Here is a 71325-nt window from a genome sequence, read left to right as displayed (position 1 = left end):
TGTATGAGACAGAGTCTGAGTTGGTGGCCCCATGGGTTACAGTCCTGCAACCTTGGTGGGGCAAAGTGCCTGCTATCCTAGCCTGTAACCTAACTGCCAAGCACGGTGGTGCCTCTTATCTAGATTTTGGCCAATGTATTTGTGGACTGACTGCTTCTAATACTGAGGACTTAAGATGCCCTCATACCCCAACTCTTTTCTCATTTCTCCCAGGCCCTGGGGAAACTGCCCCCTGGTCAGCACCTCCTGCTTTCACTGAGGGTGACAAAAGCACCCATGGTCCTGCTGCAGAACAAGAAGGCCACGGTCTCCATCCCGGCCACCATCCATGTGTTGTCTTCTGTCCCTCAAGGAACTCCTGTAGCCCTTTTCCAGCTGAATGGGGTAAGTGGCTGAAGGGTGTGTGGGTAGCCATGTGTTGAACAGAAAGACCCTACCCATCATCTCTGAACTAAGCCCAACTGTTTACCCAGTTTCCCACCAGCCTCTAGTCCTTCTCTGGCCCAGTGGGCCCACTGCATTTCCTCAAGTCCCAGGAGTTACTCCCCAACAGTCTGAACTGCTCAGATGTCTCCTGGGGAACCTACTTCTTACTTCAGCCTGCTGGTCCCAGCATGCCTTGTACTGTGCCTGCCCTGGCTGTCTCTTCTGCTATCTCCCTAGGCTAGTTCAAGTGTCCCTGGAGAACCTCTAGCTCCCCCATGGGCTAAACAGAGGGTCCTGGTCTGCAGCTCAGAATACCCACAGCTCTTGTCACACACAGTAGGACCAGAGCAGCCCATGACAGGGATGGTCAGAGGCTCTCCCAGCTCCTGGGTGACTGTCCCTGTGGCTTTCAGAGTCAGGGAAAACATCTGCCCACTCTGCTCCTCAGGTTATGACTCTAAATGCCCAACTGGCTCCGTCCTCCACCAAGCTGCACATATCTCTGTCCCTGGAACGGTAATGTGGGGTACTAGAATGGTCTGCCCTCCTTCTAGGCACATGAATCAGGGGTCACTTGGTGTTGGTAAGCATCACTGAGCTGGGTATTTAGCAGATTTGTCTCACCTTAGGGCCTGCAGGGAGGGGACATGGTGGTCATTACAGATCAAGTAGCAGGGCTCAGAGCAGGTGGCCCTGAGCAGCTCCTCCGCTGCTCCCTCTGCTCAGACACCGCCTCTGGCAGTGAGCTTGCCCATGACATGGAGGCTGTGTCATAAGCCTGAAGGTCACCACAGGCTGTAGAGAATTTCTCAGATGTGTTTGAGACCTACCTGTCCTGAGCCACAGCACCGAGTATGTACCTCCCTGATTTGGCACCCACAACTTCCCTGGGGGTTCCATAGCTGCTCTCCTCAACCAGGTCTGCTGCCTGCTCAGTGCTGCCTCCTGGTGGCAGTTCATGACATAGCATGCCAGAGGTGAAGATAGAGGTCTAGGCTCTCCATGCATTGGCACTTGGGTCATCTGGTGTGCACTGCCATTAGTGAGCAGCTGTTGGATGCAGACTGGTCCACGCACAGTGTCAGGCTAGGGAATGGCCCCTCATACCCACAGACAGTAGGGAATCACCTAGGAGGGAGTTCTTGATGTGTCAGAAGGGAAGAGAGGGTTTTCATAGGGAGGAAGACAGAGGCCCTGGGCAAAGGCTGCAGAGAGGTGAGCTAGGCCGGAGTCCTGTTTCCTGTCCTGGAAAGCCATAACTGGGGTGGGCCAGGGTAAGCTGGGCCAATCAGATCGCAGGAGGGAGCGAGGAGCAGCCAGGATCTCTCAACATTTCTCTTCTCTCTGCTAGGCTGAGTGTCCAGCTGGCCTCCTCCTTTTCCCAACCTTTTGATGTAAGTTCCTGGGAAGAAAGAGCTTGGCAGAGGGAGGAGCTTCTGGGTGGGAAGCGGGGTCTGAGTCAAGGTCATGGCCACCTCTGTGTGGGCCCAGCCCCAGCAGATCAGAACATTAAAACAGAGGATGTGGCCGGGCTTGGTGGTGCACACCTTTAATCCCAGCACAAGGGAGGCAGAGGCAGGTGAATCACTGTGAGTTTGAGGCCGGCCTGGTCTACAAAGCAAGTCCAGGACAGCCAAGGCTGCACAGGGAAACTCTGTCTCAAAAAATGAAAAGAAGAAGAAGAAGAAGAAGAAGAAGAAGAAGAAGAAGAAGAAGAAGAAGAAGAAAAGAAAAGAAACCACCGCCCCCACAAAACCAGAGGAAGTGTGCTAGTGTGTACGCTTGTGTGTTCCTGTGCACGTGTGTGTGTGTGTGTGTGTGTGTGTGTGTGTGTGTGTGTATGTGTGCATTCATGTGTGAGTGTGTACATGCACATGTGAAACTAGTTATCTTAGGGCAGCCGATCCTGTGTTTTTCCACGGTCTTGGACCCTCACAATTGTAAACATTCAAGGGCTCACAAGGCTCAAAGATTTGGAACTTCACACAAAGTCCTGGGTCAAGAAAGTTCTAGCATTTCAGAACTCTACAGGGTCTCAAGGTTCCTGCTTCTCACAGAAACAGGTTCTGTGATTCTGAGGTTCTGAAATCTCAGGGATGGTCTCAGGTTCTAGAACTTTCAGAGGGCTCCTAAACGGTCTGGATTCTAAGGTCAGACTTCACAGAGTTCTACGAGAGCTGGGCATTTTCCTTATCTCTTTCTCAGGCGCACCCACCCTAATCCACAGAATCTTCTAGAAGGGAATGTCTTCCAAGATCCTGGGCTAAGGTTGAAGCCTGCATTAACCAGAGTCTCCCTTGCTCTTACTGGGTTATGCAGCCCAATCCGAGGGACCCCCATTACCTGCCATGAACTGTTTCTTTAGGCTTGCTGGAAGCTTCTAGGCCTCTAGTTTCCCATGAAGTCTCTGCCACACCATCCTCTGTTGCAGGCATCCCGCCTGGAAGAGTGGCTCGGCGATGTGGTCCGGGCTGCCTACCTGCAGAAGCTCAATGGTATGGCTGAGCGGGAGACTGACTGGCTCCTCGCTCCCTTGCTCTGATGAGAATACTGAGGTCTGAGAGACGACAGCGTTTCCTTTCATGCAGCAATGACCAAGCACCATTGTGCTCTCCTCTGGGCCTCCAGCGTAACCTGGGCCCCCGCTTAAGTGGCCACAGCCAAGTGGGAAGCAGCCATATCAACCAATGGCTAGGGCACAGCTGGCACAGGGTGCAGACACTGATGCCTCTAGGAGGTGTGGTTGAAGGCGAACCACAAGCATTGGCATAGAAAAGAAGGGCTTTATTCTGTTTTGTTTGAATATGGTGGGGTAAGTAGGAATTTGCCAACAGGAAGCCGAGTTCCCACAGGGAGAAGTGTCTGTCCATCATCAGGGTCTGAGACTCTACATCTTTGTCTTCAACCATTTTCTCTTCACAGAACACCTGGAGGTTGGAATTCCCCTGCCTAAGATTCTCAATGTCAACTTTGCCAATTCAGCAATAGATATCATCGAGGTGAGCTTCCCCTGTGGATGTGACCCCAGGCAACACTTTAACTTATGCTTGGGGAGACCTGTTTGACACCTCTGAGAAGCATGACCTGCCTCATCCTCTGACCTGCCTCTGTATCATTTCTATATAGCTCAGAGAATCACAAACCACTTATCTTAGAAATAGCAAATATATAGCACATGTATTGCTACCTTTTCCTTCCTTGCCCATGGCAGACATTGCCAAACGATCACAGAATTCTGTTGAATTAAGACATGTCTGACCTGAAGTTGGAACCTCAGGTATACCCCCAGAATCACAGTTCTTCCGTTCATGGGCAGCAAACACTTGTGCTTTCGTTGTTTCATCTTGTGCCTGTGGCAGGCATGACTAATAGATTGTGACACTTTTCCCTCCTCCCCCCTTTGCCATAAACCTGTGCAAAACAGCACACTTTTGAGTCTTGGGATAGCTCTAGGAAGTGAGCAGAACAGAGGTTTCTGTACCAATTTTTAATGTGAGGGTGAAGGACAAGAGGTTTCAAGGTTATTCAGTATGTTATTGGTATAAATGACCCTTGAATTTAAGTGCGACCCACACCAGACACATTCACCTGCCTACCCCTCATTTAATGCTGGGTGTCAGGCCGAGCAGGCATGAGGTGAGGCAGCCATGAGGGGCTGGGGCTTGGAGACCTAACTGAGTTTTCTGTTCCTGCAGAACGCAGTTGTGCTCACTGTGGCTCCGTGAGACCAACGGTATGGCCGCTGCTCTCCCTGTTCACTACAGGATGCTGTCTGTCTGCCCACATTGCCTCAGTTTTCCTCCCAGTCGCTAGCCTGCATTGGTGACAGTATAAGTGCCCCCTGTCCACTCAGGCCCACCTTACCCTGTGTCCCTGTGACTCTGCCTTTTTTTTTTTGCCATGGGGGGTGCAGTGGCTGGCTGAGCAGCCACATATCTGCTTCAGAAAGCACATGGCACCTGGGTTCAGTCCCAGTTTCAATAAACTGATCCTCGGTCTTGTGCCTGCTGGCTGGTTTGTTCCCTAGCAACACAGGAGCAGCATTGGCCTTGGCCTCCAATGACCTCCCTTGTTCTTAGGAGGAGCTCCTGAGAGGTGAGGGGACTGGGGCCTAGTTCTTAGAGTGCTTTGTCCCAGCACACCTGGCTGGTCTGGGTGGCTGCTGGTCCTTGTCCTGCCTCTCTGACTCTCCACTCCTTGTCATCCATCAGAACCTGTATGTCTGAGTTCTGGACACCTCTCAGAAGGGCATAAAAGTGGATTTTTGAGGGTTGAATAAGAGTTCTGCAGGGAGAAAAGGAACCGGAATTATATGAAGCAAGGCTGAGTGAGGCTCACCCTGCCTTGGAGAGCCATCCACTGACTGAAGTGAAGACAGGGATGTTCCTACAACAAGAGAGCGCTGCAAAATGCTCTTGACACATGTGATGGCCAGCTTCACTCACCAGTGTGACAAGTCCCCGGGAGACACAGTTGCTATAGAGTGCAACAGAGGCAGACATCATGGTGCTGGGAGTGTGTCAAAGGGGCGTTCCTTCCTCTTCCTCCTGTCCTGTACCCTGGGCTTCCAGCCTACGGGATGGTGCTGCTCACATCTGGCATAGGTCTTCTCTCAAGCTCATCACCCAAACAGATATATTGTAGTGTAGGCTTCAAGCTTTTCCAAACTTACTTAATTTGGGGTTCTTTAATGCTTATACCTCCCTTCCATCCCACCTACCCTAGATAGGAAAGAAAAGAGGTTAATGAGAACAGAAGAAGTAGACGTTTTTGGACTCAGTTCATGGGAGCAATCCCTTGCTGTAGCTGGCAGGACTTCAACTGACCAGCAATTCAACCAAAGGTTCTCCTGGGACCTGGAACAGCAGCCGGAACCCGGAGCCCCGAAGCGTTCTCTGGAGCAGTCTCTTAGGAGTGTCTCAAAGTGGAGCAATGAACAGCCACACAATACCAAGACCCAAAAGCTCCCGCCTCCTGTTTTGGGCTCATATATATATATATATATATCTCCTCTCAGAGTCTGTACAAGGATGTATTTCAGCTGGCAAAAACCAAGCCCCTGCATGAGATGGTTTGTCTTCTAGTGGATAAACATCACCTGTTCTCTCACAAGTCTGTTCCCCATCCTACACTTGGGATCAAAACAAAAATATGTTTACATCCACTACATATCCCACACTTGGGATCAAAACAAAAACATGTGTCCATCCACTACACTGTAGGCTTTACTAATCTTTCTGGCATCGCCCAAGGCACACTGCAGGAAGAAGTCCAGGCTCCTACTCAGTGGACCAGGCAGTCTCTTACTGCGTCTAAAGGGAGCTGAGATGCCTGGCCTTGGGCTCTGTCTCAGTCCCATGTGTGCCGATGGGCTGTAACAGGGGTGTCTAAGGCTGGATGGTTCACAATGAACAGGAAGTTACTGACTCACCATTCTAGAGGATAAGACGTCCAAGATGGAGGGGCTGGTTTCTGCTGGGATGGTTCCTGCTGTGCCATCCCATAATGCCAGAGAGGAAAGAGATAAAGAGAGGTAGAGATAGAAGCAGACGGGGAGAGAGAGCGAGAGAAAGATAGTGTGTGTGTGTGTGTGTGTGTGTGTGTGTGTGTGTGTGTGTGTATGAGAGAGAGAGAGAGAGAGAGAGAGAGAGAGAGAGAGAGACAGAGAGACAGAGAGACAGAGACAGAGAGAGAGAGAGAGAGAGAGAGAGAGAGAGAGAGAGAGAGAGAGAGAGAGAGAGAGAAGAGAGGGGGAAATCTCTTTTAAAGGAACCAGCCCCACACTGTAGACTCTGCCTCTTGCCTACTGGAGTCATATACTTATCCATCTATGAGACTGGAGCTCCCCACAAGCCTAACCTGGCCCCGGCCCCATCTCCTGACCCCATCACACAGGGAACACATCCAGACCACAGCAGGTGCTTATCTGTGACACAAGAAGGTCATGGTTCTCACCAGGTCACCAGAGGGGCTAAGCAGTCGGCCCCAGCCCAGTGCTGGGAAGCGGGTCTGGCACTTGTGAGTGAGTAACAACCCAGCCAGGCCTTCACATGGCTGCCTCTCCCTGGAACTTCTTCCCGAATCAAGATGGAACCCGTGCTCCTACCCTTGGGGCTCTTAGTGTCCCCATCAAGACACCCAGTCCAGTTCTCACACTTGACTGAGAACTCCCCAAAGTCAGGGACAGAGTCTGCTTACCACCCTTCCACAAAGTCCAGACTGGGTGGCACTGGAGGTATTCCATGTTGCTATGGTTTAAGTGTGAAATGTCCCCACAGGACTTGTGTGTTAAAGCTTGATTCCCCAGCTGGTGGCACTATTGGGAACTGATTAGGTCACAGGGGCACTGGCTTCAGGGGCTTGGTTCACAGCTTAAGAGGACTTAGCTGTTAGGCCTAGTTGGAAGCCGTGCATCTGAAGGGTATATCTTGTTTCCTGGCCCCTCCATTGCCTTTTCTGCTTTCTGGCCCCCATGGGATGAGCAGCTTTCTGCCTCCATGACCTTCTGCTGTGATGTCTCAACATTCCGCAGGCTTAAAAGCAATAGAGCCAGCTGACCATAGACTGAGACCTCTGAGCTAAAATGACTGTTTTTAAATTGCTTTCCTCGGATGTTTTGTCACAGCAATGGAAAAACTGGGCTATGCATCCTGTTTTTACAATTGGTAAATGGAGGCTCCAAGAAGTATCGATTTTCTCTGTGTAGCCCTGGCTGTCCTGGACTCACTTTGTAGACCAGGCTGGCCTCAAACTCACAGAGGTCTGCCTGCCTCTGCCTCCCTGAGGGCTGGGATCACAGGTGTGGTGCCACCATGCCCGGCTTCAGACAGCTCTTAAGTGACAGAAGCAGGAGGTTGTGACTCAAACAAGATCCTGTTGACCCTAATCCCAAAGCTGGGCTGTTCACTGTGATGCTGTGGCACTGTGGTGCTGTTGTCACACACTAAAGGCCAGGCACAGCCCTATATGCTTTTGCATTCTTATGTTATCGACTTCCTGAATTAGTCCCTCTTTCTAGTAATTGTACAGGAAACCAAGGCACAGGGAACTTAAATGACAAGCCAAGGCTACCACAAGTCAGGGTTTGAACTCAGTGTCTCTTCTCTAGATACAGAGTCCAGACTCAGAACTTTCACTCAAACCATAGGGGATAGGATACAGTGTGAAGAGTGCCCCCTATGGGCAGCCCTGGTGAACTGACCACTCAAACAAGGGACAGTGCTGAGGGGAGTTGGGGCCCTTTTCTGTCTCCACATAGTGACTCACAGGACACATGTACACACACTTGGCTCCCTGCATGGCTGGGTCACCTTCAGGGTGAGTCACCTCCTGGGAGATCTGGATGTCCTTCCGCCATGCTCACTTCATGGTGTAGCTCTAGACAAAGGGCCTTTTGGACACTAAGCCCAGGTGATCTCCCTGGCGCCGCTGCACTAATCCTTCCAGGATGGCCGAGGTGGTTCCAGGAGACAGGCCAGCCTCAGAACCACTGGGGCTGGGTTGGCCTCAGAATTGAAGGGGGTAAGAGAGCCTGGAGGATGGGCAACAGCTATCCTCAGGCAGCCACCATGCTTGGACCTCAGCAGGTCACATGGGCTTCTGCTTCCTCTGGTGCGGAAGAGCATATTGGACTATCAGATTTTACTTCAGTTTAAATGGTGAAAAATATATCTGCTTAGTGGTACCTGGGTCACAATTCCTTGGTGCCAGGCAGTAGAAAGTCAGATTTTACAGACTGGAGGCCCAGTGACATAGAGGGGATCATCTGGAAATGACACTGCTAATCTCTCCACGACATAGAGGTGCAGACAGATGCACAGGAAGGGGCAGGTGTGGTCCAGGTTGGTGCTCAGAGCAAGTTGGATAGAACCCACACTACACAGGGCAAGTGCTCTCTCTGGGGGAAGTCACGAGGGGCTCTGATCTCCTGGGGTGTCACCCATGGTCCACATGTTTCCTATCTAACCTGTCACACTCTTCCTGTGGAGAGTCAGACTGAGGTCAGGGAGCAGGAAGTCACCCTGGGCGTGAGAGTAAACGGCAACCCCAGAGCCCTTCTGGCCCTCATGGGATTTAGACAGCTCCTCTGGGATTCTTCTTCATACCCTGTATGGCTTTGTAGAGCCTGCAAGGGCCCTAGATGGTGGATGATGCTGAGAAGTGTTGTGTACCAGGTCCTCCATCTTCAGCATCGTGGACCAGGATGGATTCGATCACTAATTCACATTAAGTAGGCAGGAAGGGTGAGTGGCAGTAGGATTCAAGCCCAGACACTGCCCTTAGCCATTCCATTAATGCGCTTGTTGTAAGTGGGGAAACTGAGTCTGAACAAGGAACTAGACAGATGATGCTGTAGTGACACAGCCAAGTTTGTCAGGATTCAAATGTATGACACTTGTCCTCAAAGCCACTTTGCTGCTAGGGAGGGACAGAAAGCATCTGTTGGTTGTCGGGGGTGGGGTGGGGTGGGGGGGTGGGGGAATGGGGGGTGGGGTGGGGGTGGGTGGGGTGGGGTGGGGTGGGGTTGGCAATGAAGGCCTGAGGCTTGCTGTGGCAGGAGAGAGGACACCATGGTCTCTTGTAGTAGTGAGTGGAAGGGTTGGGGCCGGGAGGAGGCAGCAGTAAGTAGATGTGGAAACAGGACCTGGTCTGGGGCTGGGTGTGGGGAGTGGGGAGCAGAAGGTATTCAGTGAGTACCCGGCCAGTGGAGGCTCAGTCAACATTCGCAAGCTACACTGGCAACTACACTTGGGTTCAGATATGAGCTGGACACACTCCCGGCTTTCCTAGAGAATTCACACCTCAGGTGGAGTCCAGTGATTGCTGAGTGGTCCAGAGGGGGTATAAAAAGGATGGTAGACAGCAGGACTGGCATGTGCAAAGGCCTAGAGGCAGGGAGGCAGAAGGAAACAACAGGGAAGAGCATAGGGAGACAGCAGGGGCAGGAGTATGGAGTGTCCTGGATGTCATGGGGAGCCTGGGCAGTAGAGTGGACAGTGGATGCGTCTAGGGGAGTAGGGAGTGATGGGAGAAAGGAAGGAGGGGGCATTTGAATGAGGGAATGTTTTATAATGTGGTAAGATGCAGGCTACGTGGATACATAAAGTCATCACAGGCTTGGATCTTTCATTGTGTGGAAATTTATATAAAAAAATCACGGCACGTGTGTGGAAGTGGGTAATGTCACATCTTGCTGTCTGCACCTCACTTTGAAGTAGACAAGGTCAGAGCTGAGGACAGAGTTTAGTTGGGTGAAGTAAAATTCATGCAGAAAGTCCTGGATTCAATCCACAGCACCACACAGACCAAGTGTGGTGGCAACTGGCTGCAATCCCAGGCTGGCCAGCGCAGGAGGCTCAGAAGTGCAAGGATCTTCTCAGCTACATGGTGAGTTTGAGGTCAGCCTGAGATACATGAGACTTTGTCTCAGTACATTAAAAAGTGAAGTAATCACGAAAATAAAATGTGCCTCCATGGTTGGATAAAAACGTAACAGAGAGGATATCACAGAATATTGGTGATGCAGGTGTGTGATGGTCACAGGATAGTTCTCTCAGGATTGCTGTACATGTGAATTTTTTTTTGACATGATGAAACACTTTGGTGTGTGTGGGAATCTTCCGTAGCTGTGAGCTACACCATATATGAGCAGCTGGAGCCATATCCGCCTCCCAGAGCCCCCATCCAAGCCCCACAAGGCAGGTGCCTGCCTTCATTGCCCCGTGAAAATAACGTAGACTTGGAGTGGATAGGGTCACACAGAGTGACCCTCAGGTCCAAACTATCTACCAGGTCACCTTGAACGGGAAGTCCCTGCCTTGGGGGCCTAGAACTCACCTGAAGGCCTCTCTGAGATCTCCAGGAATGTACCCAGATCAGGGTGATAAACCCCAGCTCATGTGACACCATCCGGGGCTGAGCACACTTCTTGGAATTAGCCACAAACCACAAACTCTTGTGGTTTTGGGGCTCAGTGCTCAAGTTGTAGAGACAAAATCTGAATTCCGGTCTTATAATTGTAGTCTATCATAATTACCTGGCCCTTCCCTGTCCGGGTTCCCGCTCACACTGTGGCCACTTTATAAGGCTGATCTGTGAGCAGACTTAGCCCACAGCAGAGGCCCGGGCAACGGACCTCTCAGGATTGACTTGCACTACCCCTCGGGGGTAAGGAGGAATCCCTTCCCTGTCACAGGTCCAGGATGGTAGGGGAGGCTGAGGCCTAGTGATGGATGAGAACTCCCACCCTTCAAGCCTGCAAGGGATCCCTGCCAGCTGTCAAGACCTCAGATATCAGCAAATAGACCCAAATCAGGACATGAATATGTATGCAAAGGCTGTGCCCAGCATTCCCAGGGCGGGGCCCTCTGTGCTGCTTTCCTGTTGTTTGATAATTCTGGAAATGTATCTATTACTCCCCACTTTTTTTTTAAATGAAAGGATTTTATTTTTCTTTATTTAAAAAAATTTTTTTTTAATGCAGGATTCTTTAGGCATGTGGTCAGGATGAGGTGAGGAAGCCAGAGAAGAAATCTTGGACATATCATTTTTTTTGAATATTCTAGTATAAATGAGGGTCGCCCAAACTCCTGGCATGAGATGGGTGAGATGGGCATATGGAGCTCAGAAGTTTTGTGAAACTCAAGCATGGTGGGAACAAGTTAAAGAGATGAGAATGCCTAAGTAGAAGGAGTTGACGCTAACAACGGAAGAGTGTTGTGTGCTGGTACTCTGAGGCAGATGAGTGAGTAGTCTGGGAGGATGAGAGTAGGTGAAGGAGGCAAGGGCGTGGAGGCAGCCTAAGTTTCCTGGAAGCCAATCAGCTGAGCCCAAATCAGGCATCACCCCATCTCAGGATGCCCCTCATGTCTTAGGGCTCTGAGGTGGCTGTCCTAAAATAAGAACAATTGCCCTTTATTAAGCACCTCTTGCATGGCTTAGATACCTCACTTTTGTGGTTGTGGATTAGAGGTCCAAAAGGGCAGAGTCTTTTGTCTAAGGACCAGAACCGGGATAGCTCTGACCCAGAGCCATGGTCTTCAGCATAGGGTGTGGACCCCACTGCTCTAAGGGAGGAAAGACTGGAAGTACAGGACAGCATATTGATGGATGTGTTGATGAGGGGAAGGATGGATGGATTAATGCATGGTGGATGAGTTAATGGATGGATGGACAGACAGATTAATGATGGATTGATCAATGGATGGGTTAATGGATGCGTAGATTGCATCCCATGAGTCATGAACTCCTTGTTAAACTTCCTCTGTCTCCAAAAATATTTACATTATGATTCATAGCAATAGAAAAAGTTACAGTTATGAGCGGCAACAAGAATAATTTTTTGGGCTGTGCGGGGGGGGGGGGCGGGGAGGGGTGGTCACCACAACATAAAGAACTGTGTTAAAGGGTCATAGTATTAGGAAGGTTGAGAAGCACTAGATTAATGGATAGGTGGCTATGTGATGGGATAGCCTAGCGGCTTAGACAGCAGATAGATAGGAAAGTGGGTGGGTGGATGAGAATGAAGATGTAGGAATAAATGTATGAGCAAATAGATGTGAGAGTGGGTAGGAGTATGGATTAGTGCGTGGATGGATAGAGGGATGAACAGATGGAAGAACAGGAGGGTGGGTGAGTTGGAGGATGGATTGGCGGACGGATATACAACTTAGTACTTGATAATGGGGAGACATGGAGATGGGTAGAGTGCTGGAAGGATGCCTGGATAGGAGGAGAAGGATGCGTGGAAGGACGAGTGAATGAGTGGGTAGGTACGTGAGTGGATGTGTAGATGTTGGAGCGCCACACCGAGTTGCTAGCTGCCAGTGTGCTACTCTTGTTGGAATTCCCATCCCTGCTGCCGCCCCCGCCCCCCCCCCCCCCAGCTCAATTAGTAAATTCCATCTTGAGCAATAGATCTCCATGCTCTGGGATCCTTTGTTGAATGAGTGCTTTTGTCACTGGATTAATTTTTACTTGAAAACGTTTAAAGCAGTATCAGGAACTCTGGCTCATGTCCTACTGCGTGACTTCTATCAGTTTCCTGTCTTTGGGTCTTGGAATTCTGTTATGACTTCTAGGCTGAGGGTGCGTGTCTCTGCTTGCTGTCCAGAGCTGGATGGATGGATGGATGAAAAGGAGGACAGGTGGATGATGGAAGGGTGGGTGGGTGGATTGATAAGCGAACCAATGGATGAGGGAATGGGTAGGATAGACAGCTGAGTAGATAGATGGATTGGTGGGTGGATGGGTGGACAGATGGATGGATGGGTAGGTGGGCCGACAGATATCAGTACAGATGGATGAATGTGCGAGTGGATAAAGGATGGATGGATGGGAGGATATTCAGAGTGGTGACACACATTGTCTCAGCAGGAAAGCGACATCAGTATGTGGACTGCGTGGTGTGTGGCTGCTCTGTCTGTGGCAGCTGTGTGTGGCCAAGGACCAACCACAGTCCTCAGAATTACAAAAGATGTGCTGGGCGATGGTGAGTCTAGCCCCCATGGGGGTCATGAGTGGCATGGGAGGGGCAGAGGAAGTGAGCTAACTCACCTTCAGTACCTGCTAACATACCCCATGGTTAGTGGCTGGTTGACCTCTCCCCTTTGGGCCATAGCTTCTCTTTTCTCTCGGAGCCATTTCCTACGCACCAGCTCATTCTCTCCAGACAATAGATAGCAGAGATTAAGAATGTGGGTCCTGGAGCCAACCTTCCTGGGATTCAAAACCTGAGTCTCAGTTTCCTCACCTGAAAAGTGGGTGGAGCCATGCCCACTTCCAGGAGGGCTGAATGGGATAACCTGTGGAGAATCATGTGGCCCCTTGGGCACAGAAGTTCAGGTATAGGTACCTCTGGACCTCAAGTCCTTACTCTGTACCCTGAGAAATAAGGACCTTTTGTGTCCCTCCCCCATCCCCGATGCCGCCCCTGCCCAGGGCTCCAGTGAGGATGCTACCAGATGACTTCCTATGGACTGATCTGAGAGCCTCTCAGCTTTTGGTGTCTTCATTCCATCAAATGGAGGCCATTATTCTGGCGTTGCCTGGTTCCCCAGGAATTCATAATCCATGAGAAAGTAGACTTTATCAAGCCATGAAGTGAGGGATACTCAGGAAGGAGAGAGAGAGAGAGAGAGAGAGAGAGAGAGAGAGAGAGAGAGAGAGAGAGAGAGAGAGAGAGAGAGAGAGAGAGAGCCCACCAGGGTGTAGCCCGGTTATGTGGGAATCTAGCTAAAGGGATGGCAGTCACATCCAGGACATTGGCCTACAGGGTGCTGTCTGTCTTCTTGATCTATTGCTGCCTTTTTTTTTTCTTCCCAGAGTGGTGATGATGGTGGTGGGATGAGGCTCCACAAGCAGGGTGATGCTCTGAGGTGGTGCTTGGGGACTGGGAAGGGGAGCCCCCTGGCTGACACTTGTGCCTCTCCACAGCTATCTCAGGCACAATTCAGAAGAGTGACGCCTTCCGCTCTGCCCTGAGGGAGGTGCCCGTGGGTAAAGCCCGTGGTGATGGTGGAGGGCCCTTCTTGGGTGGGCTGCTTGGTGGAAGTGGAGGGAGCAGTAGTGGGGGAGGAGGTCTCCTGGGGGGCTTGCTTGGTGGTGGGAGTGGAGGAGGTGGTGGTGACCTGCTGGGTGGAGGCCTATTGGGTGGCGGAGGTAGCAGTGGTGGGGGGCTGCTGGGGGGTAGTGGGGGCCTGCTGGGTGGTGGTAGTAGCCATGGTGGGGGTCTGCTGGGGGGTAGTGGGGGCCTGCTGGGTGGCGGTAGTAGCCATGGTGGGGGTCTGCTGGGGGGTAGTGGGGGCCTGCTGGGTGGTGGTAGTAGCCATGGTGGGGGTCTGCTGGGGGGTAGTGGGGGCCTGCTGGGTGGTGGTAGTAGCCATGGTGGGGGTCTGCTGGGGGGTAGTGGGGGCCTGCTGGGTGGCGGTAGTAGCCATGGTGGGGGTCTGCTGGGGGGTAGTGGGGGCCTGTTGGGTGGCGGTAGCCATGGTGGGGGGCTACTGGGTGGTGGTAGGCACCACTACGATGACTACAGACAAGCTGAATTCCCCCGAGGTGTCGGTGGTGTCCCCTACAACGACTTCCATGTCCGAGAGCCTCCCCCAAAATACACCAATGGCAAACAGCTTGGTGGCAATTACAAATATGGTTACATTAAGACGAACGACAACACTGCTCAGCTGGGGGGCAAATACCGCTATGGGGAGATCCTGGACCCTGATGGGAGCCTTAGGGACCTACGACATGAAGACTACCGTCCTGCAGACCAGGCCTACCACCGTGGCTCTGGGCGGTACAGGTCTGCAACAGATTCATCCTTGGTGGGCAGGCTCCACCGGCGCGAGCTGAGGCCTGGAGAGATCCCAGCTGGTGTGGCCACTGGGGCCCTGGGCCCTGGAGGCCTGCTGGGCACTGGAGGCATACTGGCAAATGAAGGCATTCTGGCAGGCCAAGGGGGCTTGCTAGGAGGAGGTGGTCTTCTTGGAGATGGAGGGCTCCTCGGAGGAGGCGGTGTGCTTGGTGTGCTGGGTGAAGGAGGCATCCTGAGCACCGTACAAGGCATCACTGGGTAAGGAACTGACAGGTGAGCCATGAACGGGCAAGGTGTATGAGATGTTAGGACTGGACATCTTGACAGGTCCAAGTTACACAGTTTGCAGTGTTCACATTCAAGAAGCCAGTATTGACTCTTTTATTTGGGTACGACATTAGGACATTCTTTTCATCTCTCAGTCTTTCAACTTACTGTTATGTAGAATGATCAGAGTAACTCAATTTATGAAGAAAAACAAGAAGCCAAGGTTTTAAAACTATGTGACATATATAGTATACCATATGCTTATAATCTCATAATGAAGTACATTAGAATTATTATTTATAGTTATGTATTACAATTCAAGCCATGTCCAGGTTCCCTGCCATAGTCACTTACCAAGAAATATACTGAACTCTTATGACCTTGGCCTAGGACACTTGGCCAGGAGACAGAAACACGCCAGTTCCCAGGAGCTTGCTGGCTGGCGGGGTGAATGGGCTTGGAGAAAGAGTCTGGACTCAGTCACACAGTCACAAGGGCTCGCAGGAGTTGCTGTGATCAAGAACGCACAGAATGAGGGAGTCACCAGCCTGGGGGGGGGGTTCATGGCAGGTGGCTTCATCCAAGGAGTAACCTGGCTGAAGTCTGAGGAGTACAGGGAAGATCTGGCCAGGGGCAGTGTCTTTGCTAAAGATTCAAAGGCACAGGTATGCAAACAGATGCTCCGGCAGGTGGTGGGTCATGAGGCTTTCTGCCTTGCACTTGTCTGTGTTTTGTGCATGGACCTCAGTTATCTCTGTGGTAGGAGGACAGAGTGTGGGGAGTAGAGAAGGAATGAGGGAGGGTCCTCTGCGGCAATGGGTGGCAGCAGTTGCTAGCTCACCTCTCTTGACTGCCTGCAGGCTGCGTATTGTGGAGCTCACGCTTCCCCGGGTGTCTGTGAGGCTTCTGCCTGGTGTGGGTGTCTACCTGAGCTTGTATACCCGTGTGGCCATCAATGGAAAGAGGTGAGTCCCCTCAGAGGAGAGCTTGCGCAAGCTACCTCTTCTCATGTGGATGCTACATCCATCATGGTGGAGGAGCAGGTGGACCCAAGTGTCTGAACTCCAAGTCAGCCCGTAGTGGTCCCTTCAGCAGGCAAGGCAGCCCAGGGTGGCCTTTAGGATCTGGGAGGCTACTGGTAGGGAGTAGCCTAGATTCTAATACTTAGACAAGTCTCCTAATGCTGCAGAGTCTTCCTGCATTCACTTGCCTAGGGTATGAAGGCCACATGGCTTCTGGTTGGCGGGGAGCATAGGCAGACTGCTTTCCCAGTCATCCACTATGTGGACCTTGGAGAGTGGGCCTCACTGTCTTGAGGTGGGGTGAGGTCATATCTACAAAGTCAGGATGGTTAGCTAACAAGCAAGATTTTGTACCAAGCCCTGTTCTGACACTTTAAAATTCTCATTGGCTGAGGGTGAGGGAGATTTGTTATGATGCCTTGAGGCAGTGGGATAGCGCTTGGTCTGGAGCCCCTGGGCATGATGTCAGGAAGAATCGGTGCTAAGATTTGAGGGGACAGTTGCCTGGCGGGCTGCACAAGACTGAGACATCTGGTGGTGAGAGTGGCTCATGGTCTCATTGGTTACTTGGTCTCTTCCAGCCTCATTGGCTTCCTGGATATTGCAGTGGAAGTAAACATCACGGCCAAAGTTCGGCTGACCATGGACCGCACGGGCTACCCGCGGCTGGTCATTGAACGCTGCGACACCCTCCTGGGAGGCATCAAAGTCAAACTGCTCCGGGGGTGAGTGAGAGGTGGAGAGGGACAGGGAAGGGCTGCAGAGGACTACAGTCACCCATCCTAGGAAATAAAATGATCCCACACAGAGGCCACACATACTGAGCCAGTTCACTGTTGCTCCAGCTGGGGCCTGGCCTCTTCTTGGTGGTAATTCAAGAGTTGTGCCTTGGAGAGACCATCTCAGATTCAAATCTCAGTTCTGCTGCTCCTTGCTGTGTGACCCTCAACAACTCTGTTGCCCTCTGAGCCCCAGATTCTGCATCTGGGGAATAGGGTAAATTCTGTGTTTGGGAACAGAGGTAATTGGTACAGAATCTGGCATGCTGTCAGGGTTTATGAAAATATATCTGAGAGGGCTCATGTGTCCATGAGTGTCCTAACCCATAGAGGAATTTCTCATTTGGTTATAGTCAACGTACCCCTGATTGGGGATATGGGTGAGAGATTTTTCTGTCTCCTCTATAAAGTGACTAAGCCCCTATCCTTTGTCCAGAAGCTGTCGGGCATCCATGTATTGGCCAGCATGTTGTCCCCAGGTCTGGGAGATCTTGGATGAGGGCACACTCATGACAGCTCAGAGCACAGAGTCGGCCTGTTCACTCCCTTTCAGCCTTGGGGGTGTGTCTCTTGGGGGCATATCTCTTGTCTTGTTAGTCCTTTGGCCCATCACCCCGGCCCTCGTCTCATGTGGACTCCAGGCGTGAGATTCACTGTGGAACCAGAATTCCAAGCTCTTGCTTCAAGTAGTTTTTCTCTCTGTGCTTCAGGATGACCAGGGACAGAGACAACAAGGCTCCAGGGTCCAAACCACACATCTTCCCAGACCTTTCCATTCACTTCTATCCAATGACAGAGGTGCAGACAAAATCGGCCATGGCTACTCACTGTAGTTCTCCTTCTGCTTCCTTGAGTCACCCCAGGGCAGGCACCAGGGTGGCTCCACAACCCCACGCCTTCATGCAAACAGGCTTCTGTGCTAAAGCCTGTGTCACCTTGATCTTTCCTTTTACTTAACTGGGAGACTTTTGTGCACCCAAACACTGAAGTGTCCTTGTCCAATTTCTTAGAGCTACGTGCTATTCCTGGATGAGTTGTCATTCATTTGTCCACCCCGTTTCACCCATCAGCTTCCAGGACACTGTCTATAGCTGCCTATATATGCCATTTTATAGGAGACCTGATGAATCTCATCACTTCCTATAATGAGATATATGTAGATCCGTGGCACACTACCTCCAACACACCAGTACACATGCACCTGTGTGTGCCTTCATGCACATTCCCACTGACCCCAGGAGAACCAGGACAAGATCAGCCCCATTAAGGTGAATCCATTTACAAAGAGAACCAAGGGGCATGCACAGCAAGCCTCGGGGAAGTGTCCAAGCTGCCTTCTCCTCCAGGATGCTGCTCCACAGCCTGGCAGAGAAGGGGCAGTTAGCTCTCTGTGGGGGAAGGGTCCAGGCACAGTGTGAGGGGTGAACAGGAGTGCTGTTAAGGAGCGGGCCGACCAAGGAGACTTTGTGTCTGTCTGTCTGTCAGTCAGTCAGTCTGTCTGTCTGTCTGTCTGCCTGTCATCTGTGCATCATCTGTGTGCATGACCTGTCTCTGACCTTCATCAGCTGGAATTCAGGTGAGCTATGATGACCCACCCTGGTCAGGTCTCTGGCCTCCTTTCTGCTCTCACCACGCAAGCTCTTCAACCCTACTTACCTGTCCTTGAGTGTGAGCCTAATGGGCATATTTTCTTAGCTACATTTATCCTGTCCCACCCATTAATTTTTTTCTGAGCACATGGAATGTTCTAGATGCCATACCTTGAGCTTAGGTAAAGTAGTGAATTTATTTGCCCTCTTAGAAAAGTGACAAGCCAATAGCTTTGCAGAAGATCACAGGAGCTGGAGGGAAGGTCTGGGCAGCTGGGAATCTGGCATGTCCCAGACTCTCTGACATGACAGAGCCCTGACATCTTTGGTTTGTGAAAAGAAGGAAGGGAGGAAGGAAGAGAAAAGTAAGGATGGAAGGAAGGAAGAAGGGAAAGGGATCAAGGGGAAGAGAAGAGAGGTTAAAGAGAGAACAGAAGAAAAGGAGGAAGAGAGAAAGAAGAGGAGAAGGAGGCAGGGAGGAGGGAGGGAAGGAAGTTTGTTGTTGGCCTATGTGGGCAGGCCTGAGGGAGAGCTCTCTGTCCAGGGCCACTGTCTAGGGCTCAGGGGATCTCAATTTTCAGAGCTGGAGGCAGGCAATGGTGTGGATGGACAGTCCAGAGCCCTCCATATCCGTGAGTCTGTCCTTACCCTGTCCCTCTTCTGTAGGCTCCTCCCCAACTTGGTGGATAACTTAGTGAACCGAGTGCTGGCCAATGTCCTCCCCGACCTGGTAAGGATGGGTGGGAGGGATTGTGTCTCCAGGGTGTCTCAGACATGTGACCCAGTGGGTGGGAAAGGGCCAGAGCTGGTGTGTTCATGTTGGTTGGGACAGTTGAGTGGCAAAATGGAAGGCTCGGCATGAGTACCCACAGCTCTGGGTTTGTTTCCCATCTTAAAGGTGGGGCCCTTCCATGGCTTGTGGTGAAGACTGGGCCCACAGAGAACAGTCAAATCATTCACACAACCCGGGGCTTCTGCTGTGGGTGCCCATTGCTCCCCAGCTGCCATACCTCCTGAGCCCTCTGGTGTCTCTCTCCACAGCTCTGCCCCATCGTGGATGTGGTTTTGGGTCTTGTCAATGACCAGCTGGGTCTCGTGGACTGTAAGTATTCCCTCTTTGCAATGTGGCCAATGTCCCAGGGACACCGCGGCGGCTGGGAGGAGGGCCGGGGTGGTGGGCAGTCATTGCAAGCCCCAGAGCTTCCACAAGAAGAATCAGGCCTTCCTCAGTGGATACAGCGGTTGCCATGGGAAACCTAGGGGCCTGGGAGGTCTAGCCAACAGTCGGAATCCAGGATGGAAGCATGGCTCTGCCTTGGCAGTTTTGGAATCAGAAAAAGTCCTTATTCTTTAAAAGGAGGCAGTGTAGACACCGAACAGACCCCTCAGGACCAGGCTGCAGTGCTACCAGCAGTCCTAGATTCCTGAAATAATTGTTTTTGAAAGCACGGCAGTCTTGTAGCATCTTCTCTCACATGGCAGACCCACAGGGTTTCAGTGCTTAGCTTTCCGCAGCCACATAATGCAGCCCTGTTTGCTATGGAGCCCACGTCTCTGGGACACTAGGCAGTTGGAGGATGATTTTCCAAGATGGTGAAAGAAGGTGCAGAAGACAATGTGTTTATTCCAAGCAGCCAGGGGAATGTAGATCCAACCGAGGAGCACATGGTGCAGCCTTCAAGCATTCCCCGGTGTACGTGCTTCACAGCCTACAAGGTTCCTCAGCACTGGGACCTATCTCCCAACTCTGCTACAGAATCCGAAAGGTGACATCAAAACCACTTTACAAAGGAGGAAGTGAGCTCCAGAAAAGTGCAGAGACTTACCTGTGGTCACACAGCTAGGACGAGGCAGAGCTGGGGTTGGGACAGAGCTGGCGCTCTGTAGAAGCATGAGCCTTGGTCCACACTCCATCCTCTGTCACATCCAAATGCATGGGTGCACTGGAGGTAAGCTTGCCTGGGAAGGGACCATAACGTGACCCTCTCCTTTGCCCACAGCTCTGGTGCCTCTGGGGATACTTGGGAGTGTGCAGTACACTTTCTCCAGCCTCCCACTGGTGACTGGGGAATTCCTCGAGTTGGACCTTAATGTAAGTGATAAACTGGAAATGCACACACACACACACACACACACACACACACACACAGACAGAACAGCATCTGAACAGGACCCTTTGTGGATTAGGGACCTTCTAGGACAGAGATGGAAAGCACCATCACACACCACTCAGCGCTTACTGTGAGCCAGGCCCGTCCACGTGAGCACTTCTCACTGAGGAGCTCAGTCTGCTCTTAGCATTGCAATGTGAGATGTGTTCTTCTGGCACAGAGAGAGAGGGTGCTCCGTTATTAAGGACACACAGCTAGTGATTGTATGCTTGGGTTCTGAACCTAGGCACCCAGCTGCTAGTGTTGGCAGCTGCAGCTGGGAGCTTGGATCTGAGGGGGAAAAACACAGGCCATTAGTATGCTAATACAGAAAGAACAACAGGTTCTTTCTTAATGAGTTTTTCAAAAGTTCTGGTTGGTGGTGTTTTGTTGCTTCCATAGCACAAACACTCCCATGGTGGCCGGCACCAACCTGAGAAATGTGACTTCACTGAAGGTGAAGTTGGGAGGTTGGATCTTGTGAGCTGGGATGAGCGGGTCCTTCAGGTCCCCATGGCTCTGGCATTCACTGTGCACGGACACCTGTGCAGGCAGGCCGGGCCCGGGCCACATGGACATGGTGTTCCCCTGAGCCTTTGGCACAGAGATGTAGGTACATGCCCGTGCCACATTGTTGTACTATAGCATGTGCACAGACACACGTGTCCATTGGAGAGATGTGCTGCCGAGCCTGGGCCAGGTGCTGAAGGCGAAGCAGGAAACAGAACAAAGTCTCTGCTTTACAGGGCTTTCTGGCCCATTGCAGGAGAAGCCATGAGAATCCTTTAAGCAAATAGGCAATTACAGACCAAGACTTGTCTAATGAGAGGAATGCAAGAATTAACGAGTGGGGGAAGGTGCGGGGTGCAGGCTCACTGTGATGGGCTGAGGCCCTGGATCCGTGCCATAGTGTATGTGTGCATGCATGTGGGTGTGTGCATGCCCGCGTGTGATTGTAATTGTGTGGTTGTGTGTACCTGATCATGAAGCAGGAACTGCCATGACCCGCTTCCCCGTCAAGCAGAGGGAAGTCTGTCCATAAAAGTAGCTTAGAATCATGGGTGCAACCAAGAGGACTGACTGTCCAGACACCTCTTTCCAGCCTCCAGCCTCCTTTTCTTCCCTCCCTCTTCCTGTGCTCCTCAGACTCTAGTCGGGGAGGCAGGAGGTGACCTCGTTGACTACCCCCTGGGGCGTCCAGCTGTGGTGCCCAGGCCATCGATGCCAGAACTACCCCCCATGGGTGACAACACCAACTCCCAGCTGGCCATCTCAGCCAATTTCCTGAGTTCCGTGCTGACCATGCTGCAGAAGCAAGGCGCACTGGACATCGACATCACTGATGGCATGGTGAGTCCACCTAACAGGTCAGTGAGTGGCTGCCTTGGGGTTCTTCCTAGTCCATGATTTAGAGGGAGGACTGAAGCTGGCCCTGCCTTTTATCCCATACTCCAGTTAGCTCAAAAGATGATGATCCACTCACTCACTCACCCAGCTACCCCACTCATCCACCCATCCACCCATCCATCCACCCAACCATCCATCCATCCATCCACCCATCTACCCACCCACCTACTTATCCATCCATCCATCCATCCACCCGTCCTCCCATCCATCCACCCATCCATCCATCCACCCGTCCTCCCATCCATCCATCCATCCATCCATCCATCCATCCATCCATCCATCAATTCTCCCACCCAAACACCTTCCCATCCCATCCATTATCTAGAAGAGCCTCTCATGTGCCTTATAGACATGGCAGTAAGCTGCTCCTTGTCCCAGGAGGAGGCTGTTGCTCTCTGTTGAGTGTGATTTATTTCAGCCCTTTATTAAAGGCATACCATATTCACACACAAGCCCCTTAACATGAATAGTTAGAATTCTTTCAGTTTGCCAACATGCATGCACAATTAATCAAAAGAGGCATGAAGACAAGATGCTAGCACCCTAGAGAAGCACCCACAAGCCTCTCTCTCCATCTCCTCTAAAAGATTTCTGACTAGAACAGCTACAGGGCAGGACGGTCATGCTTATATGTGCTTTACCCAGTTTATCCGATAATATTCGCCACATGCATTTCATATCTACCCATCCAGACACCTTCCTCCTGATTTTCCCATTTACTCACCCACCCACCCACTGTCCATCCACTCTTCCACTCACAATTTATCCATACACTTCCCACCCAACCATTCACAAACCCATCGATCTACCAGCCCCATCCAATCCATCCATCCATCCATCCATCCATCTGATCATCTATTATCCACTCAGGCACCCATATATTAGTTCTCAGTCTGTCTATCTATCTATCTATCTATCTATCTATCTATCTATCTATCTATCCATCCTCTAAATGTTGGAAAATATTAGGCATTGAGACATGGCACTATGATCTATAAATTTCATAGTTTCTTCTAAGAATGAGGTATTCTTCAAAAAATAGTGACCCAAATCATGAAAATGTGTAATTCTGTGGAGAAAAAAGTATCTGTTTAGGTCCATCCAGTGTAGGTAGAACTCTTGTAATTTTAAATGTCCCTTTTGAACATGTGACTAGGACCCTTGCCCTGACTGTACTTATGTAGGAGACAATGACTTTGTTTTAGCTGCTGTGTTAGTTTCATTCTCTCTCTCTCTCTCTCTCTCTCTCTCTCTCTCTCTCTCTCTCTCTCTCTCCCTCTCCCTCTCCCTCTCCCTCTCCCTCCCCTCTCCCTCCCCCTCCCCCTCCCTCTCCCTTTCTTTCCCTCTCCCTCCACTCTCTCTTCCTCCTTCTGACATGTGGCACTGGCTTTCATCCTTCATCACTTGAGGTTTTAGGAAGTGAGCAGACATGAAGGAGAAATGAAGGAAATAACAGAGAGGATTTTATATTGTACTATAGAAGAAAGGTTTGGGCTTGCCTTGAACACAACAAGCCATATTTGTAGATAGAAAGTCTAAGAGGCTGGTCCCATCCACTTAGCCATGCAAAAGCACTGTGGCCACTCTGGAGTCTATTTATTTGTAGAGTGTGGGGGCTTTCCAAAGGATGTGTCTGTTTTAGGGTGCACTGTGTACCAGCAGCTGTCTGTCCCCATTGCCACTGCCGTTGCCTCAGGACTCACGTGACCTTGTCTTTGTCCCACAGTTTGACGATCTCCCTCCCCTCACCACATCCACACTTGGGGCCTTGATTCCTAAGGTACGTAAGTAATCCCGATGATGCCCGTGTCTCTGGCTTCTTTTATGTCCCGAGGAGAATGCTCCATGTCCCTAGAATACATAGTTAGTGCCCCGCAGTTTTAAGTGGTTCCACTTTGGTTAAGAGAAAACAGAAGTCATGGCTGGAGGCCTCTGTAGACACTGATAACCATGAACCGGGGAATGGCTTTGCCTCCACTTTTGGGCAGGGTTCTAACCTGGCTCCCTGGCATTCAGGATAGGGCAGATCCTGGTGAGGGGACACAAGAAGGGCTGAGGATGACAGGTCCTGACCCCTGGTGGTGGACCAAGCTGCACAGTCTTGCCATGGCCTGGCTACTCCTGGGCTGGGTGACAATGTAGGTACTGGAGTTTGAACTTAGGTCCTTGCATAGTCCAGACAAATGCTCTCCTTCTTCTGTGTGACTCTGGAAATCGCCTTAGTATTTATGAGTTTATTCTCCCTCTTTGTAGAAGAAGGGTTGTCCATGCTGAGTAGAGGGACATCCAGGGCCGGGCACACACAGGCACAGGGCAGCTCCGGAGGAGTTGTCAGGTGTTTAGAAAAGGGCATGACTAAGTATGTCCCGGTCATGTTTCAGCTGCTGATGACATCACCTGTCTAAGCCTTTGTTTTCTGACCTGGAAATGAGGGCCCAGAGTGGGTATTTGGCAGATGTTAACAGCTGTTCTTGCTGATACTTACAGATCCCCTTTCAAGGGGTGGTGTAAAGGCAGAACAAAGGCCTCTCTATTCCAAACTCTACTTCTTGGCTTGTTCCCAGGCATCAAAGAACTCTATGGGTATGAGGTGCCACTAGGGGTGGAGGATGCTTATTTACAGCCCTCTGTACCATTTCCCATCTCTTTCCATCTGCCCTATTACTTCAGGGGAGACAGGAGAGATTGGCAACAAAACTCAGCAAGTGATCGCTACCGCCCTCGTGTGGTTGGCATTTGAATAGCAGAGGCACCCTTAGTTCTAAGCCTCTGCCGCTCCGTCAAGGTGAACCTCTGATACAGGACCACTCCCTGTGCACACTGGCACTGACTCAGACAGCTCACGAGCAGACTGTCCCAGAGTCCCCCCTTTTCATTGAGAGAAAGACCTGGTTCTTGCCTGGCACAGAGAGATCACACACAGAGCCAGAGTTCATCAACAAGAACACAGGACTTTAAATGGCTCAAGATGGTCCCGGAAGTTGAGGCTAGACAAGGTGGCAAATGGCTCGAGCCACAGGGAGCAGCTTGATGCAGGCTCTGGTGGCCTCCTGGGTTCCTGATGCTCTGGGGACATAGTTCCCGCTGCCTTGGGGTCTCTGCTTTGCTAGGTCTCAGAGACATTGCCTGTTTTGGTGGGGAAGTTTGGACGCCAAGCGCTTCTAGGGAAGCGTCCTGAGCATCTTCATGAAAATCCAGTTGGCCAAATGCCTGAGTAGTTGACATGCGTCTGAGGGTGATTTTGGAGGATGAATTAAATGGCTGAATTTACTGAATTTATGTGTGGATTAAGAGTTCGTAGAGAAGACGATCAACCCACCTCTGTCTAGATGAAGATCTGTCTTCATAGGGAGAATTGCCCTCACACCAGCCACAGGCAAATTGTGCTTGAGAAAACAGTTGCTTCCCATTTCTTCTGAAAGTGACCAAGGATTTGTTTAAAGTCGGGGCCTGCATTTCATATTTAGAAGGGGTTTTATATGAAATTAACTGGATATTTAGCAACTGTGATAAACCAGTCTTTGGGTGAGCTGTCCCTTCAGCAAACCAGCTTTGGGGATTTGAGCTGCAGAAGCCGGTTCAAGTGTCCTTTCTGGAGTACTCAGGGGACCCAGCCAGTCCCTTGAGACAGCCTGGGGCTTCCTTCACATCCCAGGAAGGGTGCAAAGGGCCCTGCGCCCCCTGCTGGTTACAGGCAGTATGCTGTAACAGTTGCCTCTGGCCTCCGCTTTCTCCTCCAGACTAGCAAAAAAGTGGCCCAGTTATCGAATTAATAAATTTTGACTGTCAGTGCTTCAGGAGACCCCCCTTGCCTCTGAGCCAGGTCCTGAGCATCTCCATGTGTCTGGCATTGAGCTTGAGGCTCTGTCTGTCTTGCGACGTGAAGTTTGTATGGTGGTCCCCTGTGAGAGTATTAGGGAGGTCAGCCTCTTGCCCCACTCTATAACGGGTCCGTGCCTTTTCCTGGCCTGCGTGGGCATCCCGTGTAAGGGAACCTGCTTCCACTCTGCCCACTCTGTGTTTGGAGGTTGGCTGACAAAAACCTACTGCCGATTACCCATCCCACTGAGTCTGCTGCCACCCACAGGTGTTCCAGCAGTACCCTGAGTCCCGCCCACTCACCATCAGGATCCAGGTGCCCAATCCCCCGACTGTGACACTGCAGAAGGACAAGGCGCTGGTGAAAGTGTTTGCCACCTCTGAGGTCGTGGTCTCCCAGCCCAATGACGTAGAGACCACCATCTGCCTCATCGACGTGGTATGTGTCTGAGGATGAGGTTCCCCCAGCTGAGTCTCAAGACAGAGCCACAAGGTCTCTCTGTTCCCTTTCCATCCCCACAATCCCAGAAGAGGTGAGCTATCCAGCTTCGGGGTAAGGGAAGCTGGCTCACATCCAGCCTTTACCACTCTGGCTGTGTGACTTTGGGTTAGTGGCTCCCGGTTTGGCTTTTTCCTCTTCTTGAGGAGTGGCTGGGCATTAGCAAGCTTGGTTAAGCATCTTTGGCGATGCCATGAACGTCTTGAGGTGTACAGACAAACAGCGTAGGTAATACTCACTGACACTACCTTCCATAGGGTGGCAAGGCAGAGAGAAACAACACATGGTAACCACCCCCTCGCCCTTGGTGCCTACTAACAAACCAAAACACAATTGTTTAGTACCAATTATTTTCATTGGTACCTGATCACTGGATGTATCACAGGGCGCAAAGTGTTTCACTGCATGTAGTAACAAAACCAGGGCCACCAGCACACCCATCCACTCACACAAGCATCAGCTCACACTCCATCACCTACCTGACACACCCCTCAACTCACACACCAATACACTCACACACCCCTCAACTCACACACTGATACACTCACACACCCATCAGCTCACACATTCACATACCCACCAGTTCACACTCTCATACCCTCACACACCCATCAGTTCACATACTTACACACTCACATACTCACCAGCTCACACTCTCATAACTCACACACTCATTAGCTCACACTCTCGTACACTCAAACACTTATCAGTTCACAAACCTATACACTCACACACCCATCACTTACCTTACACACTCATCAGACCATACTCTCATACACTGACACAACTATCACCCACCTCACACACCTATCAGTTCATGCATTCACACACTCATCAGCTCTCTCTTTCTCTCTTGCTCTCTCTCTCTCTCTCTCTCTCTCTCTCTCTCTCTCTCTCTCTCTCACACACACACCCATCAGCTCACACACTCATCAGCTCATACTCTAACAGTCACACACCCATCACCTACCTCACACACCTATTAGCTCACACAATCACATACCCATCAGCACACACACACACACACACACACACACACACACCCATCAGCTCACACACTCATCAGCTCATACTCTCACAGTCACACACCTATCACCTACCTCACACACCTATCAGCTCATGCACTCACACACTCATCAGCTCACACACACACACACACACACACCCATCAGCTCACACACTCATCAGCTCATACTCTCACACACTCACACACCTATCACCTACCTCACACACCTATTAGCTCACACACTCACATACTCATTAGCTCACACAATCACATACCCATCAGCTCACACACTCATCAGCACGTGCACATACACACACACACACACACACACACCCATCAGCTCACACACTCATCAGCTCATACTCTCACAGTCACACACCCATCACCTACCTCACACACCATCACCTCACACACTCACATACTCATCAGCTCACACAATCACATACCCATCAGCTCACACACTCATCAGCTCTCACACACACACACCCATCAGCTCACACACTCACCAGCTCATACTCTCATCCACTCACACACCCATCACCTACCTCACACACTCACTTCCTCTGTGCCCTGGAAACACTGGAAAGTCTCCCTCCCAGTTATCTTGAGGTATGATAAATTCTTGTGAACCCTCATCACTTTGCCATATTATGGAAGACTTCTCAGAAGAATCCTTTAAACTAAAAAAAAAAAAACATCCTTCTCTCCTGCTTACCTCAAGCCCCAGAGGGAAGTCAGCCTCCTTAAAATGTCCCCCAAAGTCCTGCAAGGTTGTCGCTTGGTCACATTTCAGCTCCTTGATGCTCTTTAGAAAAGTCAAGCCTGGTCTAACCATAGGGCCTTTGCTTGGGCTGTCCCCTGATGTCTGCACGGCTCACTCACTTGCTCCTGCAGGTTTCTGTTCAAACACCACCTTCTCAGAGGCTCCTCCCACATCGCTCATCTAAAGCACATCTACAGAACAGCCCTCCCATACTATGTCTCCCTGGCTTGACGCCTCATCCTGATAGACATTTGTGAGTTTATTTCTGGGCCGAGATTGAGCCCATTCCGATCAGATCCTCAGAGTCCAGAACAGGGCCAACACATAGTAGGTGGCAAGGAAACATACGCTAAGGGCCACTCCCTCCTCTGAGTGAGGCTCTGGCAGACACTCAAGGCTCTGGCTCCATGTGCTGCAGCTCCAGGATCAATGAGCTACTTCTAGGATGGAAGGTGGTTTTCTTGGATGAAGCATGACAAGCCAGTGTGGTCAGGGTGGGGGTGGGGGCTTCTTCCTTTCTGGCTGCCATCAGATGAGAGGTGGGAACGGGAGTGCGTGTTCTATGTACCATGCGAATTTCCATCAACAGCCCAGCTATCCGAGCCAGCTGACGACCCTCTATAGTGACCCATCACTGAGACTGTAGTCCTGGGCCCATAGCCTTGTCTAGTTTGGCCCAGATGATGCTACCTCAGTCTCAGAGTCCCCTCACCTCTTTGTTGTCCAGGCTTCTGCTACATACTACTTTCCTCTTCCCTGGCTCGGGGTCTTTGCACATGCCCTCCCCTAGAGCCTGGATAACTTCCCCACCCTTTGTCATCTATTCAAATCCCTCTCCTCAGGATGGTTTCCAGTGCAAGCTTAGATCCCTGACACAGGCACCTGGGGCCTAGCTCTTCTCCACCACTGTCTACCAACACTGTCCCCTCAATCTGTTGGAAACAGACACTAATTTCCATAATGTTGTTTTATTTTATTTTGTTTATTAGGGGAAGGCAGTTGGGGCTAGAATGTGAAATTTTCTTTCAACAAAGCTTCTGCTTGAAGAGGGGAAGGAACCTGGACATTTTATGCCTCTCTTAAGGGGCAGGGCAATTATGATTGGCAGGTGCCCTGCCCAATTGCATCTCCAATGGGCTCATTCCCAGCAAGTTTCATAGTATTCAAGTCCCTTCCCCAAGTTACCTTGGGAGATTTTGTCACACCCACAATGATGGTCTTGGGAATATCTCTGAGAAACAATCACTCAACCCTTACAGAAACTTCTGTGAGAACAGCACTGGATGCTGGCTTACTCCTGCATGCAAGCCAAGGGTTTGGGGGCGCTCTTGGCCATCCCATGCTCATGAGGAGGCCAGGACTTTTGACAGAGGAGTGACCTTCCATGCTTGGGTGAATGGGGCACCACTGGGCACTATGAGCACTCTGTCAGCAGTGTATGATGGCAATGATGCTTTTTCTCCTCTCCCTCCAGGACACAGACCTCTTGGCCTCATTTTCTGTGGAAGGGGATAAACTCATGATTGATGCCAAGTTGGACAAGTAAGAGGGTCCTCAGTGGCGGGTTTCTGCTCCTCAGAGTGTGTCTTCTGTCCTGAGACAGCTGGTGTTGGCTCATGCAGGGACACCAGGCAGGGATCAAGGTCATCTGTGTGGCTGTCAGGGCCGGGTAAATCCAAGGGGCTGCAGAAGTGACCATAGCCCTATATGCTGAGACCACTATGGGCTAAAGCCAGGAATAGAGCCAAGAGAACCTGCTGCCAAGAAGCACTTCAGGACTCACCATGGTGCCGGTGACAATGAATTGCTAGACTACTCTTGGCCCTTTATCTACGTGTTGTGGCCTTCCCAAAGGTCTGTGACATAAGGGCCTTCTTTCTATTGTTTTAGAGATGAGAAACTAGGGCTCAGAGAGGTGGATGTGTTAACTCAAGGCCACACAGAGTGGATCTAGTGCAGGTCCAGGTACTTGCTGCCCTGAATGGTGAGCACTGTCTGTAGACTGCAGCAATACCATTCAGATCCAGATGTGATCACTGACTGGCTGTGTGACGTCATCCAGCAGATTTCTCTGAGCCTCAGTCTTCTCATCTGAAGATGGGAACAACATCCTCTGCCTCACAAGATCCATGAAAAATACTGTCATCCATTGGTTACTTCTTGTGCAGACACTGGAGGTCCTGGAAGTGTCTCTGTTAATCTTGAGCCAATACTGCAGTGTTACTATCCCACTGACCCAATAAGTATCACCCTCATTTCAAGATTAATAAGATCTTACTTTGGACTGTCAGTCACACTTAGCTCAGGGTAAGTTTTCCTCTTGGTGTTCAGTGTTTAGGAAGTCCAGCAGTGGAAGACAGTCACGGGTGTTGCTAGTCAGCCACCTAGGATGGCCTTGGGGGCAGGGGAGGGGCATGGGCATCCATGTCTGGTGAGAAGAGCAGCCATGGGGAGAGCAGGGTCTTTTGGATATAAGAGCAGGGCTTTCCAGTGGGGAGAGTGACATGGACAGTTTGCAGAGTGTCAAGGTTTTGGGTGGTGTGGGGAGGAGAGGGCTGGGTGTTGACCCCAGGATGTGCAGCCTGGAACGTGTTCTCCTTGGGAGGCTGCCGTCTTCCCAGATGGATGCTGCACCCTACTGTTGAGCAGCCACAAAGGCCTTATGCCTCTTGGAAGAGCCTGTGGGTCCATCAAGGCACGACTGTGGGGTGCAGTGAGACAAGGGCACTCCTAGTGCGGAGTGTGAACTCACACCCAGGCCTCCCTCTCCAGAGTACCGCAGGAGTGGAGCACACTGGCTCACATGACTCCTGTTACCCAGCCCTAGCTCTGTGGCTGAGCTGAAAGACCCTGCAGCCTTGGCCTGGGGCTGGGGGTACTAAGAGGATTAAATGAGATAGAGGTAGTCAGTGTCTACACAGAGCACTGGCTACATGTCAAACATGGTACCAACTGCTTCATAGGGATCCCTCATTTCATCCTGGCATCCTCTCTACAGATGAGGAAACCGAGGCACAAAGGGGTGGCTTTCCTAAGATTGCACTGCTAATGTGTGGCAAAGCTATAACTTCAGTCTGTTAGCATGGTGTCTGGAACATTCTTTTTTTTTAAATTTTGTTTTATTAATTTATTCATATTACATCTCAATGGTTAACCCATCCCTTGTATCCTCCCACTCCTCCCTCCCTCCCTCCCATTTTCCCCTTAAACTTCAAGCCCCTACCCAGATCTAGCCAATGGACAGGACATTCTCCACAGTTGAGTGGAGAGTGGGGTCTGACTTTCACACGTACTCTGATGCCTCAGATTTGACCACGTCCCCTGGATGGGGAGGCCTGGTGGCACTCAGAGGAAGGATAGCAGGCTACCAAGAAGGGAGTCTGAAACATTCTTAGTGCTCCAGACAGGAGAGCGAGCTGCTCTCATCAGTTCCTCTAGGGGGAGAGTCTTCACATGGATGCTGGTGGAGAGGCTTCTGACTGCTTACGAGTCCTGGGTCACAGCTGCTTTTAATAAAGCCACACTCTTCCTTTGCAGGACGAGCCTCAACCTCAGAACCTCCAATGTGGGCAACTTTGATGTAAGTATTAGGGCATCAGAAAAGACCTCCTGAGAGGTCGACACCTTCTGAGCCTAGCTGAGCCCAGCAGGGTTTGGATTTGCAGGGGACTGGCATTGCTGCTGTCACCCCCTCTCATGAACAGAGACTGAGGCTTCAGAGAGAGAGAGAGAGAGAGAGAGAGAGAGAGAGAGAGAGAGAGAGAGAGAGAGAGAGAGAGAGAGACAGACAGACAGACAGACAGACAGAGACAGACAGAGACAGACAGAGACAGACAGAGACAGAGGGTATGAACTCACAGCTCCTGCTCACCTGCAGTGACACTGTTCATTCTAGCTGATGCCTTGGGACCTCACCCGAGTCCCCTTTCTTCAGAACGAGGAGGCACAAGGCCAACCAGGTGCTAGGGGCCCATCTCTCCTCTTGAAGTTTGGGCGAGAGCTATATGTGACCTACATGTGACATTGCCCATTCATGCTGAACCTTCATTTTTCTTCTACAAATAAGAGATAGCTTCGGATTAATTTCTATTCTAAATCTCTGACCCTAGAGTGCTGCCTCTTAAGGGCTCATAGATCTGAGGTGCTAAGAGTCAAGGAATGATACTGGGCCCCATTTTTTTGTTCACTGCTTGGTCCCCCACCTAAGTCACTCTCCCCTTACCCCCTGCACCTCTCTCAAAAATTAACTGGTTTTGGTCCGGCTTGGTTGAGAGTATTGCACGTGCTGAGAAAGACAGACCTTTTGTGACATTTTGTCACTTGTTTTTGAGCTTCTTCAATCCCCAATTTTGCATCAGTGAAGTAGTTGTCATCAGCTCAGTTTCAGGCAGAGAGCCTGGCCCCAGCATCACAGCTGCCCTGTCGTAGCTCCAACCAGAAGAGAAATCTTTGGGCTTCAGGTGGGGAGGAGGAGCACACCTCAGGATTTCAATGGCTATGCGCGGAGTTCAAGATTAGCCTTTTCTTCCTTGAATAGCTTTTTTTCACTCAGTCCTCTTAACCTTCTTGTGACTTAGACAGATAGTAAACCCCAAGCCTCAAAACAGTAAACGCAGGGACTTTGGTGATCTATCATAGGCAGCAAACCCACGGAGGGGCACTGGGCACTGGTGCCCACACTCGGCCTGTGCAGAGCTTATGACAGGCGATTACACACATTGTTTGCACTGATTTTCCATACCACCCCATGTAGTAGGGATTGGGATTATTATCTGTATTGTTTAGAGGATTCATGAAGAAGAGAAAAAACTAAAACACATTTCTCTTTTCTTTCTTTCTTTCTTTTCTTTTCTTTTTTTTTTTTTTTTTAAGACAGAGACTTATATTGTTAGCTCAGGCTGGCCTTGAACTCATGGCACTCTTCTTCTTGCCTCAGCCTACATTTAGCTCTGTTTTCCAGTGTTTTTGAAGCATATTTATTGCATACCGCAGACGCAGGGTTCATGGACACACAGGCCTGCTTATGTGACTGATCACCAGAAGGCCAGGCAGGTGAAATGATCTCCTCCTAACCCGCAGAGTCCTTGCAGGTATATCCACTGCACAGCTGAGGAAATTCGAGGACAGAGAGATTCAAAGCCTTCCCACAGGCTGCTGGCAGCTAGGCTGGGCTGTGCGCCTAGCTATGGATCCCCAGCCTTCTGAGGAGGCGCTAAGCCTTCTTTTCCCCTTGCCTCCTGGCAGCTTTGGTCTGATGCTCCTCCTCTCTGTGTACTGTGAGCATGTGGATCGAGGGCACTGAGGGGCTGTCGGCTGGACTCTCTGATGTTCTCTTAAGGCAGCACTAAGCCTTCACATTGGACTCTAGGTCCCCCAGGGCCCTTCAGAGCCGGCCACAGCCCTGCCTGAGCTTTGTTCCTCTCCCTCAGGTCTTCATCTTGGAGATGCTGGTTGAGAAGATCTTTGACCTAGCGTTTATGCCCGCGATGAATGGTAAGAGTTGGTGCCCATGACTCTCCGGGGCACGTGGCCTGGAAACCTAGTGACTGCTGGCTTCCTGGGACGGAGCGTATAGCTATACTGTACAGTAACATTTCTGAGGACTCCGTTACAAGTAGATTGAACGAAGCCTCTAAAGTCAAATGCTCTTCAAGCTTAAAAATTAATAAGAGCTATTTTTAGATTGTTTTGAGACAGACTCTCACTGTATGGTACAAGCTTGTGGTCCTTCTGCTTCGTCTGCCTACCTGTTGGGATTACAGGTAGATGCCACTCTGCCCAATTTAACATCTATCTTTTCATTTGTCTGTCTGGTTCCTGTGAGAATTGTGTGTAAAATTTTGAAACACAGAATAAGTCTTAGAAGGCTCCACCTAGAGATGGGTCATCTGAACATTTAGTATCTCCTCTTAAACTCTCTCTCCATTCCTGCACCCTCAGGATCACCCATGACTCCTTAAGTGCTACAGCAATCTAAGAGGAAAGGGTCACAGAAATCTAGCAGAGACAGAGGGTAGTGTCAGCACTGGGTAGGCCAGGGCTGGAGACTCTTGACCTGGTGTGGTACTCTTGAGGCAAGTCCTTTTAACTTCCCCAAGTGCAATTTGTCACCTTCAAACTGAGAGATTTAACTAGATCCATGCTTCCCAAAGTTTCCACAAAACACTAGTGTGCGCGCGCGCGCGTGCGCGCGCACACACACACACACACACACACACACACACACACACACACACACACACACACAGAGTTCTGTGGCCACTGGGAAACGATGTAATTAGCCTTGTAGGGCAGGCTCCCAGCATCCCAACTGGCTAGCCCTGCTGACATCCAGAAGGCTAACTTTAGTTAACCCCAAACTCCAGCTACCTTCTCCTCTGCTTTCTTCTTTTCCTTTCTTCTTTGTAGAACATCAACCAGCAAATCTATGTAGCCTCTGTCTTTGCTTTTTAAAGTTTCTATTATTAATTATCATCATCATCATTATGATTACACAATGTATGTGGAGATGTGTGTGTGCGTGTGCGTGCGCGCGTGTGCGTGTAGTTTAAAAGACAACTGTGTAAGGCTGGTTCTCTCTCTTTTCCTTTATATGAGTTCTGGGGACTGAACTCACATCACCAGGCTTGTGCAGCAAGCCCCTTGACCTGCTGAGCCAGCCCACCCTCTTCCTTCTTTTTGTTTTTGACATTTTAAAACCATTAAAACCAAACAAACACCCCACAGCAGTCACATACTGGGTGGGTGGGGTCCACTCGCACCACTCTGTTTCTTCACTCAGCAAATATTGCTCTTCTTTGATACTAGGGACATAGGCCCTAAGGAATTGACATGGGTAAGTGTGACAGGCGTAGAAGCAGAATTAATGTGTCCTTGTTTTTCTGGTGACAGGAGTCAGGAGTGGGGCAGGAGTAGCAGCTGCCCAGGGTTACTGGCCTAAGGTCTAAGAAGCAGCGTAGATGACAAGACTTGGGTATAAGTCTCAGGAGAGGGAGGCTCAGAGTACATAGGAAGGGGCGGGAGATGTAGCTCAGTTGACAGAATGCCTTCCTGTATGTATGAAGTCCTAGGTTCAGACCCCAGCACCATAAACTGGCAATGGTGGTGATGGAGGCAGGAGGATTAAAACTTCAAGGTCATCCTCAGCTACATAGCATGTCTGAAAACAGCCTGGGCTTCTAGGTAGCAATTGCAAGGGCAAAGGCAGAGAGGCAGAAGAGAGCTACGGTCTTGCAAAGGCTGATGGCTTTTGGCCAGGCTATCCCTTCTTGTCCACATGGACCACACACCTGACCTGACTCTCCCTCCGCCCCCCTGACTCCCTTACAGCTATACTGGGTTCTGGAGTTCCTTTGCCCAAAATCCTCAACATTGATTTCAGCAATGCCGACATTGACGTGTTAGAGGTAAGGAGAGACAAAGGCTGGTGTAGCCATCAGTTATGCCCATTGTGACAGGAAGTGTGTGTGTGTGTGTGTGTGTGTGTGTGTGTGTGTGAGAGAGAGAGAGAGAGAGAGAGAGAGAGAGAGAGAGAGAGAGAGAGAGAGAGAGAGAGAGAGAAGTTAAGAAAGAGAGAGAGAAAGAGGGGGAGAGAGGAAGGGGGTGGAGTGGGGGGGGACTGAGTGGGATTGGGGCTCAAATTCTTCCCCTTCAGAACATAAGAGAAGGGCTGAGGAAACAAGGTACAAAGGTACAAACCTGAAAACTCTTGTGCCTGCTGCTTCCAGCTGGGACGTACCAAGTGTGCCAAGTTGAAGAGTGGCACGGTTTACTGAACACCTACTTTGTGCCACACATTACAGGGATCTGGGAGTCAGTTCAATCCTACCTGGCCCCTGCAGCCCTTCGGAGACCCACACTCCTCAAGTAACTGACAAATTCATTGAACTGATGGCAGCTGCCTTGAAATTGAGGGGCTTTGGCTCCATTGTGTAGACATGTGTGCTCAGCACGTGACATGTGAGAAAGTGTAGGAAAGGTTCAGACTAAGTGTCATTCAGGCGGGCACTCAAGTCATCCCATCGATGCTTGCTGGTGTTCATTCTGATCTTTCTAGAATTTCCACCTCAATCAGGCTTCTGATCTGGAGGGCTGGCCTTGCAGCCTCCAGTAATGTTTTTTTCTCATCCTTTTTTAAAAATATGAATCTAGCCATTTATTTTATCTTTTTGTTTTGACATCATTTTAAATTTACAGAAGAACTTGGGAAAAAAAGTTAAGACCAGATCTTTCGAGAATGCTATTCTCTTAGCGTCCCTTTATCTTAGCACCGTATGTAATTGGAGCCTGCTGACCAAAGCTAAACAGTGAGCACCAGCGCAGGGCTCCCCACCTTTCCCAAGGGTCCTCTGTACAGCTTAGGGTCTGCTCTGGGATGTCCCACATTGCATTGTGTTGTCCCTTTGAGTCCTGTCACCTCATGGAAACCATTGCCTTCACGACCATGATATTTTCTGTTTATGGAGAAGGCTTCAGCTTAGACAGAGCTGATGTTGCCTTGTGGTGGGCCTGGACTTGTCTCTCCCACTGTCACTGGCCAGGACACAGTGTATCCACTTGGCTTCTCCTGACCAGTCGGCCTGGTTGTCATTACCTGGTTCCTGCCAGGCTTCCTGACTGTGGAACCACTGTCTGTCCCTTTGACACTCACACATACCTTGTGAGGGAACTCACAGATGCCAATGTGTCCTGCTTCCCACCTCACCCCTACTTACTTTGGCTCCTGTCAGCAGTGGTCATCTCCACGTGTTTGCCTGTTGCTGTTTTCTGCATATGTAATTCCTCTTATGCTTATTAACCAGAACTCTTATGTAAGAAACAGCCATCTCTCCCCTCCCGTTACTTATGGCTTCACCCAACATAGGCATTTTATTCTGGGTTGCAATTTTTGTGCTATTTATTTTGTTGTATAATACCCTTCAGTTATGTGTCCTGGATCTGGGAAGGATATTAACAGAAGCATAGGCCCACTTCTCTGATTTTGTTGAAAAAGAAGATGAGGGGGAAAAAGAGTAGTGTCCCCCACATTGCCCGAAGTCCCTTGTGCGGGGTAGTGCAATGGTCCAGACAGGTGGGCCACAGGCCACCCAACCCTGTTTATCCCATGAGATAGCAAGCAAGCAGCTAAGGCTGCAGCCAGTGCCACCCACCTGCTCACCTGGTTCTTGTTCTTCCCTGAAGGATCTTCTGGTGCTGAGCACATGAGTGACAGAGGCAGACGCTGTGAGAAGTCAGAGCCAGCTTCAGAGAGGATTGGCCGGGACACCATCCTGGTTCCAAGCTCCTTCAGCCTTCACCACAGGCCCCCTCTCAACCCTCCCGCCCTTCTCCCATCCTGCCCTTACCCTGGGAAAGGATCCAGCCCCTGCCCATTGGCCAACAATGCCATGCTCAGGACAGCGTGGGCAGTAAGAACTTGTGCTTTCAATAAAACATTTCACTTTCCCTGCAGTTGGGGTGTCTCCGTGAAGGACCCTCCTGCGGCCAAGAGTTTCCTCCCCTTCTTGACTGTGCCTTGGACATTGGCAGTATATCTATATCTGCCTGGAGGAGGACATCACATTAGTAAAAGACTGTCATCCCTACTCCTGGTGTTGTTATGACCAGGGTCCCCTGTCCCTTGTTGCTCTTGGTTTCTCTCTCCCATTACCCTCCTCTTGTTTTTCAGCTATGACTTGCCCTGGTACAGACAGGTGGGCAGCCATATCCCAGGTTCTTCCAAACTCAAATATATATATATATATATATATATATATATATATATATATATATAATGTATATAATATGTATATATGTATATAATATGGATGTACATATTTATATATGGAGACACATATATACATATAGACACACAGACACACAGACACACAAATAGACACACAAATTGACCTGCTCTCTCTCCTCTCTCCCCTGTCTTCTGATTCATGCCTGAGAGCTTAAGTCTGCAGAGTCAGTCCTGGCCTATCAGGACTTGACGTCATTTAGCCTCATGGGAGCATCAGGGGGTAGGAACCCAGATAACTCCTGTTTCACAGACGATGTAACAGAGGCACCGAGTAATTCAGGGGCTTGACCGATGTCACACAGCTGAGGGTTGGACTTGATGGCTTAACTCTGGGGCCTGTACCCTAACTGTTTACTGCTTTGCTGCATATAGTTTTAAGCTTCAGGTTTCACGTGGCTTTAAAGTGTTATACTCCCCAGAGGAAGGGCGAAGTGTGGGCAGTACCAGGCTGCCACAAACCTGCTTCTGCTGGATACACCCAATCTACTCACATTTCTCTGAAAACAGAGCCTCCCTGACCAAGGAGGAAAAACACACAATGATGACCACACTTTCCTGCTGGATAAGGGAAAGCCAGGGAAGCATCCAGGGCGAAGAGGAACTGGCTCCTCTGCCTCCTTATTGTCCTTGTAAAGTACCTGGCACCTCATGCCTGTGGGTCCAGGGCAGAGAACAATAGCTCTGTTCCCAAAGCAGACCTCAGGGACCTGTCCTTGGCTTCTAAACACAAATCCAATAGCTGTACATTCAAGGAACTCTAGGCACTGGCCACTGCATCCTGCACTCACAGCTGACACATTCCCACACTTGCAATGGCCACCTCTTCATAGTTAAAAATAACAACGACACAGTGTTCTAGCAGGTTCCCTGTGAACAGGCAGCATTGTACTCACCACCTCAGGATCTCACTGAGAGAGGAAAGTTTGGAGTTAGAATACGGAGACTCATGGGGCTGGAGGGATGGCTCCAGGGTTAAGAGCACACATTAAGGTCAAGCCTCCAGTGCTCATAACCACCTGGGACTCCAGCTCCAAGAAGATCTGACATCCACACCCTACTCTGGCCTCTGTGGGCACCTGTATTCATATGCAACACACACACACACACACACTGGTTTTAAATTTTTTTATTAAACATAGGGGCAGGAGAGATAGCTCTGCAGTTAAGAGTAATGGCTGTCTTCTAGAGGGCCCGGGTTCAAGTCCAAGCACTCACATAGCAATCCACAACTGTCTGTAATTCCAGGCCTAGGAGATTTGACAGCTCTTTTGGCCTTTGTAGGCACTGCACACGCACAAGATGCAATTGGACATGCAGGCAAAACACCCATACACATGAAACAAAACATGAAAAGCTTTAAATAAGAAATTAAAAGGTACTTAGTTAAAAAGGGATTGTTTAGATGTATAAACATAATTATACTCAAATAATAAGTATTAAACAAAAGAAAATAGAGGATTCCAATCCACCATTGACACTTGGGAATATATTTGGTCTTCCTGAAACTCAGTTATTTTATGTGAAAGATGGATGTGAAGATTATTTTTCCCTGGGGTGCTTAGAATTGAGGCTGGCACAAAGTAGCTACTCAACTTACATTCACTGTGGTTAGAAACAGAGTTGACAAATTCTTTAAAAGATTTTTAGAGAGGCAGCTCAGAGGTTAAGAGCACTGGTTGCTCATCCAGAGGTCCTGAGTTCAATTCCCAGCAACTACATGGTGGCTCAAAACCATCTAAATTGAGATCTGGTGCCTTCTTCTGGCCTGGCATGTAGGCATGCAGGCATACATGCAGTCAGAACACTGCGTACATGATAAATAAATAAATCTTAAAAGAAAAGATTTCTTTATTTTATGTGTGTCTCTAGTTAGTCAACAACTCGGATTGTTTGTAGTCAACGAAATCTTCAAGTGTTTTTTTAAAAAATTAAGCAATGGGGTCTTACCGTCAATTTTTTGAGATCAGGGAAAAGCCTTGACAATGGCCAAACTTGTTTGGGGTTTTCCATGTCTCATTTTCAGCAACTTTAATAGATATAACCTATTTCTAGCTTTGGAGATTTCACTTGGTAGTGAATGGTGATCCTTTGGGGTTCTATCTCTCCAAGGTGATTTGGTAATTTCATTTAAATTTCTTCCATATACATATGTATTTTAAGTTGTTTCTATTATAGGAGGTTTCCATATGGCTCTGGCCCCTCAAATGACCATTAGTGCCCTCTGTCCCTCCCCATATTGCCTTCCTTACCCTACCTCCATTTCCCCTTCCTTGTCCTTTAATCTTTCCACTCTAGCCTCCCCAAGGCTCACCTCAATTTCATATTCTATTTCCCATAATCAGGATCTTGGCTGGACAGGACTCCACATTAGTAAGTCTTTTCTCAGAGCTTGCTGCACCATATATGGAGAAGCAGTGACACTCTTCTGCGGGAAGAAGACCAACTCTCATACTTGGCTTGCTCATAGGGTCATGGGGAATTTTCTTTTGCTCTTTCTGATGTTGTAGGACCGACTTAATGTACTTTTTTTGAACATAATTATTTTTGATCAGTGCTCTAACACCCCCTATTGTTTGACTAATTATCCCTCTAACCTGTCCTCACAGGAATGTTCCTGGACACAATCATGTGAAGGTCTCCTGTGGGTAGCACAATTTTTGATTTTAAGGCAGCAATTGCTCTGCCATGCCTAGGAGAAAATTTTCAATAATAACTGTTACAAATCACCTTGGAACATCAGAACTGTGTCCTCTCCCTGAATCCAGGGGTCTTCAGTGACTGCCTGGTTGATGAATCCAAACAAGGGTAAACCTTTGAGATGTAAGCAATACAGTTTTATGAATTTCTTGCGTGGTTTTAAGAATGTTACTTTAGATCCAAACGTCTAGGCTGTGAGACAACACAAGAGAGCAGAGTGAAGTTTATACGGACAGGATCCAGCACCCAGGACAGTGCCATGTCTACCTCATCCACTAATCAGGAACGTGCTTCCATCTATTGAGTAAAAGCTATTTAATGTCTGTTGTTAGTGTGTTTTATATGAGTCAGAGTAGCAAGTCTGATGGCAACTTGAGAACGAGGAAAGCAATTTCCTTGACGTCTTGCTTCTACAAATGCTTGTACTGAGTAGAGGGTTGGGACGGGTGCACTAGCTACCATCCATAGAGCATTCTGTGTAATCCCACACCACACATTCTCAGATTCACCATTTCTGTCATCTTCCTACCACCCCTACATGGTCCCTAAAAATTCATTGCTTTCATTTTATTTTGTGACCCACTCATTTGTGACCCACGGCAAGTCTGAAACTATCCATTGTAACCTAACAGATTCACTATTGGGTACACAACTTAAAACCATGCATCATCCTTCTTTCAGAATGCATCAGATCCCTATGTTCAGGATCGGGGAGTAAGGCCCCATGAGTCTTCCTGACCCATGATTGACTGCTGACAACCATCCTGTGTGGAAACATTCTTGTATAGGCCCAGTACAGGCAACATCAGCTACTTTCAGATCATGTTTGCAAAGCCCAGTTCGTGCCTGGAAGGTAGAATTTGGCACCTGATTTTCTTTTATATATATATAATATATACATAAAAATATATATTAATTTATTCATATTACATCTAAATTGTTATCCCATACCTTGTATCCTCCCATTCCTCCCTCCCTCCCACTTTCCCCTGCTCCCCTGTGACTGTGACTGAGGGGGCCCTCCTCCCCCTGTATATATGCTCATAGAGTTTTCTTATCCTCGGGTTTATATATTCTTTCTCCTCCCACTTCTTTGATGTCCCCTGAGTCTTTTCATAGATGGAATAAATAGTCTATTTTGGAATAAACATTCATACATCATTTACTGTAAGTTCCCTGAAAAGCCACACATTCTCTATGCTTCACTTCTCCCACCCCACCAGCACCCAGCTGTGTGTTTATTATGTTTCATTTGCACAGGTTCATGTAATGGACTCTGAAGGCTTCCTTTTAAGGAGCCCAGTCCTGGCTTTCCAGTGTGCCTCTTTGTAACCATAGAAGAGCTTGCTATAATACTGCTAACTGCGTTTCTTTAATGGCACTACCACATGGCTGATTCTCAGTTCTATTTCCATCTCTAAATGGGGCCTTGATGTTGAATAGAAGCTACGGTGTTCTCTGTGAATCGGTGGAAATATTTCTCTAGGTAGTTGTTTGAGACAAAAGGTCCTATGGTTGCATTACCAATCCAGGAACTCTCTTTTCAAAGGCTTTTTTCCTGTGGTTCCTTTGCAGCAGCTACAGTCTCTTTTCCAGAACACTACTTATTGTAAGTTTAGAGCTGTTCATGTTCTCTTCCTCAACAAACTGCACATCCCTTTTCATAGTTTATTACTCAACTTTCTGTTCTTTTTTTAAGTGTAGACCTGGGAAAGAGAGGTGAGCAATTATCATGTCAAAGAATTAGTGCTGTCTCATGTTGAAATATCCTCTAGCAAACACATTCATTTATTACTCAGAAATTACAGCCTAACTCAAGTTTTCAGAACACAGCCTGAATGCATCAGATTCTTTTTCAGAATATAATTTCACTGGCCTTTCCCATCATGCCTGTCTTGTTCTGTTCTGACATCAGGCTTCTACTTTTCATAATTCTCTAAGTGGTCTGTTTTTTTCCCCTCAAACTCCTTCAGGCAAGAGCTATTAAGGTCTCCTTACAGCATCTGAGGCCTTTATTATCCTATAGTTGAAAAATTGTTCCCTATCCTTTTGCATACAATTTTTTAAAGGATTTAGAACCAGATTGTCCTGTTTATCACAGCAATACTTCTGTGTCTCAGTGTCTAGTTTCTTTTTCCATTTCTGCAATAAGATGACCAAGAAAAAAAATCAATGTACCTAAGAGATGGCTTTATTACGATTTGGTCTGAGGAACCTATATTCCATCCACCATGACAGAGTAGGCAAAATGGCAGGAAGCTGAGGCTGGCAGACAATAGTACATCTGCAGTACATCAAGAGAGTGAAGAGTAAATGGGAATATGTGGGAAACTGATGAAGCCTTGAACGAATATGTAAGGACGTGCCGAGAGAATGTGTATTGTTGACTTGGGCACATCCATGTCAAGGACACCAGTGCCTCAGACCCAGGTGATTTGACAAGGACTTTTTCTCAGTTGGGTCATAGGAATGGCAAAGTATTCCTACAGCCTAACCACGACAGTTTAAAAATGATCGACACTGTGTGCAAAAAAAGTAGTAACTTCAGTATCCTTCTTCCATTTATGTACAACATGAGACTGTGTCTTTAGAGACCTCTTTCCAAGACTTGCTACTTCCTTTTTCTTGTGCTGTACATAATAAGCCCACTGACATTTGAGCTGTTGTGAAGTTGGCTCTACTATTCTCAGCTTTATTTTTTGGTAGTTGTTTATGTGTGTCTGCACTTTCTCCATCCTCCCCTCATCACCACAGCCGAGTTTCCAGGACTAAGGTCTTCAGGACAACAATGGGAAGCAGGTTAATTAACCTGAAGTCTTAGTCAAAGTGATGCACTTTATTCCAGGATGTCTCCACCAACTAATGGTTCCATAACCTTCCCGAACAGCTTTGTGTAGACAATAGTTGGAGCTAAAGAAAGCTATAGTAAAAGAAACATATGCAACAAAGCCAGTCTGAGAGGCCAATTGGAAGCTAGGACTTCATCTACCAAACAGCATACAATCAGGGAATAAAGATCAAAGACACCCAAAGAGCCTGGGAACTATAAAGGGACATCCATTAGATGGCCTGATAATTTGTGGGCTCTTTACCCAATTTCCATTCCTGGGAGCACTTTTCCTCACTCATATTTCACTTATTTATTTTATTTATTCATTCATTCATTTATTTATTTTTATCTCATACACTACATCCCAACTGCTTACTTCCCTTGCTCCTGTCCTCCATGTTCCTTCCTTCCACGTCCCCCCCCCTCCTCCAGGTCCACTCATCCTCCATTTCCCTTCAGAAAAGAGCAGACCTCTGAGGGACATCAACCAAACATGGCACAACAAGTGACATTAAGATTAGGTACATAACTATTGGCGGTTGGTCGGATGTATTTTGATGCTAGTTACTGCTTGCTGTCTCTGTGCTCCAAGATTGCGATGTAATCTCTGGCTTTGTTTTGTTTTGGTTGTTGTTGTTGTTATGGATTTGTTTGCAATGTGCTTAGTGGTGATCACAACTTTCCAGACCTTCTCTAAGAAAGTTCAGGGAGAAAGTAGTAAGAAAGCCGAGGATGCGAGGCTAAGTTATTGGCAACAAGAAGGGAGGAAGGAACGGGACTCTTCTCCATAGAGTTGATAGCGGCTGGAATTCAGAGCTCCTTAGCTGCGAGGTGTTTGTCAGCTCTTTCTGGAAAGGGTCCACCTATACTATTTAGCAATAACGAAATTCCAAGGGATGAATAGGCTTTGCCTATTCAATAGGCTTTGCCTATTGAAGCCTGACTTGGCACAACTGACCCAAGTCTTAGAATTTTCTTGTTTCCTTGCTTGATTTTCACTTGAGATTTTTGAAGATTTTTGGACTGGAATTGAGATGAAATGTTTGACCAGGGCTGTGATGGTATACACCCTTAATCTCGACACAAGGGAGACAAAGACAGGGCAATCTCTGTGAGCTCTAGACAAGCCTAGTTTACACAGTCAGTCAGCATGCGACCCCTGCTGATAAGATAAGCTACTTACAAAGACAGCCTAGGATCCAAACTGACAAAATTTTCCTTAAAATTACCATGTAAGTTCCTTTTTTTTTTTTGACACTTTAAAAAGTTTAATATATATGTTTCTTAACTTCATACTTGTATACAGTATATTATGATGGCATTTATACACAATTAACCTCTTACCTGACTCTCACTCCTCCTGATCCCCTCTGTGACCAGTCTCCTCACTTCCACAACTCCGTGTGTGTGTGTGTGTGTGTGTGTGTGTGTGTGTGTGTGTATGTGTGTGTGTGTGTGTCTGTGTAAGTGTGTGTGTGTCTGTGTGTCTTTCTCAATTTATTTAGAGTTGCTTGTATGAACATAGGTAAAGAGCTATTTACTTGATCATGTGTGCAGAAAACAACATAACAAAACAAAACAAATAAGAAAAAAATCTCACCAAACTAGTAATAAGGGGGAACATTCTCAATTCAGTAAAGACAAAAATCAAATAAAAATCCTCCTTCCACCAAAGCCTACAATTACCATACACTTAACAATGAGAAAAATGGCTACCTTCTTCTTGTTGTGAAATTATTGGTTTATCAGATTGATCAACGTTTATCTTTTTTTTTTTGTTTTGTTTTGTTTTGTTTTTTTTTTTTAATTAATTTATTCATATTACATCTTGATTGTTAGCCCTTCCCCTGTATGTCCTTACTGACCTCAAGGATGGATACCCATCAACCTTAGGCTTATGTAAGGAGAAATGATGTCAATTATTGTTTATTCTTTCAACAATACTAATGTGTTGAAGGCCAGCTTTGACACTACAAGGTAAACGGAAGTCGGGAGTGCAGTTGGTAACTGGAGGCCTGCACTGCTTGTAACTGGTGATGGATAAAAAGCTTGATTCTCCAGGCTGGAACTGATTATAACTGATTGGGGGCTACCAGTAATAGTAGCCAGTGACTAGAGGAAAGAAAAGGAGGAGAAAAAGACCAGACACACACACACACACACACACACACACACACACACACACACACACACAATGGGTGAAGCAAGGAAAACTCCAATGAGCAAGTTCCAACAAGTTTCAACAACTTCATACACACATACATACATATATGCATACATACATACACACATACATACACACATATATACACAATTTACACATTGGGTGGATGGAGCAAAGCTTCAACAAGCATTCTTCAATTGTTTTACATATAAATACAGTTTTACACATATATACACATATGCACATATGCATACATGCATACACATATATGCATTTATACATACACACATACAATACACACACACATACACACTTGGTGATGGAGCAAACTAGACAGGCTCTAACTATTTAACATATATACATATATACACATATACATGTTTGATGGATAGAGCAAACTCCAAAGGCTCCAACAACTGTACATATACACATACATAGATGTATACATTTGGCGGATGGGACAAACTCTAAAGAACAAGCTCCAGTAACTTTATCTTTTTCTCCCTAGGCTTATATATCTCAGCAAAAATCTTTCAAGCAGTAAACAAAACAAAACAAAAACAAAACAAAACAAAAACAAAACAAAACAAAAACAAGAAAAACAAAACACACACACACAATGTGATTACATTCTATTTTTCTTTAAGTGAATAATTACAATCAGTATACATAAAAAACATGTTCACTAATACCTTTGCATGATCAAATGTTTTATGTATTATGGGTAAAAAACAAATAATCCCCAAGGACACTCTACATTTGTAACTAAGCAACTTGTTATAGATTAACAAGGTGTAAGCAAGCAAGGTAATTTTTTTCCCAGCCAGTTCCTCTTTACTGGCAGGCTACAATTTGTGGCTGCAAAGAAAGTATCAATTATCTTAAAAAGCAATCTTATAAAAATCTTAGAAGAATCACAAATCTAAACGTTTACGTAGAAAACAGTCAGCCATTTTAACCTTAAATCCTCAATGTGCACATATATTTATTGACTTGTTTTCCTTACTAAATCATATCAGGAAACTGAGGGCAAAAGTGGGTACAATAAATTAACCATCACCTGACTGTCAGCCCAGCTTCAACGAGAAAGTCACCTCAGCTAGAGCTGGTTTGGGCTATTGCTCTTGCTCTCTAACCTCAAAAAGTCCCTAGCCCAACTATTGCGTGTACCCTCCTGAACTTCAAATTGTTCCCTAAGATTTTCTATATCAGAGCCAATAACAAAAACATCTCAACCTAACTTTCTAAAGCAATTTAAATCAAACTGGAAATTCTGTAAAAGAAATCATTAATTCACCTGAACGATATTATTTTATGAGTTTATCTTCATATTGATCTGCAGGAAAATTCCCAAAGGAATTGGCTGTTACCCAGGAAATAACCACACCAGAAAATAGGCAGGGAGGGTCTCCCCATGCCTAACCTCACCAGACCAGTTATATGAGGAACACAGAAATGGCAAACATGACAATGCACATCAGTAGCAAGAAGCAATCCAAGGCTCACCCACTGCAGCTGAGGAAGCTGCCGGAAGCTCACTTGCCCAATGCAGCTCTTCTTGCAGTGGTGTCCACCATTAGTGTGTGTGTTGTAATTTCTTACTTTTCTCCCATTTTACAGATGATGGACTGAAACTTAGTCAAATCAGTCAACATCGATACTAAGTATATGAGTCAGCCATGAAACCCATGGCCAACTGGAGCAGCGTAACGGTTGGTTTTTAATATTAACTTGCTGCAACTTAGAGTCTTTTGATGAGTGAGCCTGCCCTGAGTATTTGCCTTTATCCGATTGGCCTCTGGGCATGCCTTTGGAAGAATTGTCTTGGTGTTAGCTGATGTAGGAAGACCCAGCCCTAGTGGCACCATTCCCTAATCAGTGGGTCCTGAAGTACATAGGCTAGAAAATAGCTAGCTTGCAAGCAAGCGGGCAGTGCAGGTGCCTTCATTTCGCTCTGCTCTTGACTGTAGTTGGGATGTGACTAACTGCTTAAGTTCCTGCCTTGACTTCCCCTCAGTGATGAACAGTAACCTGAAATTGTCATCCAAACAAACCTTTTCCTTCCCTAGGTTGCTTTGGGATAGGACGATGTATCACATATGATAGAGATGAAGTCAGGGCAGGCACAGATGGATTCATGAAACTTCCTGCAGGCTCCTCATAGGACGAATCAGGGGAAACTATGTCCAGCATCTAAACCCTCCAGTGTTCTTTCCCAAGAACTCCATTTTCCATATACAGGGGGAGGAGGTCCCCCTCAGTCACAGTCATACGGGAGGGGAGTAAGGGGAAAATGGGAGGGAGGGAGGAATGGGAGGATACAAGGGAGAGGATAACCATTGAGATGTAATATGAATAAATTAATAAAATAAAATAAAATAAAATAAAATAAAATAAAATAAAAGAACTCCACTTTCACGTCTGGCTTCTCCTCTCCCACTTCCCTTCCACAAACAGTCCTTCTCCCTCTCCAGGTAAGGCAAGTGCACCACTATCTCTTATCCCTACCCAAGCGCAAGGCTGGGAACATTGGCATTCAGGCTCTAAACAAAGGAGTGTGAGTGACCCTCTGTGGTTAAGAAGGCCAGCCAAGTGCCTTCCAGTTTGTTTCCAAACAAAGAGGAGTATTGTGATTATGGCTGCTGTTGGTCTGTGTTTGAGGGACAGGTTACGACAACAGCCCATCATGTGCTTGCTTCCTGGTGAGATTTTAGAATGGCCCAGATTGTTGAGCAACTCTATTCCGAGAAACTCTTGTGACTCCTGTTTGGCAACAGTCTGAACAGAAAGACATTTCTTTTGAGAACATTTATATCACTAACAGTGACAGCTGGGCCGCTGATGGGTGCTGAGGCCTAGCTCCACCTATCCTTTAGTAAATTAATTCACAGAAAAAGGAATGAATGGGGCAAGAGAGATCCCTCCAATTTCTTTGTGATTAATTGTCATTGAAAATTGTATCGATTAATTATTTGTCCTTCTAACGGTAACAATAACAATCTGAAAGATTGAGGCGTTATTTTATATCTTCTGATTTTATTTATTTCATGTGTGTGGAGGGTATGTGTGCACAGAAGCCCGTGTGCTATGGCACTCATGTGAGGGTCAGAGGACACTTTACAGAATTGGTTCTCTTTTTCCACTGTGTGGGTTCTGGGGATTGAACTCAAATAGCTAGGATTGGTGGCAAGTGTTCTTATCTATGGAGCCATCTCAATGGCCTGAAGACTGTTTAGATACTGACTATCTTAAGAAAAGAGAGATTAAGAAAAATTTTATCAAGATATGTGTCTTCCTTGTTCCTTCCTTCTTTCCTTCCAAGTGGCTCAGGCTGGCTTCAAATTCTCAGTTCTACTTTCTTGGTCTCCAGGGTGCAAGGTTTTAGGAGTGTTACCTTGTCTGGCTCAAGAGGTGTGTGTGTGTGTGTGTGTGTGTGTGTGTGTGTGTGTGTGTGTGTGTGTGTGTATGTGTGTGTGTGTGTGTGTAGTATGTGTGTATAGTGTGTAGTATGTATATATGTACATGTATATGTATATGATTTCTTTCTCTCCCATATCCTACCCCACAAGACATATATTTTTGGTTCAGGAAGGTTCTTGCCTGTCTGATCTCTTCCTTTGTTTCTTTTTTGGTGTGTTGTTTATTACCATATTTGTTGTCTCCTCATTGTTCATTCCTCTAACACAGGAGGCGTCTCTTCCACCCCTGTACCTTTGCACACGTCTGGGTTGCTTATCTTTCTCTACATAGATTTATGTTGGGATATTGTCACCTGAAGTCATCAGTCACTTACTAAGTGATGGCTTCTCTGGCTTCTGGATCTCTCCCTCCCCCTAACCCTTTCAAGGTTCTGTGTTGTCTTTTTCTCCACTTAGCACTCGACACTTGAAGTATCTATTTATTTTACTTGTAATTAAGCCAGAATGCCAACTTCATAAGAATAGGGGCTTTAAAAATCAGTTCAGTTCACCAGTGTCCCCAGCACCATGCCTGGATTACTCAACAAACTGTAATGAAATGGACAGAAAAATGACTAAAGGAGGAATATGGGGTGAGCTTGCCCAGCAATAAGCTTTGTGGACAAATGTACATTACTAGGGCTGGAAGTCTGTAGGGAGCTAAAAGGCAAAGCATTTCCAGGGAGACAGGAGAGCTACAGCCTTTCCAATGGCAAAGGACACACCTGCTTGTTTTCAGATGGATGCTGGTGCTGATGGAGCCTTTGAGTTGTCTATGCTCCGTCGAACACATTTGTAAATGTAAACAAACAGAAGTCATGATCCTGTGATGCCACTGTCTACAGTCTTCCAAAAAAAATGTTAAAGTTTGTGCCTATGCGGTAAACCTTAAACTCTTGCCCAGATCTAGCCAATGGACAGAACAGTCTCCACAGTAGAGTGCAGAGTGGGATATTACTTTCTCACATACTCTGGTGCCTCATATTTGACCATGTCCCCTGGAGGGGGAGACCTGGTGGCACTCAGAGGAAGGACAGCAGGTTACCAAGAAGAGACTTGATACCCTATGAGCATATACAGGGGGAGGAGGTCCCCCTCAGGCACAGTCATAGGGGAGGGGAGTAAGGGGAAAATGGGAGGGAGGGAGGAATGGGAGGATACAAGGGATGGGATAACCATTGAGATGTAACAAGAATAAATTAATAAAGGAAAAAAAAGTTTGTGCCTATGCACTATGTGTGCAACATTTGAAATAACAGCTTAAACAGACAAACATCAGGCACTACAGCCAGAACGGCTGCCATGACTTGGGCAGAACTGCCCAGGGATTGGTGATTGTGACTTTAGTACAAGATGATGTATCCTTGGAAAACTGTCTTAGCAGTATTTCCTAAACTAGTCACTCACAACCCATGATCCAAGGGCCCTGTGCACACACGTACATCAAAGGGAGGTACCAGGCACCCAGCCCCAGAAGACTTAATAACTACAGTGGAAAACTATACGACAAGGAAAATGAATAACCCATGGCTGTATACGCAGTACGGATGAACCCTACAAACATACAAACACAAGGCGGAATGAGAGAAACTAACCCAAAGGGCACATGCTCTACATTACCCCCCTCAAGTGATGGAACACAATGGGGCAAGAGAAATGAGCCTGTGGTGTGAGATGTCTGGACAGAAGTTATCCTTAGGGACAGCGAGACACTGGGGGCAGGGCTCACGGGAGACTGATGGGCGTAGGGGGCATGGAAGGTTGGTAATGTTCTGATCCTTGCTTGAATGTTGGGCCCAAGGAGAATTGATCTGCCAGGCAGGGGTTGCTGTAAGCAAGTGTTAAAGTCTGGTGGCTCCACAACAGAAGCGCGTTTTCCTCCTTTTCTGGGAGCGGAAGTCTGAGCTCAAGATGTGCGTGGGTTGACTTTACTCCGAGCCCACTCTCCTCGGAGTGTCTTTCTGTGTATATCCTGATACCACCCACTATGTGTGTGCGCGTGCATGCCTGAGGGTGTGAGCGTGCATGTGTGCATACGTGAGTGTGCCTTCTGCTTGATGAAGGTATGATAGAAACTCAGGTAGAGGCTGCTGTGGCCACAGAGCCCAGGCAGTGCTCCAGAGTACGTCTCTCAGGAGGCCTCACACAGCAGGGCCTGCGTCCTCAGCTCTGACCATCCACAGCCGCAACTTAGCAAGGCCCATGATGTCCAGATCTTCAGGCCTGGTGCCACCCACTCTGGTGGAGGTGCTTTTCTTCCTCTTGATCAGTAGGTGGTGAGGTAACCCATGGCACCCAGAGCCAACTATGCCCGGAATGCCTCGCAGCTGCTTCCAGCGCCCTCAGTAATCTGAAATACTGGGGCTAGAGTGTCTGCAAGGGACAAGTAGGTCAAATTGGGAGGGTCCATCTGGGTCGTTGTCTAGGACTCTCACTGTGGACCTGCAGCTCTCTGGGCTCACATTTCACCCCTAGGTGAAGTAGGGAGAACCATGCCAAGGTGAAGCGAAAGGTGACAGAAGGACCCATCTTCTTGCCGCCTTCCACGGTGCCATCTTACAGTGCATAGCTCACTATCCCTGTCCATTGAGGTGGCTGCTAGGGACAATGCCTAGGAAAGTTTGAAACTTTTGGTAGGAGGAGACACAATCAGTGTCCTGAAGCTGGCTCGTGCCGGAGCAGGATCAGCACTGAAAGGCTCAGTGTGAACTTCAGACTCAGCCTGGGCGCAGCAAGACCCATTCATGTCCTTGGAGGAGGCAAACCGAGTGCTGTAATTGGCATTTCTAGAAAGGCCCTGGGATTGAGACAGACCCGCATTCCGTCATGGATACCACATGTCCTAGAACTGACTGTAACAGGGTCTAGAACTTAGCAGGCCCTGAGACTTAGCACAACTAACTCCATGATGGATGTTCCACTCAGCATGTAGACAGCACCACCTGCCATAACTAAAACACAGGCCCTAATCCATCAAAGTTCATAATTCTGGCAAAGTCTCTAAATGCGCTAACCTTGCTTTTTGGCCTCTGTAGTTCTGATTCTCTACTTAACTGTTCTTTTTAAATGAAGTACATCAATTCCGAACATGGTTTTTGTGCTTAAAAGTTTATCCTGAGACTCAGGCTTCGCTGAGATCCCTAGCACACAGTTTAGTTGCCATCTGGCTAGTAAAGACCTTCTATTGTCTTAGACACATGTCTGAGCAGTCTTCTCTGGTGGATACCCTACAATGGGAACATTAGGTCTCTGGAGTCCCCACAGGACTAGCAGGAGCTGTCACAGGCCTCCTCTTTCTCAAAGAAGCCATAGCAAGTCCCTCTGGCACTCTCGGTTCTGTCCCCAGCATGTCCCAAAAGAAAAGAAAGACAAACCAGGTCAGTGATGTTCAAGGATTTGAGTGTCCTCTCAGGAATGTGTGAGAAGAATTCTGAGATAATTATAAGATGTACCTAAGGAGAAGCAAGATCCTCAAGGGAGAGACAGTTTCCTCCATGCCAGAAACTCTTTTCCAGCTTGGAAACTCCCAAGAGCTCATGCTAGAATTAGGACCAATTTCCTGGATGGTTAGGGTGCTCTGGAGGAGTCAGACCAAGCTGAAAACACTTTCTGATGCTTTGCAGATATTCAAACAGAGCAGAGACACACCCCTCCTCATCCCCAGTCGCACACACAGACACACAGGCGTTGACCCACCTATGGGCACACATGCATTCAAGCAAGAATGGATTTCTGTAATTCCAGGAAGTCACACACCTGCCCAAGCCACTGATATGTGTGACTTATGATCTCATTCTTCTCAGGTCCCCAGGGCACAGTGTTGCCTGCCTCACCTCTGTCCTGTGTTAGCAGAAGTGGCCCATCTTCCAATAGCGTGATCATTGGATCAGCCCCTGTTCCTGACCAGACTCTTGAACTGGGCCACCACTACTTAAATGCCTTTCGTCTCTCTCCTGTCACTTTGGAGGCAGGTGCAGGAGACCCACGAGTCCTAAGTGGCCAGAGCTGTAACCAGGGTAAGGTCCCTGTAGCTCCAACTTCCAAAGCAAGGAGACTCTCCAGGTGAGTGGGAACTTGAGGACTGGGGTCATTCCTGCTTTGTCATTTACAGTCAAGGCCACCCTGGCCCCTCACCTTTTGTATATCATGCCTGTCAAAACAGCTGACACCATATTTGAGGGAAATAAAAATCAGGTTAGCTCAGGATTCCTGTGCCATCTTACTCATCTCTATTTCCAGGGACTAGATATATAGACTGCCCTGAAATCTTTGCCCCTAATACTGCTGGGACCAAGTTTCTTTCTTTGAAGGCCAAAAATAATGATTCTGTAAGTGAAAAAAAAAAAAACCAGGCAGACAAGCTCTGCTGCAGCGATGATAGCACTCCCCTGGCAAGGAGGGGACAAAACCTGATGCGAACCAAGTGCCAGCTTAGGGCCTGGCACTTACATTAGCATCAGTGGGGCCGGTGGGAACAGGGTTTCAGCAGTGGATGGAGGCAGGCGGGTTTAGAAGCCAAGAGCTGTTGATGGGACACTTTAACACCAGTTGGGTCTTTAACAACAACAATAATAGCTGTATTAGTTCCATTTATCCATCCAATTTATAAGAGAGATAATTTCAACCTACTTCATCTGCAGGGTCCTACAGAGGGGATTGAAATGTCATCAGTTGCATAGCAGCCATGCTCCTATATATGCATCCATTTTTGAAATGCAATCGTACTCCAGAGTAAAATAAGGAGAAATATGTCTTTGAGCTACTGAGATGTGGTAGTGGGAACCATGGTGGTTGGTACAGATGACCAAGGGGCCATGAAGTGACTCCGCCTTCTTAGTCCCTGCCTCCACTCCATCGTGGTGGTTGGTACAGATGACCAAGGGGCCATGAAGTGACTCCGCCTTCTTAGTCCCTGCCTCCACTCCATCGTGGTGGTTGGTATAGATGACCAAGGGGCCATGAAGTGACTCTGCCTTCTTAGTCCCTGCCTCCACTCCATCGTGGTGGTTGGTACAGATGACCAAGGGGCCATGAAGTGACTCCACCTTCTTAGTCCCTGCCTCCACTCCATCGTGGTGGTTGGTACAGATGACCAAGGGGCCATGAAGTGACTCCACCTTCTTAGTCCCTGCCTCCACTCCTTCATTCCTTCTTGTCATCTTGTGTGTTGAAAGTCCATATTCCACAATCGCTGCACATAATGAACATTTTTGGTTATTTTTTGCATACTTAACTCGCATGCTTTTAATTCCATAAAATCTTGCATAAGAATTGTACAAAATTTAGACATACAGTTTTATGAATTTTTAGTAATGTTTACACATGATATTGATTCTATTAAAATTCTCTGCATAATTGCTTATAAGGTGGTTGTTTGAAATAATAACATAAATAGCCATTTATATGACCCTTGGCTTTGTTAAGACTTGCTTTTTGAGTAGTTCAAAAGAAAAATCACAGTCACCTTAATGAAACAGAAACCATTGTCCTTCAAGTTTATTGCTTTCAAATGTTACTAAAGGCAAAGCAATATTCTTGAGAGTGCCTTATTGCTTTAGACATAGATAATTCGACTCCACACAGGTTTGTAACAGTGCATTGAATTGTGACCTTAGAAACTTTAAATTTATTTTGAAATGCTTTCTACAACAATAGAATTAAGAAAAAATTTTTCTTGCATACTTTATTTTTTAGTTTTCTCATCAATATACATCTTAATTCTTTATGTCTTCTGAGTGGTAATTAGATTTTTAAATTTCTATTTTATTTTATGTGTATGTGTGCTTGCCTCTGTGTGTTTATAAGCACCACATAACAGAGGCCAACAAAAGGCCTTAGATCCCATGAAACTGGAGTTACAGACGGCTGGAAGCCGCCGTGTGGGTGCTGGGAACCGAGCCCTGCCCCTCTGGGAGAGCAGCCAGTGCTCTTATTTCCAATATCTCTCCATCCCTGCTTGTTAGTACTTATCCCAATAATCTCAGTATTAGGAAAGACTCAGAGAAAAACTATTTTACACCCTAGTAATTTATGAAAGCACAGTTGTTAACAGCCTCAAATATACTACAAAGGCAAGCTGAACCCAGACAGTATTTATGATGGGATAGGGCATATTAAGGCTACTTGTCTGCACAGGCAAGCTTGAGGAGGCCTCTTGTAAGCCTCTTAGCAGCCAACAACAACCTGGCTTTTAAAATGACCAGTTTTATTCTTGATTTTTTAGTTACAATCTAATAGAGAAATTTCTACATGGCAGGGAGGCTTTGGTTAAGACAAGGACCTTGAATACCAGGCAGAATCAGCAGGGAAGTGCATGGGGAATGGGCAAAAATGTAGAGCCCAAAGCCCAATATATTAGTGTTATGAGAAAGACCCAAAACCATGTCCAAAATAGTTATGTTACTTCAAACATACACGTTTTAATTAGGCATCACAAGAATAGCAATTTTATTATGCAATAAGTTGAAAATGTGTAAAACTCAAGCAGCTATATGTTTTCTACCTTGTTATTTTAAAGAATTCTAGGAAGAGGTGAAGATTTTGACCATGTCCTCCTAGGTTAGGAGCTTGTCTTGGTGCCTGAAGCAAGAACTAATCTGATGCTAGGGAAATGCTTTAGGTCGATGCTGTATTTAAAGTCCCTCCCAGAGCCCCACAAATGGGCCAGCTACCTCTCTTACATGGTCTAGAAACCTCCAATTGTGTGGAGTATGGGCGACCAATCCTTATGTGCACCTCTGCAGACCTGTTGGAGGTTCTTCCAACCCAGCAATGAAATGTGTTTTCCTGATGTGATTTTTCTATGGGACAGGAGGCATATCATGGTGGGGGGGGTGTTTCTACACCACTAAGATCCTAATTGTCTACTGTGATGTTTGGTTTTCAGTGTCTACTTGCCACAGCCTAGACTCACCTGAGACTGGTGTCTCAGTCAAGGAATTATCTAAATCAGGTCAGCCTATGAGTGTGTCTGTAAATTGGGGTGGGAAGATCCACCCCAAATGTGGGGGCCACCATTTTATGGGAAGATCCCTGAGCTACATAAGAGTAAACTAGTTGAGTACTAAATACCAACCTGCAAGCAACAGTGCCTGTGTTTACTCTCTCTGCTCTTGTTTATTGATGTGGGGCCTTAAGTTCTTGCCTTGACTTCCATACAGTAATGGACCTTAAACTGTAACAGTCAGTTAAATAATCCCCTTCTCCTCTCTGCAGCTTACAGTGACAGAAATGAAGCTACAACACCCAATTGTCACCCAGAGTGGGATGGAAGAAGCACTGGTCCCTTCAGAGTCCAGAAGACTTTCACAGAGATAGGCCTCTAATGCAGCTATTGCTGCAGCCATCAGATTTTCGGCACCCATTCATGGATCCAATAGAGATTTAAAGCCATAAGCAGAATGGCACACACATGATTGCATTAACTTGGCATGTGCCCTTAGATAAACCAGCAGAGATTCATAAAGATTAGTCAGGTAGAACTCTTGCTGGGGTCAGTAAGACAGTACAGGCTTAGTATTGCCTATACTTATGTTAATTATCTTGGGGGTCACAGCCTGGGCCCCAAGCTAAGTTTACCCCCCCCCCTGGAAAAGGAGATGAGAAGAGGGACCAAGGGATCGAGTGACCACCCACACTCCCCAGTGCACATTCAGGGTCTAAAGTGAGATTGAGAGCAGTCCTGGTCAAGTGTGGTCTTGTCCACCATTGACCCATCATTGTCTGGCTTCGTCATCCTGAAGATGGCCTGACGAGTTGTTAGAATTGAGTGGAATCTCTTTCCAGGAGACACATTTCTTCTCTGGGGGCACATTTTTTTTCTCCCAGCATGAGTCTTTTGGGGGGGAAATTACCATTTCTTTGGAGTTCATTGTTTCAGTACTCTGATAGTCGGCTTTTGAGACATCTTTTTAGAGTGTCTTTATTTCCACCAGGCTGGTTACAGTTACTCAAATCACAAATTTACCAAACACCCTTGTTTCTTTGTGCCCAAAGCCTTTTCCCTGCTGCTTCCCAAGACAAGCTGAAGAATCCAGTCTTCCCTGTCACACCAGCAGGTACCCAAATAGTTCAAGGGAACACTAATGGGTCAAAAGAGTCCCTGCTCTCCTCATCAACTTTTTGTCAGACAACTGTCAGAACTTAAGTTCATTCATTAAGAACCAAAGGAGCCTCAAGAATGATAAGGATTTTATTTTACTTTCAATGATATGAATAGGAATATTCAGTGTGTGTAAGTTTGTATGTAAGTGTAGTGCCCTCAGAGGCTAGGAAAGGATGTCACATCCTCTGAAGTGCGGACAGTCGTGAGTGTCCTGATGTGGACACTAGGACCTGCACTTGGATCTTACCCAAGAGTAGGATGTGGTATTAACTTAAGAGCCATTTCCCCAGCCTTCAAAAATGACAAGGAAATGGGGGTGGGGTGGGGGCAAGGGATGAGGTCTGAAGACCCGGGAGAATTTGCCAAGGGTATGACTTTAGAGTCTGAGCACTCATTTCTCTGTTCTTCTGAACGATGGTAGAAAGGAGCTAACAAATGAAAATATAAGAAATGGTCCCCATAATAAGCTGACTCCAGAAGCTCTATGAGACTGTCAGTCTGAGTTTGAGGTCTTGGAGTGAGACTTCAGTTTAAACAGAGGAGTTAGTAACAGAGGAGTACAAACCAAAGTTTGTAACCACAGTTGTAGGACACAACTTGGGAACCAGCAGCTGCAGGGGCTAGGCTTGGTTATGTGTACAGCAAATAAAGAGATAAGTACTGCTGAAAAGCAGGAGAGATTTAATCATTGCAGGTTCATCCAGAAGAACAGATGAAGGGGAGAGATGACCTCCCAGTCATTTTTTGGTGTACTGCTATAAGCTTTAGATTTAAGTAGAGGAAGAACTGAAGTGGCCTAGTTTCTTTTTTTCTTTTCTTTTCTTTCTTTTTCTTTCTTTCTTTTTTTTTTTGCGTGTTAAAAACTGTGATCAAAAGCAGCTTAGGAAGAAAATGATTTATTTGGCAAAGACTGACAGATCACAATACACCACTGATAGAAGTCAAAGCAGGAACTTAAACAGGCACTCAAAGCAGAACCCATGGAGAAGCATTGCTTCTTGTCCTACTTATTAAATTCTGTACAGCCTAGGACCACATGACCAGGCATGGCGCCACCCAGAGAGGGCTAGGCTTCTTGGTCCAATTGAAACTCAAGACAATCGCTCAATTGAGAATTTTCTCCCAGATGACTTTAGATTGAGTCAAGTTGACAATTAATGCTAACTAGGACATGGGGCATAAGATAAGAGGTATGCACATTGAGCAGTCCTGGTCAAAGATGTGGTCTGACTGGCCATTGTCTCAGCTCTGGTTCCAACAGGGGATCTAGTCAAAGGAGCCTTTTTTTCTCCCTGCCACCACTTGAAGTGACCTAGCTGGTTTGCACAGGGTAATTTCTGCTCCAGGGTATGGCCTTATCTTTATGGATAATTGCCTTCAGCTGGCAGGTGGATATTTCCTGAGACTTTCCTCTTAAATCCAAAGTAACTCACTTTGGGGTTACATTGGCCCGAGCAGGTGATGAAGGCTTCTTAGCAAAAGTTGTTTCTAAGTGCCTGTTCCACAAGGTATCATGGCACCAAATACATCCTCCTTGCTATGGTCTTGCTCTGACGTACGCCTTCACCTAGTCTGTAAGAAAGACTAATGGGTTTTTTTGTGATCTCTTCACACATCAGGGTTTTTTTTGACATTTTGGGCCTGAAGACCTCCACAGCCAATTCTTACCCCCTTTTGCCCTTATCCTGACCAAGGCGACAGGCTCAGGACCTTCTGAGTAGAATCAGATGCATGCTTAACCCCAATGTTCCACGTTCCTCCTCTTGCCCCAGGTGGGTGAACTCTGCTCTCTTCCTTCCCTCAACCCCAGTCTCACATTCAGGCTGCTTCTTCCTCTGTATGGCTCAGTTCCTCAGAGGCTAGGGCTAACGCTCAAGCTGGTAGTACCAGGAGAGATTCGTGTAAGACACGTGTGATTACAGAGTATATTTAATTAGTTTTAAAAAATGTGAACGTGTTGGCATCATATCAGACTCAAAAACATCAAACCATTCCCTTGTTCTTAGTGCTGTAAGCTAGGTATTACTTCAGAGGCTGCAGACACAAGAGTGATCAAACCAAAGCTGTCAAAAGGACACGACACTTTGACAGGCAACTCCAATTTGCAGTAGCACACAATTCTCTCCCTCCTTCTCCTGAAAGGGCAACATAAGAGCAGAATGGTCCCATTTCCCATCTGTCAACATTTGGGCCATGCCCTCGTGTCCTTGCATTAAAGCTCCCCCTCTTTCACGTGGGTGGCTGCCATCTCTTAAGATACATGAACATTTAAGTCCATCATAGCCAAAGCTCTTCCCACATGGCTTACACTTTCTCATTATGTGGAATTTGAAGGCAATCAGGGAGGGAGAAGGAAAAGGAAAGACAGAATAGAAGCCATGGAATCACAATGCCACTTATGTGTGCGCTATTCTTTGAGGCAATCACCAACTCCCATCCCTTCAGACTTGGGGGTAGCAAGCATAGTGCGCACTTCTTGGCAGGAGAAGCATCAGTGATGATGTAAGAACACACACAAGAGAAGAGAACCACTATGTGAAAAGCTCAACCTACCCTAGCATCCCTCATCACCCTCAGGCCCAAATAGCTCAGAGTGAATTCACACAATGATATCTCCATGCCTTAGCTCTGCCACTAGTCACTGAGGTACCCTTGCCAGCTCATTTTGCTTTTATCTCATCTCAGGGTTGTTAGAAGTATTTAATTCTGCTAAACAGTAAATAAAAGACACTTATCATGGGAGCTAGTAAAGAGTAGGTCTGCAGTACATAGTAGTTTCTGTGCCCAACCACTTCTGGCAGTTCACTTATTATAACATAGTTGGAGTCTGGGACCAGCCTGCCTAGCTTCAGGATTTTACTCTGCCACCTACCAGCTGTGTGATCTTGGGCAAGTCACTTTACCTCTGCATACTTCATTCCTTCCTCCCAATTCTGTGTTAAGAGGATTTACCATATTAACAGTCACACAACAAACTCACTGCCTAAAGGATCCCTTGCCTCCACACCCAGTGCCAGGATCTTCCAAGTAAAGGAAGTAAGAAGTGGGCTGCTTTTACAGATGTGGAAACAAAGGCTTCACTGAGCCACAAAGAAGGTGATGATGAGTTTTGCACAAGAACCCAAGACTCTTGGGTCACAGTTCACTGTTACTCAATCCACAGGTGCTTGCAATGGGCATGAAACTCTTGTGGACATTCCTCTTTCTTGTCTGCCTGCTTATCAGAAGCCATGTTCTGTCGGAAAATTCCAGTTTCGAACAAGGTGAGCTGCCCCATCTTTCTTGGAAGCTCTGACCAAGGAAACCTTCAAAGAGACAAACTGACATCTTTTAGTATATCTGACCCATCAGAATAATGTAGATATGCCAAAGTCTCTGGACACTTCTGGAGGCTATCCCTGTACCCTCTCCCAGAGACACACTGTCCCTTTTGGACCACATCTTGGCATCTAGGTCACCTATTTAATGTAAACTACTTTCTTCTCATTATGAGTTTTCTCAACATAGACTTCCATTTTGTTACCAGCTTCCCAGGTAAGTCTTTCTGGCCTTCAACTCTAGTGATCTAAGTCTCATGACACTTTGCACTAAAGAACAAAAGCCTGAGCTCTGGCAGCCATCTGCCACAATGTGCCAATTAAAGACTTAAACAATGTCGAGCAAAGCAGAAAGAGGAGGCTTAATCTCTGCAAAGAGGAGACAGAGAGAGAGAGACAGAGAGAGAGAGAGAGAGAGAGAGAGAGAGAGAGAGAGAGAGAGAGAGAGAGAGAGAGAGAGGAGATTTAAGAGATTTAATAGACACTTTTCAAAGAGGAACAAATAAAGGGGCCTAGTGCCCCCACCCCAAGTTCATCTTAGGACTCTGGAATTTATAGTTCAACAGAGGAAGAAATGGGGCAAGGAGCGAGAGGTCTGCATGATGAGGACTCATGGTCAAGGTGTGGTCTACCTGGTTCTCCATCCTGGTTCCAAAGAATGTTCTGAAGTTGTTATTGGTGCTATCACTTGAGAAGATTCATCTGAGTCTCACCAGACATAACTTCTGCTCTGGAGTGTGCCCTCACCATAGACCGTTGTCTTCATCTGTAGGGAGTCTGTCTTCTCAGGCTTGCTTTCCCCAGAACCTAAGATGTCTGCAGGTTCAAGAATGGCCTATGCCTGAGCCCTTGACTTTGCAAGGGAAATAACTAAGCTGGGTGGACAGATGACATGTTCAGGAAGCAGCAAGCAGGAGTGCCTGCACGCTTAACAATAGCAAGTGTCTGTTATAAGAGCAGAGGTAAGAGGTAAGAGGTGTGTGCTTGGGGAACACACAACACAGACGTACAGTTTCTGGTGTAATGACCAACCCTCTACAGACAGCTCCTACCCTCCAGGTCTACAGCCTGACCCATGATATCAACTGAAGAGTCCTCATTTGAAGTCACACTCCTGTGATAGGTGTCTGTCTCTGGAGTAGTTTTGATGTCAGGAACAGAAACTTCACCTGCCAGAAGGAAAATATTTAGTTAGGAAAAATATTGATAAAAGGTGAAGAAGAGCTATCCCATCTGCCTCAAAGTTCAGAGGTCCTCTGGGCCCCCTAGGGTTTGAAAACTGAGGTCTAGAAGTAGAAGAGAGCTGGGCATGGTGTGACACACTTGGGAGCCACAGGCAAGTGGATCTCTGTGAGTTCAAGGACAGCCTGGTCAACAAAGTCAGTTCAGGACATGCAGAGAAACCCTGTCTCAAAAAAACCAAAAAGAAAAAGACATAGAAGGAGGAGGAAAAGGAGGAACAGAAGGAGGAGGAGGAGGAGGAGGAAGAGGAGGAGAAGGAGGAGAAGGAGTTGTATTTCAGTGGTAAAAAAAGAGTAGTTGCCCACCCAGCTTTTACAAAGCTCTGGGTTTCATCAAGATCTGGGTAGCTGTTATCAGCTGAAGCAGTTTCTCACTCTTTGAGGCCATGGTGCTTTATTTTGTTTGTCTGAGTACCACTGTTCATTTTATCTTCTCTTTACACACCTCTCTTTCACTATAGAGGACCAAGTGTGTTTCACATGTATTTGACTTTTCATTGCCTCCTGGGGTTATGTTTAAGAGTGAACCTTGGTTTTCCTTTTGCAAGGAACCTGGATCCAGTGTTTGGCTGGCCCTGGGTTGAATACCTATTTTCCTAGTCCCAGTGGGAGCTTGTGCCCCAGGACTCAGCCATATGTCTTTGTCTCAGAAGGTATGGGAAGTGAAGATAGTATCCCAAGTGATACTGAAGATGAATCCATTTATCTGGGAGATGATATCCAGGAACTCCAGGCTCCTGTGACTTCTAGTTCACCTGGAAATGTCTCTGAGTTCGACCAGGACATTGTGAGTGAACTTGATCAACATGAGATGAATATTTCAGACTCCTTGGACACAAATGGCATTACCAGGCAAGTATCCTTTGTGTGGAAAGAGTATAAGCAGTCCTGGCCATTATGACTGTAAGTGCTCAAGAGAGTCTAGTCCTTTGGTGGTGGGAGCATGAACTTTACAGGCAGTGGCTACCCTTACACTCGCCTAGCATATCGTGTTTCCAGATCTGCGGTGGCAGTTCTAGTCAGTCTGGGGCTGGGCCAGCTGAACAGTTTTAACAAATGGTCTGATGATGACAGGTCATTCTTGCTGCTGTAGTCCAGGTAGTGCTGGGTCAGTCTTCTGGAAGATTTGATCAGTATGGAGCCGGACCAGCTGATGTCCACTGTGATATTAGGCCACCTAAAAGTTTTGAAGGAAAGTCAATGGTTAGTCAGTTTGGAGCTGGGTTATCTGGGGATTTAGTCAGTCTGGAACAGGATAAGTGAATGGTCTACTGGGGTTTTAGTCCATCAAATGGCCATTACCAATAGGGGCCATTCAGCAGTCATGATTGATATCCATGCCTAGGGTATCTGGTATTTTGGCTCTGGTCCTTCTGGCTCTAGGTTACATAATGGTTATGCCAAGTCTGAGGCAAGGTCATCATTGTGTTAGCAATTAAGGCAGGTTCATTAAAATGTGCTGCCAGGAAACTACCTTTGGACAAGTTTTAGAAGGACAGTTGTAGGCCATCACCTTAGGCAGCCATGATAAGGCCCTGATGTGGGAGAACATTTTGGCAAGAGCTATCATTTTTGCCGTTATCAGCCATAATGGAGTCTTGAGGAGAAGGCCTTTCCTTCAAATCTATAAGACAAAATTTTTTTTGACTTATAGATTTCAAGGGATGGGGTGGGCAAGCTCCATGTCATGTGACCTAGCCTTTCCTGTCTATGTGCTAGAGTCTAGAAGGCATTGATAAAAGTGAAATTATAATTCATGATTGTTGTTGTTATAGATATAAGGGAGTATGGATGGGCTCACAGCTGTAGGAGGAAGAGAACTGAGTGTGGAAGAGGTGTGAGGTCCAGCATGCTTTATTATGAGCTCTGCCTGGAGAGAGCTGTGACCTACTACCTTTGGATCATGGCTTGGCCTCCCTAACCATCCTTGTCTCACTGGGGCAGTACAACCAGAATGTATAGTCCACATGGGTACTCTGCTGGATGATGGTGCTGCCACCATCAGTTCACTATACTTAATGTGAAGCCGGTAAACTCCTTAACCAATAGTTGTCAACACCTGCCATCCACCTAGAGATCCTGGCCCAAGAAGGGCTGCTGAGCGCTGTTATTCTCAACAACCAGAATCTGTTTGAGAAGAAGGAAGAGCTACGAACACTTCTCCTGGGTGGCAGTGTATCGTTTGATATAAAAAATGACCTCCTGGAGGCAGCAGGAACCAAGGCTGTGGAAGGCCTGGTCTGCAAAGGCTCCCTAGGTGGCCTTTGTGGCCACGGGAGCCTCTCTGGCATGAATGATGTTCTGAAGAACATGGACTCTGTAAAACTCAACAGCTGGTGAGTTTGAGCTCTTTAGCAATGTTTCCCCAAAGCATTGATCAGAGAAGGTTCCAAGTACCTGAAAGACAATGGTCTGACCAACTCTTTACAAAGTTGGCATTGCAAGGTCACCATCTCCTTTCCCAGAGTCACAGTCACTGCCTAGTGTTTTTTTTAACACTGTCCATTCTTTGGGATTATGTGGGTTTGTCCGAGCCCGCTATATTATAAGTCACATGAGGAAAGCATATCACAGATGTTCTGATCCCTTCTCCTTTAGTTATCATCTGTCCCCCAGTGAGTAAGAGAACCCTTTGTTCCAGGCTAATCCCACAGTTGTCAGAAGAGGCTTTCAATATGGCATCTGTGTTTTCTCTTACCATCTTAATCAACTGTAAATGTTAGTTACTGGCTGATGCTTCATAGAAAAGGGACTCAGTATAGAAATCAAAGTTCGAAGGGACAAGGCATGGGATAGAGGGAATGGGGCCACTGCAGCCTGAGTAGAGAGCCAAGGATTCGCAGCAATTGGCTTTTCCACTTCACCTCACTCTACTTTTTCTGCAGGCTCAATGTCACCCACTTCGACATTGTCCAGTTGTCATGGAAAGCCTCTGCCTCATCCAATCTCGAACTTATACTTCATACCAAGTTGACCATCAACTTCTCAGGGTGAGCAATATGGGGAATGCTGAGGTTTGGATCTGAACTCTGTCCTCTGCCAGCTCATGCTTTGAACTCTGGTACTGTTTTGGGGTGCTGTGGGTCTCTTAGGAGGTAGAGCCTGACTGACTGAAGTATGTTACTAGAAGCAGGATTGGAAGGTCACAGTCTGTTCTTGAGCTACAGGTGTCTCAGCTTCTTGCTCTGCCATGATGTGAGCAGGTGCTCTCCACCATATTGATGCACTGTCACGCCTTCCCCGACAGATGAACTGAAGTGTCTCTGAAATTGTGAGACCAAAATAATCACTTTCTGTTGAGCATTTGGTCACAGTGATGCAAAGTAGCTAACATAGTGAGAGAAGTGAGTGGAGGGAAGTCCTAGAAATTGCAAGTGGTTTTATTGGTGGTGGGCAGTTTTCTTTCTTTCAACAGATAAGATGGCCTTTGCTTTTTCTTAGCATTTCCCCAAGATCTTGATAATGACTTCACAAGTATACAGTTTCTTAGGATGACTGTGGTGGCAGGACACAGGTGGAAGTCAACCTTCTTGCTTTTTTCTTTTTTCTTTTTTGCCGTATTCTGAGGCTGTGTTGAAACAAACTTGGGGAAGAAATTAAAATACAAAAGAAAACAACCTTCAATTTTACAACTGAGAGAAAGTGGCACTTAATATCTCAGTTTGCTTCTTTTTAGATTTTTTCCCCACCACCATTCTAAAAGGTAGTAAGTGCTCCACATCACATAAGCACTGTTGTGCTTGTGAGCTGTCCTGTACACACACACCAATACTGTTCATGTCACCCCTTTAAATAATTCCGTGATTGGTACAAGTAATAAATACATCAATTATTTATTTATTGGAAAGTCTCATGAACAGAATTTATAGCTTACTTATTCATTTACTCACTTACTTACTGTGCTGGGTGTTGAACCCAGGACCTCACATGTACCAGGCAGGAATTCAATTGCTGAGCTACATCACCACCCTATAATAAACATGAAATATATCATACAGTCCAGGTTCTGGGCAGCAGTTCATTTGAGTGCTCTTCTCCATCCCCACTGTAGGTTTCTATTACATCCATCTTACAAACAAAGCAGTTCAGTCAGATTACTCATGAAGATGGGGAGAGAGCTCAGCTGGAAAAGCTCCAGTGGTACAAGTTTAAGGACAGGAACTCCAATCTGGTTCATGATCTGTGTCTGTCACCCCAGTGCTGGTGAGGACAGTGCTGGTGAGGATCTCAGAAACTCATTGGCTGGCCAGCCTAACAAAGAGATGAGCTTCAGGTACACACGGTCATACATCCATCCTCTCTCTCTCTCTCTCTCTCTCTCTCTCTCTCTCTCTCTCTCTCTCTCTCTCCCTCTCCCTCCCTCTGTCTTTCTGTCTATCTCTCTCATACACATCATCATCATCATCATTACCATCATGATCATATACACACCAGCACGCACACACCATCATACATGCACACACACACACACACACACACACACACACACACACACATATATACCATCACATACACCATACACACACACACATGCACACACACACACCATCACATGCCGTTACACATGCTCACACCATTACACATACACATACATGCCATCACATACAACATGCACACACACATGCACACATATGCACACACACACATACACTCACACCATCACACATGGGTGGGTATGCATATAACTCCAGGAGGCAATACTAATACTCTGATGTGCATGAGTTCAGCAGAACTCCAGGTGGACAGTGCAGGAGGCAGCCTTTTACCACCACCTTTTATGAGTCTTGATTTATGAATAGGCATTTGTTCCAATAAACTATTTTGTTGACTTTATATATACATATAATAAAAACAAATTAGAAGTGTGTATATATAGGACATCGAGAATCCTTTTTTTTTGAAGTATGTGTATCAGCTACCTCTCACACACAAATGCCTCCATATGTTTGTAAGTTCCAGTGAAACCTTTTTGAGTATTCCCAGACACGTGTTCAGCTTCTAACAGCCTTCTCTACCTTGTGACCAGGACATTCTCATTTCTCAGCGGCTCCATGGTGGATGTGAACATCGTGATCCCCTTGGGTTTGCAAGAGGTTGAGCCTGGCCAACTCTCGTTTTCCGTGAAGAGCTGCCAGGCAGTGTTCACTGGGATCCAAGTGGAAACAGGGTAGATACAAACCGGGGAAATCTGAGCGCTACACAGGGCATGGAGTGGGATGGTGCCATGCATGAAGTAGTTCTCAGGCTCCATGGGATCTGACCACGATGGCATAAAACTATGCTGCTAGTGTTTTAATGCCCTGCTTCCAGCCAAGATTCTGTCTGAAGGAGCTTGGAATCCCAAGCAGAAAGGGGTTGGGCCAGAAGCACAGACCTCCCTAGCAGCACCCACCTGTGGAGAACATTGGCTACTCCTGTTTCCAAGTTCTCATGGAGAGGTCATGGGTAGGAGCTCTGTCACATCGTTTTTCATGCCAGGCTGCCATCTCCCAACTTGCCTGTGTGAGCTCTTTAAGGCAGAAGTTGCCTTATATTCAGTGTTGAGGTCCAGGTGATCTGCTGAAGAAAGACCCCAAGGCAGTATGTAAAACAGAGTATTTTTATTCTAGCATGCTAGGATCGCCTCTTTCCTCTAGAAGTTGATGGCCAAATGAGCATGCAGGCCAAATTTATTATTTTTATTTTTAATATATATTTTATTAATTTATTCATCTTACATCTCAATCGTTTTTAAAAACATTTTATTAATTTATTTATATTATTTCTAAATTGTTATCTCATCCCTTGTATCCTCCCATTCCTCCCTCCCTCCCGCTTTCCCCCTACCCCTCTCCCCTATGACGGTGACTGAGGGGGACCTCCTCCCACGGTATAAGGTCATAGGATATCAAGTCTCTCCTTGGCACTCCTTCCTCTGAGTGCCACCAGGCCTCCCCATCCAGGGGATGTGGTCAAATAATGGGCACCAGAATTTGTGTGAAAGTCAATCTCCACTCTCCACTCAACTGTGGAGAATGTCCTGTCCATTGGCTATATCTGAGTAGGAGTTTGAAGTTTACTGCACATATTGTCCTTGGCTGGTGCCATAGTTTGAGCAGGACCCCTGGGCCCAGATCTGCCCATTATAATGTTCTTGTAGGTTTCTAGGACCCTCTAGATCTTTCTATTTCCCCATTCTCCCATGCTTCTCTCACCTAAAGTCCCAGTAGGATGTCCTCCCCTTTGTCCCACTTTCCTGGTAAGTGAAGACTTTCATGGGACATGCCTCTTGGGCTAGTGTCCAGATATAAAGTGAGTATATACCAGTTGATTCTTTCTGCTTCTGGGTTAACTCACGCATTATGATCATTTCTAGTTCAACCCATTTGTCCACAAATTTTTGGAATTCCTTGTTTTTAATAGCTGAGTAGTATTCTATAGTGTAAATGTACCAGAGTTTCTTTATTCACTCTTCTACTGAAGGACACTTAGGCTGTTTCCATGTTCTGGCTATTATGAATAAGGCCACTATGAACATGGTTGAGCATATGTCCTTGTTGTATGAAAGAGCATCTTGTGGGTATATTCCAAGGAGTGGAATAGCTGGGTCTTGAGGAAACCCTATTCCTAGTTTTCTGAGATAGTGCCAGATAGATTTCCAAAATGTTTGTACTAGTTTGCATTCCCACCAACAGTGAAGGAGTGTTCCTCTCTCTCCACATCTTTGCCAGCATGTAGTGTCACTTGAATTTTTTTATCTTAGCCATTCTGATGGGTGTAAGATGGAATCTCAGAGTTGTTTTAATTTGCATTTCCCTGATGACTAAGGACATTAAACATTTCTTTAAGTGTTTCTCAGCCATTCAATATTCCTCTGTTGAGCAGTCTCTGTTTAGTTCTGACCCCATTTCTCAAATGGGTTATTTGGTTTGGTGGTGTTTAATTTCTTGAGTTCTTTATATATTTTTGATATTAGACCTTTGTCAGATGTAGGGTTGGTGAAGATCCTTTCCCAGTTTGTAGGCTGTTGCTTTGTTCTGTTTACAGTGTCTCCTGCCTTACAGAAGCTTCTCAGCCTCATGAGGTCCCATTTATTAATTGTTGACCTTAAGGCTTGGGCTGTTGGTGTTCTGTTTAGGAAGTTGTCTCCTGCGCCAATGTGTTCCAGGCTCTTCTCCACTTTTTCTTCTAACCAATTTAGTGTCTCTGGTTTTATGTTGAGGTCTTTGATCCACTTGGACTTGAGTTTTGTGCATGGTGACAAATATGGGTCTAATTGCATTTTTTTACACGTAGACATCCAGTTAGACCAGCACCATTTGCTGAAGATGCTATCCTTTTTCCATAGAATAGATTTGGCTTCTTTATCAAAAATCAAGTGACCATATGTGTGTGGATTCATTTCTGGGTCTTCTATTCTATTCCATTGATCAAGCAGTTTATTGCTGTGCCAGTACCATGTTGTTTTAATTACTGTTGCATTATAGTACAGCTTGAGATCAGGTATGGAGATTCCTCCAGAGGATCTTTTATTGTCCAAGATTGTTTTAGCTATTCTGGGTTTCTTGTTTTTCCATATGAAGTTGAGAATTGAGCTTTCAAGGTCTTTAAAAAATTGTGTAGGTGTTTTGATAAGGATTGCATTGAATCTGTAAATTGCTTTTGGTAAGTTGGGCAGGCCCAATTTATAGACAGTTGGAGGGATTAGTGACAAGCTTTAATTGATTGATCAGAACTGAGTCAGAGTATAAGAGGGGATTTAGGATTAGCTGTTTGATTACTAGAGGCTTTTTGAGTCACTGAGGTTTTGGCTCTTACTCAGGAATTGGCCTTTCATTTGATTGGATGGGGCCAGCTGTGCTCTTTACCAAGGGCATGAAGTAATATAAAATGCTATCTAGTCATTTTGTTGTATAAGCTTATTAGCTGCTCACGAGCTGTCTGTAATTTGTGTTTTTTCCCAGGAATCGTTAGAAACTTTGCCTAGTTAGACAGGGTAAAAACCTGAAGCCTGTCATGGAGTTGATCTAGTTAAGCAAACTAGGGTCTTTGGGGGGAATTTGGAGTCCTTGGGCGAGGGTCCCTTCATTTAGCATTCATTTATCCCATAAATACTGAGTCAATAGACACTGTTGTTCTTGGAGACACACTGGGGAATGAGACCATGGAAGATATGTGAATGAAGATGAAAGGGGATGGACAGAAAGCTGGTTGGATGGACAGAAGATAAGTAAATAAATGGCATATTTAAAAGGCATTAGTGGCTGACCTAAGTGGCCTATGCTAGGTTCACTGAGGAGGTATGAAAATGCACAATTGCTTACTTAACAGAGTAGTTCTCAACCTTACCAGTGCTGTGACTTTTAAATACAGTTTCTCATGTCGTGGTGACCCCCTCTCCAACCATAAAATTATTTTCATTTCTACTTTATAACTGTAATTTTGCTACTGTTATGAATCATATTGTAAATATCATCTGATGTGCAGGGTATCTGGTATATGATCTCTGTGAAAGAGTTGTTCAATCCCCGAAGGGGTCACAAACTACAGGCTGAGAACCTTGATTTCACATCAGAGACCTAACCACTATTCGGATTGTAAAGCAGAGTACTTCAAAGCCCTTAATGGTGATGACCATTGCCAATGTTTCTGCTTCCCTTCTTCAGCATGTTCTCCAAAATGGTGGATTCAATGATGAAATGGTCCTTGAACATCTTCTTACCTAACCTAGTAAGTCTGACAATGTGGCCCTGACAGACCCTGAGTATCAGCTGTGGAGAAGGCTCTGTGCCTAGTGGGACAGGGGACAAGCCCATGTGGGCTGAGTCAGCCAAGTGGGACAGCTTCATTCCTAATCTGGGCAGCTTCCCAAAGTTACTCTTTTGTCCTCTGTTAAGGCCCCTGCTTCTGAAGAAGGGACAGAGAAAGAGGCAGTGGTTGAAGGGTAGCTTAGTGTAGCAGGGAGCTTAGGCCTGTGTAAGAGGGAGGTTGTGACATGCTTATGATAGAGTTTCTCCATCTTATGTGAGAGATTTGTCCTGTAAAGCATCTTAGAGTACAAAGGATTCAGGATGTATATACTGGTTAGGTATGTACACGTATCCTCTTAGCAAGGTCTCTGATCCTCTGTATTGCAGTTGTGCCCAGTGGTCCGATTCTGGTTCTACATCATCAACCAACAGTTAGCCATGCTCAAAAGTAAGTAGAGCTGTTGCCTGCACACTGTTCTTGTGTTGGTTGCTGCAGTAGCAACCACACCTACTCATACACAGCTTCTAGAGAGACCTCTCTGAGTTAAACCTCAGACCTCCCATTTCCTGGGGAATCAAGTGCAGACCTCAGGACATGTTGTCAAGGTCTTTCAGAAGCTAAGTCCCCAGTGTTCCCACATCCTCCTCTAGAGGAGTGACCTAAACCTCAGGATACCCCACAATGTGTGGGGGGATGCAATGGTTAAGTTTTGCAAGACTTCCCACTCCAGCTTTCTATGCCTGAAATATCCCTTCGGTATCCAGTATAATCACCATGTTTGGTGCATCTCAAAGCCTTTGGAACTCTCTCCCACCGGGAGTCCCTCCTCAGCACTCCTGTAGTCTTGGGTGCACCAACTGACTACTCACTGTGTTGTGTGGAAAATTCTACTTCCTGAATGTCTGTTCGAGCAGCCCAGGGCTCCTTGAGGGGGACTTCATTGCAATTTCCCTTCTAATTGT

At 47.1% G+C, this 71325-nt stretch overlaps 3 protein-coding genes across 3 annotated transcripts in view; all 3 read left to right on the top strand.

The window, feature by feature from the left end:
* LOC311593432 (BPI fold-containing family B member 3) overlaps nt 1-4207 on the top strand; it is a 12484-nt gene extending 8277 nt beyond the window's left edge. Inside the window, exons 10-15 of the mRNA XM_084774687.1 lie at nt 214-384; nt 875-942; nt 1778-1820; nt 2858-2921; nt 3349-3425; nt 4122-4207. Of these exons, the coding sequence (XP_084630813.1) occupies nt 214-384; nt 875-942; nt 1778-1820; nt 2858-2921; nt 3349-3425; nt 4122-4151 (453 nt within the window). The 3' untranslated portion in view covers nt 4152-4207. The remainder of the gene's footprint in view (nt 1-213; nt 385-874; nt 943-1777; nt 1821-2857; nt 2922-3348; nt 3426-4121) is intronic.
* Nucleotides 4208-12814: 8607 nt separating this feature from the next.
* On the top strand, nt 12815-37262 carry BPIFB4 (BPI fold containing family B member 4). Its single transcript, XM_084775871.1, has 16 exons — nt 12815-12916; nt 13861-13923; nt 14482-14995; nt 15865-15969; nt 16608-16751; nt 19061-19124; nt 19436-19496; nt 20395-20486; nt 21691-21894; nt 23678-23731; nt 26039-26209; nt 29513-29580; nt 31576-31618; nt 33468-33531; nt 35368-35444; nt 37219-37262. Exons 1-16 carry the CDS (start codon nt 12817-12819, stop codon nt 37240-37242), a joined length of 1848 nt encoding a protein of 615 aa, XP_084631997.1. The 5' UTR covers nt 12815-12816; the 3' UTR covers nt 37243-37262.
* A 22991-nt stretch (nt 37263-60253) lies between these two features.
* On the top strand, nt 60254-70818 carry LOC311593806 (uncharacterized protein; the record flags this gene model as incomplete). Its single annotated transcript, XM_084775222.1, has 6 exons — nt 60254-60338; nt 63708-63969; nt 64519-64623; nt 66660-66800; nt 70279-70342; nt 70750-70818. The coding sequence occupies 6 exons, from the start codon at nt 60254-60256 to the stop codon at nt 70816-70818; spliced, it is 726 nt and encodes a 241-aa protein (XP_084631348.1).
* Between the last annotated feature and the right edge of the window lie 507 nt (nt 70819-71325).

This window comes from Acomys minous (assembly GCF_964271855.1).
Source record: "Acomys minous genome assembly, chromosome: 3".
Lineage (NCBI taxonomy): Eukaryota > Metazoa > Chordata > Mammalia > Rodentia > Muridae > Acomys > Acomys minous.
Note: the sequence above shows the minus strand (reverse complement) of the source record. Positions and strands in the feature narration are given on the sequence as shown.

Excerpts from the sequence above, each read along its gene's own strand:
- BPIFB4 (XM_084775871.1), top strand. The coding sequence starts at position 12,817 with ATGTGGACTGCGTGGTGTGTGGCTGCTCTGTCTGTGGCAGCTGTGTGT. Across the intron at positions 15,970-16,607 it reads GTGGCCATCAATGGAAAGAG|CCTCATTGGCTTCCTGGATA; the intron begins GTGAGTCCCCTC and ends GGTCTCTTCCAG. Across the intron at positions 20,487-21,690 it reads TCCTCGAGTTGGACCTTAAT|ACTCTAGTCGGGGAGGCAGG; the intron begins GTAAGTGATAAA and ends TGTGCTCCTCAG.